Genomic DNA, 63808 nt, shown 5'->3' with positions numbered 1-63808 from the left:
AATTCACTTAATATTTATTGTTGAGATACCCTTGTCCCCATAAGACGTGTGGATGTTCGCTAATCAGGTACGCTCTTCTCACCTTACAACTCTAAAATTCTATGAATGTGTACGTTATCATGAACTATGATCCTGTTTGATGGCGTGATTGATTGCCTTGATGCTTGTTTGATCATCTTTCACAAAACACATATTATGTGTCATATTTCCAAACTAATCTTTGATGTCTTGTGTTAGCGCTCGAGAAGTGATCCGGGTACGCATCCTAACCCTCTTTTATTGTAATTAAATCTTGTTTGGCATGCTATATATATTTGAAATCACTTTGCCTATTTAGGTATCTATAATTAACTGATTAATTGCCACACTTCCCTTAACTTTGTCAGTAGAGACCTTTTTAGAGGGCTTAGAGGGGTGCTACCTTTTAAAGGTACCTTCCCAATAGGTAACCTGATCCTCGGACTTAGACTCGGGTTTTTCAAAGACACGCTTTTCCAAAAATTATGGAGTCAATTTTTTTAGGGTTTTATTTCTTGTTTTATTTTCCCTTCAAAAATAAAAATAAAATAAGTGGCGACTCCAACTTTTTTTAAAAAATTAATTTTTCACAATAAAAAGCGAGTCTCACCGATCGAGTGGGGACGCACGTGAAAAATGCGGGTCCACAACATGACCAAAGATGAATCCAAGTTTGCTTTCCTTACAAAGAAAAATGGAGGATATGTTACTTTTGGAGACAATGCAAAAGGAAGAATCATCGGTCAAGACAATATTGGTAATGACACATCCTCTCTTATTGAAATTGTTTTATTAGTAAATGGTTTAAAACAGAACCTTTAAACATTAGTCAACTTTGTGACAAAGGTTTTAAAGTGATTTTTGAAGCATCTCATTACATCATCAAGGATATTCAAAATGATAAAACCATCTTCATGGGCCATAGATGTGATAATGTTTATGCTATAAATATTTCAAAATATGATGGTCATGATAGATGCTTTTCAAGCATGCATGATCAAAGTTGGTTGTGGCATAAGAGGTTGGAACATAATAACATGGACCTCATTTCTCAACTCAAAAAATATGAACTTGTTAGAGGCCTTCCCAAAATAAATTTTCAAAAATACAAAGTTTGTGAAGCTTATCAAGTGGGAAAGCAAATAAAAAATTCTTTCAAAAACAAAAATTTCATTTCCACATCTAAGCCTCTTGAGTTGTTACATATGGATTTATTTGATCCCTCTAGGACACCAAGTCTTGGAGAAAAATCTTATGCATATGTTATTGGGGATGACTTCTCTAGATACAAATGGGTCTTGTTTTTAAGTAAAAAAATGAAGTCTTTTATGAGTTTTCAAATTTTTTCAATAAGGTTCAAAATGAAAAAGGATTTACAATTACTTGTATAAAAAGTGATCCTAGGAGAGAATTTGAAAATATTGATTTTGAAGAATATTGCAATGAGCATGAAATTAACCATAATTTTAAGGTTCCTAGAACTTTTCAACAAAATGGGGTAGTTGAAAGGAAAAATAGAACTTTTCAAGAAATGGCTAGAACCATGCTAAATGAAAATGATTTACCAAAATATTTTTGGGCCAAAACGGCTAACACTTCTTGGTGTGTTTTAAATAGAATATTATTGAGCCCAATTCTTAAGAAAACTCCCTATGAGCTTTGGAAAAACAAGAAACCTAACATTAGCTATTTCAAAGTCTATGGGTGCAAATGTTTTATATTAAACATCAAAGACAATCTTGAAAAATTTGATACAAAATCGGATGTTGGAATTTTCCTTGGTTACTCAACTTCAAGTAAAGCTTTTAGAGTTTTTAACAAAAGAGCCATGGTTGTAGAGGAGTTCATCCATGTTATTTTTGATAAATCTAACAATTCTCTCCAAGAAAGAGAGAGTTTTGATGATAATTTAGGTTTGGAGACCTCCATGGGAAAATTGCAAATTGAAGATAGAAGGCAACAAAAAGAAATTGGAGAGGATCCCAAGAAAGAAGAATTACCATTGGAACTACCCCCTTCTCAACAAGTGCAAGGTGAATCAAGCCAAGACCTTCCTAAAGATTGTAAGTTTTTCATCAACCACCCACAAGATCAAATTATAGGTAATTCATCTAGTGGGTAAGAACTAGATCATCTCTTAGAAATATTTGCAATAATCTTGCTTTTATCTCTCAAATTGAGCCTAAAAATATAAATGATGCTTTAATTGATGAAAATTGGATGATTTCTATGCAAGAAGAGTTAAATTAATTTGAAAGAAGTGAAGTATGGGAATTAGTACCAAGACCTTCAAATCAAAGTGTTATTGGAATTAGATGGGTCTTTAGAAATAAAATGGACGAAAATGGCATAATTGTTAGAAATAAAGCAAGATTGGTAGCCCAAGGTTTTAATCAAGAAGAAGGGATAGACTATGAAGAAACCTTTGCCCCCATAGCTAGGTTGGAAGCCATTAGGATGTTACTTGCCTTTACATGTTTTAAAGACTTTGTTTTATATCAAATGGATGTGAAAAGTGTTTTTTTAAATGGCTTTATAAATGAAGAAGTATATGTTGAACAACCACCCGGTTTTCAAAGTTTTAACTTTCCTAACCATGTTTTTAAACTTAAAAAGACACTTTATGGTTTGAAACAAACACCTAGAGCATAGTATGAAAGATTGAGTAAATTTCTTTTGAAAAGAGGTTTTAAAATGGGAAAAATTGACACAACTCTTTTCATAAAGACCAAAGAAAATGATATGCTCTTAGTTCAAATATATGTTGATGATATTATTTTTGGAGCTACTAATGTCTCTTTTTGTGAAGAATTTTCTAAGTGCATGCATAGTGAGTTTGAAATGACCATGAGGGGAGAACTCAACTTCTTCCTTGGACTTAAAATCAAGTAACTAAAGAAAGGAACCTTCATCAATCAAGCAAAGGATATAAGAGATCTTCTCAAAAGGTTCAACATGGAAGAAACCAAAACAATGAAGACTCCAATGAGCTTATCCATCAAGCTTGATAAGGATGAGAAAGGTAAATCCATTGACTCAACTATGAATAGAGGCATGATAGGTTCTTCACTATATTTGACCGCTAGTAGACCTAACATTATGTATAGTGAATGCTTGTATGCTAGATTTTGATTTTGTCTTAAAGAATCTCACTTAAGTGTCGTAAAACGAATTCTTAGATATTTGAAAGGGACAATGGACATAGGCTTATGGTATCTTAAGAGTGATAACTTTGAATTAATTGGATTTTTGGATGTTGATTTTGCCGGTTGTAAGGTTGAAAGAAAAAACACTAGTGACACTTGTCATTTCCTAGGACATTCACTTGTTTCGTGGCATAGTAAGAAGCAAAATTCGGTAGCTTTGTCCACGGCGGAAGCCGAATACATAGCAGCCAATTTATGTTGTGCACAAATTCTTTGGATGAAACAAACACTTAGTGATTTTGATTTATCTTTTGAGCATGTTCATATTAAATGTAATAATACTAGTGCCATAAATATATCAAAAAATCTCGTGCAACACTCTAGGACTAAGTATATAGATAATAGACATCATTTTTTTATAGACCATGCACAAAATGGTGACATAACATTTGAATTTATAAGCACAAAATATCAACTTGCTGATATCTTTACAAAACCTATAAGTGAAGAACAATTTGTTGATATTAGAAGACAACTAGGGTGATTTCTTTATGATCTAATGATTGCTTAATGAATTCTTGATAAATATACCTTCTGATTGCATGAATTTCATGTCATATGCATCATATAGACATATACTTAGATAAATGGTCAATTTTTGACCAAAAATAAAAATTCTGACCAAAAATCAAAATTCCCTTGGCATTGGGCATAAAAAATTGGGGATTTCAATTGAAAATGGCAGGGAGAGGATCAGAAAATGAGAAAATGCACAAAAGGTGAAAACTCAAACTTGTTGATTGTGTTGACCAGACGATCGACTGGACCAGGACCGGTTGACTGGTTCGTCGGCACTGGGGATTTAAAGAGACTCCTGTGCGTCGTTTTTTTCACTGTTCTCCTCCATTTCTTCAAGGCTTTCCACATTTCGGCTTCCAGAGATCAGTTTAACCAAGGTTTGGACCAATTGAAGGCTTTGGATTGGATTTTTGGGAGGATTAGAGGCTAGGGTTTCGGTTTTAGATTGCACTTTCTTTCTCTCGCAAGCCACAACCAATGTTTTCTTCTTTCCCGCGCACCTAGGGTTTTGGTTGTGAGTGTTTCTCTCTCTACCAGCCTTGTCTTTTTTGTTTCTGTCTTTCTCATGGCTCCTAGGAGAGAGTCGATTACCTCTGGGGCATAGGGCAAGCGCCCAGCTGAGCCGTCTCAACCTCATCTACTGGAGGCTCACTGAAATGCGAGGTTTGACACCGCCCTATTTAGGTTTGTGGAGGACTACTAGTGGTACAAGCAAAAGTTTGCTCATAGGAAAGTAGTTATAGGGAGAAGTATCAATTTCTCCCAACTCCAGCATTTCGGATTTAAAGGACTGTTTAGTAGGATGGGTTGGCTGCCCATGGTGACGGTTTCAGAGCCGATTTTTTTGACATTGGTGCGAGCATTCTATTCGAGGGTGACATATGGCATTGGTGGCCTGATCATTTCCACCGTTAGAGGAGTCGAGATTCGGTTGAACCCGGAGAGCATCTACCGTATTTTTGATATTACTCCAATTAGACTCAAGGTATACGAGTCCAAGATTTGGCCCACTGTGCTGGGTTTCGAGCCTAGATTGGACATTAAGAGGATGTGCAGACTTGCAAACACCCAAGGGATGGACAAACCATTGGTCCACAACTTGACCGTGATTAGCAGAGTACTATACCACATGATTTGCTCTATCCTGTTACCATGAGGTGGACACCAAGACGAGGTCTCCTATTATGAGACATTCCTCGTGGACTCTATTTTGATGGGGAGACGAATTCACTTGGGGTATTTGATGATGATGGACATGATCTCATGTTGCGAGAGCACGACCCGCATACTCTCCTATGGCCGCTTCCTCACTAAAGTGTTCAAGGATGTCTGGGTTGATTTGAACAAAGAGGCATATTTTGAGGCCCTTAGCATTTATGATACATATGATGAGCAGTCTTTGGGGCGAATGAAATTTGAGAAGGCCCTTGATGATTCTTGGATTATGAGAGCAAAGAGACCACCAACATAGGCCCGAGGACAGGGACAGAGACAGGTGCATCCCGAAGTAGAGGAAGAGGCCGAGATACAACAGATGGAGGGTGGAGTAGACCCTTAGAGAGGCTTTCAGTAGAGTGAGCCCGAACTTGACATTCCTCCACTCTAGTCATAAGGTGTTCAGTTTGAGGCCACATTTTCTGAGTCGATGATGTCTAAGTCAACTTACACATCGGGACCATTTTCTCAGCCATCATTCACTAAGCCTCCTCACACAGAGATACCACCTCATCAGACATCTCACGCTCCTGATCATGCGCCTTGGATGGACCTATCTACTCAGATTAGCTCTCTCGACACTCACATGGAGAAGCTTGCAATAGTTAATGATACTTGATTCTACTCCATAGAGTATTGCATGGATCAATATAAGACTGGATTCACCTCTCAGTTTGAGTATTTGCAGTAGAGATTTGAACGTATGGAGGCTCGCATGGATCAACATCAGGCTGCGTTTGAGCATTTCCAACAGAGGATTGAGCGCATTGAGGGTCACCAGGAGAGTCAGCATGAGGAGATGATGACTTACCAACGCTCTGTGTTTCCACCTCCACCTCCTCAGCCTTGATTTCATAGAGACCCCCTTCGTTTTGTTTTTTATGTTGCCAAAAGGGGGAGATATATAGAACCTAAGAGACTTACATGCATATCATTGTCATATCATTTGTTTGGATTGTATATATGATAGACTTACATGTTTCATGTACTTTTGACTTATATATATGATATGTTGTATGTTTCATGACTTCCACTGTTTTTTATTCAAAATTCATTTTCTCTAGCATGTCTTGATTTTCTTGGTTTTAACTTCATAAATTTTGATTGTTTGATCTATGATTGGTTTGAGGGGGAGATTTTTCTTCTCCTAAATAATCAAGGTTTGTCATCATAAAAAAATGGAGATTGTTAGCCCAAAGGTTCTCCTAATCGGGTTTTGATGATAACAAACCATGGTTAAATTACTAATTGATTTGAATTGTAAAGAATCTTAGGTATTAATTTGGAAATTCATCAAATGACCTAATGGATACAAGATCAAGACATTTGGAAGACGTTTAATCATAGGAAACAAATGTAAGATGAATGCATGGGTGCACCTAAGTTTTATATATCATTTCATGCATCTTTGGAAAACTCGATTTATTATTTAAAGTTATAATTTCATTAAAACCGAGTTTTATTAAATATACCTTAGGCAAAACGTTTCAAAATTTGCATATTAATTTACCTAAAGACCTTGCCTAAGTGTTAGAAAAGAAAAGAACAACAAAAGATAAGTTTTCAGGGCCAAAAGGTTGAACCGGTTGAGGCATTGGGCCAATTGGCTCAATCGGCCAGGGTGCTGATCCACCGATTCTCCTTGCCCAATCGAGGTTCGGTCGAACAGTGCTAAAAACACTCTTTCTCATCCAGTAGTCTTCCCTTCCCGATCGAGGTATCCTTTTTCCCAATCGACCTTCGATTGAGGTCCGGTTGAAACAACGGTAACCTACCAAAGCATTAAGTGCTCCAACGGCTAGTGAACCGGTTGACCCCCAGCTTGACCGGTTGAGGCTGCTTTTTGTTTTTCTTGGCTCCCAAGGTTAGAAACCTATAAATTGAGAGCTCTAATTCATTTATGACATAGAGAACACTTGCATTTATTTGTATACTCACTTGTTCTTGCCTTAAAAGCTCTAATTTCTTTCTTAGTGCATTAAATCTTCACTTGCATATCCTTTAGTACACCTTTGTGTTTCATCTTAGCTTTGATTTGTATTTAAGCTGTCATTGAGCTAGGTTGAGGGATTCATTCTTATAAAATTGAGTGTTAAATCTTTCAAGTGAGTTGAATCTTAAAGAGATTGCGTAAGAGCCCATTAGAGCCGGAATCCAAGTGTATAGGAGATTCACGCTTGGTTAAAGCTGCAAGTTAGTGGAACCCTCACTCGGTTAGGAGACTAAGGAGAGTGGACGTAGGCAAGGAAGTGTTGAACCACTATAAAAGCCGAGTTTGAATTCTCTAATTCTATTTCTTTATATTTGCTTCTATCGTGTTTGAATTTGTTGTGTTGACAAAATTTTGAAAAATCCAATTCACCCCCCTCTTAGGTGTTTTTCTCATTTAAGATTAGCCTTTATTTTCTCAAAATCTTATTAGGAAAAATTTTAGTGATGAAAAAAGTACAATATTTTTTTCAATACTTTTGGATGACTACAATGACTTTATTAACCTTTATAACAAAGCACAATGGGACAAAACCTCAATGAAAAGAAAATAATATAGTTTAATAATCAAAATCTTTTTTTGATGTTGCACTAAAAAGGGTTTTATGAATAAGTTTGCTATATTATCACTTTACTTTATTTATTCAACACCAATTTCACCACTTTTTTAAAGCTCATGTGCATTGAAAAGTTTTGTTGAAATGTGTTTGGTTCGATCACCTTTAATATATCCACCTTTGACTTGTGCAACACATGTAGCATTATCTTCATGTAATATTATTAGTTTGTCTTTGATAAAGGATAAGCTATATAACTTTCGAATATGTTAAATCATAAATCTTAACCATACACATTCACAACTTAATTCATGAATTGAGAGATTTTATTTATTTATTTATTTGAGGATATGACACTTTTGGACCAAACAAATCTCCATTGTCTTCACAAGGACAAAATAGACCATTTTTCCACTTTAAGTAATTAGACAACTATTGAAGAGCTTACTAGATGTGTTTTGTCCATATAAAAACGCTTCAAAACTTTTTCAATATATGTTGATTGATAAACCAACATTCTATTTGAAAAATACATAATCTAAGCTAAGACAATTTTATCTTTTCAAGTCTTTCATTTCAAATTCCCTTTTTCAAATAATTAGTTGTTTTTGTTAGCTCTTTAGAGTATCAACAAGATTTAAATTATCTACACTGGTTGTAAAATTGCAAAATCAGTTGTTGATCTCCTAATGAAATTGCATGGGCAAATAAAATTATTTACATATTCTTCCTTTAATAAATATTAACTAAGGTAGTTGTATCACATGCGTTTGGACTGCTTTAGTCTATGTAGGTATCTTTGCAACTTAATTGAGTATATTCTATGATTTTTAGAGTTACTTTCTTTAGATATTTTAAATTCTTCAAGGATGTTCATATATATCTATATTGAACCCATATAATTAGTATGCGATGAGAACTTTGGATTACTTTGTACCCAGTACCTGGATTTAGTTAGGTGTATGATATTATTCGTAGGGCTACTAGATCTTATGCATAATAGAAACAAAGCATATAAAAACCCATTATAAGATCTAGATTATATGTTTAGAATGCTTATCTCAGATTTAGATGTTCCCAAATCAAATTTAGGTGTTCCTAAATCAAATTCTTGTGGTGAAGATTGTCTTTTGATGTTGTGCTAGTCTAAGGTGATCTTGTAAATCCTCATCTTTCATCCAATGACTCTTTCTTGAAGATTAACACTTAGATGGTGGAAGTATGAAGGGTGGAGGTTAGATCTCTCTTTAGAACGTAGGGAGAATGGTGGAAGAAGACTAAAACCTCAACCCTATAAAACATAATTAAAGACTTTCTACTAAGCTTAAATGACTTAAGTCCACTTTGGGCTTAGGTCACTTAATTTAATCTAAAAATGGTTCTAATTGATTAATTAATCTATAAGGACTTCAATTAATTAATTAACCCATTCTAAATATGTCATCCACTAATTCCTATACAGTCTTGCATAATTACCAAAACACCTTTATGCATATAAGTGAACTAAGAGTCAATCCAACTCTTATAAACCGTATCATCAAAGCATATGAGCTTAAATGAGACCTATAAGATAGTATTGACTCCTTCAAAATTTAATTCTAAAGTTAATTCAATATCTCATTAAAGAAAGTCAACTATATACTAATACCTTATGTATATTATAACGAAGACATTAAGAGTTCAAGTTTATGACCTACTATCTGTTGTATATAATATCCTTATGATCTAGTGTCCATAATCTAACAAGGTAAAAAATATCAGTATCTTAAGATTACCTCTACCATCCTTGGGTTATAAATCCTCCTATTGTGTTATCAACTAACATGTCTTATCTTATAAAGAGTTTATGTTAAGTTCCATTTAAGGAATTATTATGGTCATAATTTACTTGTCCCTATTTTTTTAGCTATGAAGTTTGGAATGTTTGAGATTTTAAATAAAAAGATGTGATTTTGTTGTGCGTTATGGTGGTGTTGTTGCAATTCAATTTCAGAGATTGAAAATCCTCTTTTGTCGGGTTTTCTAAAAACTTCTTAGTTTTTAATAAGGTGGAAAGAAATATATATATAATAAGTAAATTATATAATAATTTTTTTTTTCATTTATGGATACTTCCCTTTGTATGGGCTTTGTTCTCATGTTTTATAAATTATATTTCTTATTAGATTGGTATGATGTGTTGGATGTCACTTGGGTATAAAAAGGCTTTTTTAAAACTATTACTTTTATCATAAATATAGGTATGACATAAATACATTACACTTACAATATAAATATATTAATGTTACTATACATTATGACAATAAGTAATGTAGAAAATTTTGAACTTTTTTACGAAGCTAGTAGTTATGGGTTATCATGTTGTATTTGTAGCATGCTCAGTATTATAAACCAATCTTAAAATCAAATTAAGTAGCAATATGAATTAACAACGCTAGTAAACTTTTTTTTTTTTTTAATAAAAATTAGTTAGTAATTTTAATGCATCGAGTCAATAATGGTTATTCAATAAGATATAAATAAACATCTATAAGATTTTTTTTTTTTTATAAAAAGTAAATATTGGTATAATACAAATACACTACACTTAACAACACAAAATTAGTAGTTGTGCGTTATCTTGCTATATCACTACCATACAGTGCGTACTACAAATATCCTTCTTACCACATAAGATATTTTTAATTATTTACGGTTATAATTAATTGGTTTATGTTTTTATTGTAACATTTAGCTCAGTTATAATATTGTGAAATAGAATGATTTTAAAGTTGCTGAAGGAAGGTTTACTTTCCCATAGGTAAATAGAAGTAAATAATTTCATTTATGATAACTTTCATGAAGGAGGGGAAATTGTAACTAGTGAGGATAAGTCAATACAATAAAGGATGGGTAAAGAAAAGGCATATACATTGTTCGGGAGATGTCTTATAATGATTATAGGATTGGATTTGAATATGAAGACATCTATCAAAAACACTATGTTAGTACTAGAGGATGGAAGTGTAAGTATATAATTTGGAGGTTATAGGGAATACTCAAGGGGAAGTCATATAGATAATGATATAGAGTTCGAATTAGAAATAGAAGAAATCTTTATGATGAGATCTTTCACAAAAGATGTATTAACACTAATAGATGAACAATGAGATGTTACTTTAGAGGAATTATGAACAAAACGTAAGGAATCGTCTAGATCTAGAAACCGTGGAAGACTTAGCAAGAGAAAAATTAGGAAGAGAATATAATTTAGAAGTAATAAATGATATATCGGATGGAATTAGGAATAAAAGAGATATATTTAAAGAAGAATTAGTAGACGAAATTATGATGAATACAACTCCACAAGAAACATGATAGACTAGTAGACAAAATAATACTCCAAGATGTATTAATGATGCACAAGGTCATTCACACCCTTCACATAAACCCCGATGGTCAAAACAACCAACTAGCAAACTTTATTTCTTAATTAATAGCGAGATCAAAGTAACATCTTTTTTATAAACAAAAAAAAATCTTAATTTAAATTTGTATGTACATACCATTTTGTTCTTTTTTTATAATATTTTTCATTTTGTAATCATAGTTAGTAACTGTGATTTTAATTTTAAGATGATTATGATTTTAAAAACCATAGTCAACAACTGTGGTTCTAAAACGAAAAAAAGGAAGAAAAAAAATTAACGAAGTAAAAATTCACTAGACTAAAATATTAGATTGGTAGATATTTTGAAAAACAACCAAGATGTGAGACTTTTATTTTATTTTTTAAAAAGAATTATTTTTCCACCAAACTCAATAATATTATTATATCACACCTATATTATATATTTTCATAAAAAAAAAACCTCATTTAATGTGTATTATTGATTATTCATCATTTATCTAAGTTTTATATAAAAATTTTATATTTATTAATCAATTTTCACAAATTTTGTTTTTATTTTTATATAATTTTTCATTAATATCAATATCCTCAATACTTCCATAAAATTCAACCACATTTTTCCATTTATACCCATATTTTCATCATCCTGTGAAGATTAAGAGTGCCTCTTAATTCTCGATGCACTTTCCTTATAAAAATAAAAATACTTGATCGATGATTCTTCGAGAAAAAAAATATATTACATGAAAATAATTTTTTAAAATTTAGAGGATACTTCAACATTTATTTTTAATAATAATCACTCCCAAAAAACACACTAACAATTTTTAAAAATTTGATATCCCACCAAACTCATTGCTAAAGGATATTATATCACACATCACATCACCAAATTCATAACTAGCTTTTTTACAAACACAAATAAAATGCTACTCACTGTTATATCTTACTCACACAAATCCTAAGTTTTAGGCACTGGGGTTGATGCTTCTTCACCATCTTCTTTATGAAACTTCCATACTGAAGCCATGATTGTATTGGTAGTAGAACTTTTAGGTTTCCCAGTTCTCTGCAGCTGCAATATTTATCAAAGGATCCTCCTTAAATGTAAAAATAAAATAATTAAGCTTGTAATAAATGAACATTCAACTCCTTCAACAAGTATATATGGAAATATGAACCTACTCTTTTGCTTGGCGCTGCCTTTGTCTTCACAGTTTTCAAATCGTCTGGTCGGTTCTTCAAGTATTCCTTGAGCTGGTCATCATCCATCACATCGATCATATTGGTCTGATATCATTTCATTGCAAAGAAAGAGTCAGTCACTTACAGAGAGCTGTATATAATGCATTCGTTATAGAAGGGATAAAAAAGAAAGATATACCCATGTAATGAGTTGTTCCACTTCTTTTTCTAAATCCTCTTCTTCTCTATCAGCGAGCTCCTTCTTCTCCTGCCATGAAAGAGCCCTAGTCTCTTCCACTGCCTTCTTTTTCTTCTTGCCTCTGCTCTGGTCACCAGGCATCATTGTGTCCTCCTTGACTATGAAACAATTAATAATGAAGGGCAATTAAGAGATTTAAAAAGAAGGGAGATGTAACGTTCCACCAAAACATACATAGCTAGCAGCCATGCCAAAACCGACATACGTTACAGAAATGGAATCAGCAGACAACACAAGATTCATACCACTCTATCCACAGCGGTTACATTTGTTTTCTTCAGGCTTATGCCCACAACACGTGAGACCTGTATGCATCAAAAGGGAAGGGCAATCTTTCACATGATTCTCTCTTATGTTTACAAAATTCTTATACTTCTATATATATTCAATAAGTTTTTTTAATTATAAGAAAACCTTAATATCTCTATTTTTATTTTATATTTTCATTATTGTTATTACTACAAGAAAACTGAAATTCAATTTTAAAAACATGAAAATAAAAGCTTTACAAAGAACATTTGTATTAGAAATCAATGTTCAAAACATTCCCACAATCAAATACTTGTCCCGCCACGAGAATAAAATTAGGAATTAATATCATAGAAAGCTTTCATAGCATCACATCTTTCGAAGAATTTTTCATAGAATCACAATTTTAGAAGAACCTATCAATTGGTTCTTGATGTCTTGCTTTATAAGTTATGCATACACAAGACAATGACAACATAAATTTGTTGCTAGACTTAGAGCCCGTTTTGTAGTGATTTTAGGAAGCCCTTATAACATTTTTAACACTTGAAAATTTCTATAATTTAAATGTTAGAAAGTATGGAAGCGTTTTCTAAAATCAGTGTCAAACACACTCTTAGAGTGCATTTAACATTGATTTTGGCAAGTGTTTCTAATCTTTCTAATACTTATAAAATAAAAAATTTCTAGTGTTAAAAGGGTTATAAACACTTTCTAAAATCGCTACCAAATGCACTCTTAGAGCGTGTTTGATAGTGATTCTAAGAAGTATTTCTAAACTTTCTAATACTTGAAAGATATAAATTTTTAAGTATTAGAAATATTAGAAGCACTTTCTAAAATCACTGCCAAGCATATTATTATTGTTTTCTTATATACATGCATTTGAATCTTAGGGTTGCCTCTTGAGATGTTATTTGCTTAGTTTCATTCCCTTTTGCCCTTGGCAAAGCCAAGGAAATGAGTCAGATTCTTCAGTGAAATCATCATAGGGGACTACATATAGTGTTGGTTTGACATAAAGAGAAGGGCTATGAGGTAGAGATTGTTGTATTAAGTTTACCAAAGACCTAATAGATGAAAATCTTATGCTATAGAATTTTGTGGAAATTTGATATTTAGATAAATTACTACAATCAACACAAAAGAAAAGCATTAATTTGAAATCAATATTAAAATGAAGATGCTTCAAACTTGAATATGGAATTGAAACTCCTTGAATCGTTAAGCCTGATTTTGAATAACTATCGGTTTTGATCTTGAATTCTGAACTTCTTAGATGATCAACATGAAAAACTTGCATACTTCAAGCACATGCTCTCTTTAAACTTAGACTTTTTGAGATGTGTCATTTGAAAATCTATGATGCCTCTCATATTCGTAGGTGTTGCGGAGGTGACATCTAATGGGATTTTTTTTTAAAAAAAAAAAAATACAATTTTTTTATTTTTAAATATGGCAATTGAAAAAGTATTTCAAATTTGTAGAAAATTTTAAAGCATTAATAGGAAATTTTTAAAGAGATAACTTCAACTTAAATATTAATTCTAGTTGTCTTTTAAAGAAACAACTTTAAATGGAGATTCAGAATTCAATGAAGTGTGATTGAATTTACTTGAAAATAGACCCTATTCAATTTCTTAATTGGATTTGGAGTTAGACAATTCTTCTAAATATTCCTTTATCTTTGTTTTATTAGCTTTAAATTTTGTTTTTTAGTTTATCCTTCATAATTTAGTTCATACGATGCATAATTGAATATTCATTAATAAATTGATTAACATTAACTAGATCTTAAGGAATTCATGCTAACATATGTCTAAGCCGCATAGTTCTTTGAGGAGACAAAAAAACTACTACACTAGTTATTTGTTTATGTTGTAGTGTGTGGCTTATATTTGAGCACAAGACATATGGAGAAAAAGGGGTAAATGTTGGAGTGATGACATTTGCCATTCAAGCTTGGTGAACGATAGGTTGGGGAGGGTGTGGGGGGCAACGCCCCCCGCAGTACTATTCAGGGGTATTTTTGGAATTTTCATTACCTGAGGGTTAATATAAATGCCTTTTTATGTAACCCTAATTTGATACATAGTGAAAGTCCTCTTCTCTATTCCCATGGACGTAGGCAATTTGCCGAACCACGTTAAATCTGCGTGTTTTTCTTTCTCGTTTTCCCTAATTTTCACCACAAATCGTTGCACAGATTTCAACAATTTCTTTTATAATAAAAATCTATTTTAGCTTTGAGCAATGATGAGATAAAATACCATTAGTTTGAGGCCTATTGATCTAATGATTTTAAACTAAAAATCAGTACCAAAGAAAAATGCAAAGCTAGTGATATTTGCACAACATGTGCACAGTGTGGCTTTTGTTTTGATGTCTTTTTGCCCCTTTATTTTGGTGGTATATACATAGAGTGTCAAATTCTCAACTGCCTAAATCAATGCAATATGTATCTCCTCAATTAAATATGACAACAAGCAATACAGGCTTGCCACCACTTCCATGGTTTTGCTGGACTCTATAATGAAAGTCTTTTCTTCATCTTTAGTTAGCCCATTTTCTTCCTGAATCCCGTAACAAGACATCAGGTGGATCGTTGCCATTATCTCCTCATTAAAGAACTTTGGAGGGAAGTATTTTCCAAAGGTGACAGGGGTGATGAGTTTTTGTACCAAGAGGTTAACAACTTGTACTACCTCTTATTTTCTTTCAAGCCTTTTCTTTTCTTTTTATTTAGAATTTGAAGGGTATTTCACTTAGATCACTCCCTTTTAGGAAAGCTAAGCTAAGAAACCTGCTTTTATGAGGTTTTTTTGAACTCACCAACACCCAACCCGCATTATTTGACTTCAACTCATTATCAAAGCTAAGGTGAGGGGGATGCCTTCGTATAACGCTTATATTTTCCTTGCTTAGGTGATTCATATCAAATAGTATTGATACTTGTCCCCAGTGTCATAGATGAACATGCAAAGAAACAAGATTGAGCAACCTAAATGCAATAGTTGCATGGTTTGACTCTATCACTTCCAAGTGAATACTTCCTTGTTTCACAATCATTATGAGTTGCTTTAAGATGAAGCGCTTCTTGACCGGGCGACTAATGATTCAATGGAATTGGTAATACTTAGGATTGTTAACATAGCCCATTCTTCTAGGAATTTACATTCAGGTAATTTGATGACATTTTTGTAAAGCAATTTAGCCAACATGCTAGGCACATTAAAGTTAGGAAAAATGATTTTTTTTTTCTCTTCCATTTCTTTAAAGGTGAACCAATGCCTACCTTCTTCCTCGGTTGGCTTCACTTCCCTTACCTCTTTCTTCTTATCTTGTGTTGAGATTTTGATGGGAGCTGTATTTGTTGTGATTAACTCCGTGATGGGTTTCTTTGAGAACATATCTCTTTTTTCCTATAATTCTCTCCGTTCATTGGTCAATGATAAGGTCTTTTTTGGCACTATGACTGGCTATATTGAGCTATACATCATTCGTTTGAGTAGCCAACTCTTCGAGGGTGCAGGATCATATCTATGGGAGAATGTATAGAAGACCCCATTACATATTTTATATGCATATTTTCACTTACTATACCTTAGATAATCTATCCTTACAATCAAGACTTAAATAATGTCAGGGGTTGATGTAGTCAACGATCGACTCATCTTTCCACTTGTCAAACACATCATGTGTTCAATGTATATAATCCATCACTTGTCAAACCCAAATTTGTTGAGTTGGGGAGTCACAATTTCAATAATTAATTTAGTAATAATTTAGTCCACTAAATTGTTGATGTCTATAATGGGAAAATGAAACTCCCACACCTCGTATCTAGGATTTTTTGTGCTTACTTTTTGGGTGAATTTTTTGTATTCAATTAATTATTATTTCTTCATTCACTCCACCACATGACTATAAAATCTAGAAAACAGATCGATAAAGATGAAAGCCATATTAAGTTTCCTCTTTCCTCTCTTCTTTTCTCTCTAGATTTGCCTTAGATGATGCACTTATCAAGAGGTAGGAAAATGTAACTAAAGCAAGGGTCCAAGCGATAGAGTTTGATGAAAAACTAGAGATATGAAAAAATAACTTACAAAGAATACTGTAATGAAAGAGCACAATTTCGAATCATCAAAGATAGTAGCTAGATGCATTGCATTGAGTGTAGAAGATTTGTTAGGTGAGATTTTTCCAAAGGCGTGGGCTAATCAAACGAAAAAAATAAATAAATAAAATAACCGAAAAAAGGACTGATGTATCCAATAGTGTAGTATAATTTCCATATGGAACTAGTAAAAACGGGTTCCATGTTAGCAAAACCCATGGGTAAGCCATATTAAAAGTTCTATTCGTTTATGAGAAGGATGGCTTTTCTTTGAATATAACAGTATTCTCATTATTCGTAGAAAACTAGCCTCTAAATATATATCCTAATGTTGTACTATATATAATGGCTATAAGTCATTTTATTCATGCTTGATTTTAGCCACTACATTCTCCATTGGTTTTGGTATATTGAATTGGAAGGCACAAGATCGGTGCCTTGGAGATAGGGGAGATAAGTTGATACAAGATCATTGCCATTTTCTTGTCTCGCTGCAATATTTTGACTCATTTTGCACACTAATAATTAAAAATTGGAAATTCATCATCCTTGAACTTTCCATACAATGCAATGTGGAAATTTAGAGACATGGATGGCTATGGTTGGTGACAATGTGTATATGCCTAACTCACTAACTAGTGATGGCAATCAATCACCCCATTCTATTTATTTAGATCTATTCTCATTTCCACCAATAAATAAATAAATAAATAAGTGGGGAGGAGTAGGGTGGGATATGTGTAAAAAATTCCCATAAATACCCACTCCAACCCATTTGTTTAATTTTTTTTTTAAATTCTTTAATTTTTATAAGTTTCAATTTTTTTTTAAAATTTGCTTACTTTTATAATTTTAAATTCTATTAAAAATAAATATAATTTATAAATAAGTAAGTATTATAAATATTTATAATTTATTTTTATATAAAAGTAATATTTTATATATGATAAAAATATTGGAAAATAAAAAACAAGTCAACTAAAATAATTTTTATTTAATATTATATATAATCGAAATGGGGTAGGATAAGATAAAGTTATACCTAAACTTGTTTAGGGTTTTAAACAATTTCTCAAACTCCTAAAACATATTTATATTTATCCTCAATCCGTCTCATTAGGATAAGGGTGAGGCATGTACCTGATAAAATCCGTCCCGCTCCATCCTTACTAATAGCCTTAAATTGTCACATTCCCTCGCCCTGCCTCAAAAAATGAAAGGAGAAAGAAAAAAAATCATGCTCTTCGCATTTGGATATCGCTCTAAATAAATCAAGTAAAGACAATAGAACTCATAGGTTTAACCTTATATCCCATTTCTTTCATTGGCTACAAAACAAAGGCTAATAAGTTTCCTACTAAAATGTCATTGTAATTTGAACAAGAGATCAAAAGACATGAACTGTTAAAACTAAGATTGATACCACATAACATAAAGTTCTATCTCATAACTCATTTTCCAATGTGTGAAGATTTAGTTTGCACATACTTTGATTTTCCATTAGGTTGTGAAGAAACTAATTAAAAGAAGAAAAGCAAAAACTCGACTCAAAATAACCTTCAAGTCGAGTCTATAACAAAACAATGATTTCTACAAAAATGGTACTATGTTCATAGATGCGACAATCACACAAGAAATTCAAGCATTAACTAGAAAAGTAGTATAGCATGCGTTTAGATAAGAAGTGAAGTAAATTAATACATTCAAATGCAACTGAATTGTTTAACTCAAAAAACAACATCATTCCTAAGAATTAATATTTTCACTTTTACTTTCCTTTCCTCCAATTTCTCAACAAACAAATAAAGGATTAAAAAACTAGAAATTCAAAGCAATCTTGCCCTTGAGGTATGGCTCAAGTGATAAAGGGATGGGAAGGGTTTTGGGAGGTTCTAGGTTCAAGTCCCAATGGGGACAAAAAATTTACCTATAAAAAAAATTAAAAATTAAAAATTAAAGCAATCTCTATTCTAAATTTAAAAAAAAAAAAAAAAAAGGATCCTTATCATATTAAGGGGGAAAAAAATACAAAACTTTGAAAATTCTAGCTCAATTTTCATTCAAAAGAAAAAAATTTATGAAATAGAGAATATCTAGAAAAAAAAAAAGGGCAATTTAAGAAAAAAAATTCCAGAAATGAGGAAATATAACAAAGAATAAACATCAAGAACCATAAGAAACCATTTAACAAGGATAAACCAGTTACTTTCTAAACTTCATCATTAGTAAGCTTTAAATCGACCTTTATACACACTAATAAATGGTGAAGATACTACTATTGCTAATCTAATCATTATGGAGTGTACTAATTTCATAAATAGGGTACATTGCACTGCGAATTTCTATTAATTAGACAGCAGCTAGGAAGCTAGCTTCTCCTAAGTTACAACGTTACCTGTAGAAGAGCTGGTCTGTCCTTGCTCACACATTCAACTGATACTTGCAAGCAAAATGCCTGGAAACCAACATCAGATCTGCAAGTGTATTTGATGACTAATTACTGCAGATAGATAAAAATAAAATAAAATAAAATAAAAATAAAAAATCCTCTTGGAGAGGAGAACAACAGGCAATGACTATGACAAAAGAAAAGAATCCCCTATTTATTTTCCTATTATAAGCATCATAAGTGATTTAGGGTGAATACAATTTACAATCATATGGTTTACTGAGAAAGGAATGATAAGAATAATGCATTAATGGTTGACATTATAATTGATCTGACCAAGAGAAATATGCTTATTGATCACACTTAGTTGAAGAACGATGCCATAAACCAATTCAGGTTTGCCAAGGTAATGGCCTAGTGGGGTCTTAGCCATTCTCATTACAAGATGCTTGGTTTGTCCTCTTAACACTCCATATTATATTTGAAATAATTTTTCTCTGAAACAAACAATGAAATGACTGGGGAGCTTCAAAAGCTGTTAACAGAAACCATACAAGTTTCAAGAGATTCAAAACCCATTCCAAGAAGGGTCCCAACAAAGTTGAGCAAAAGCAATTAAGCTTGGATCAGACAGAAAGGTGCTGAACAACTGACCAACCATAGTAAAATAAATTGTCACCACAACGTTGTGCATTGTTCATGACAGTAATGATTGATATCCTATGGGGCCATCCACATGCGAACAAGCTCCAACCTTCCACTTGATATACAGCATACCAAAATTAAAAGGGTTATTCTCATCTCCAGAACTCCACCATGGTTTATCTGTAGAAGAATTAACACTTGGGTTTCGTAGGAACTTTAACGAATAAATGTAACATATAAGAAAACATGAGAAGTAGCACCGACTCTACCTTCATGAACAATCTCTATTACTTAAGGCCAATACCGGAGGCCACTTACACGTACACTTTTCAACTGCAAGTAACAAATGAAGTAGTAAATGGTGAAGTTGCAATTTTTCTCATTCAACAGAGCAACTAAGAAGATAGGGTCTTTTCAAGGTCAATATAAGTAGCAAATGAACAGATAGGATATTATCTCTGTTAATCTTCTAGGGAAGTAGCTTGGGACTGAGATAAAGAATCTGAATGCATTCTATTCTAGGCTGATGTATGTTATAATAGTTACAAAAGCTCAAATTGCTTTCTGTTGGAAGTTGTACATCAGCATTTAGCTACCTCTTCCTGCATACCACTTAAATCTAAAACTTCAAGGAGTGTACATCAATTCATGCAAAGACAGACCATCGCCCTAGATAAATTTTTCATGTTAGTATTAAGGGGGAAAATATGAAAATCAGGGAATCAAGAAATCCAGCATTCATCAGAATTTCATGCAGTTGTGCAGACTTGCTAATATTTATCTTAAAGAAGCTTGGATGAATGCAGAATTTATCTCAAAACAACATTATAATGTCATCTGATTTACTTTCTGGTCAACAATCTAAGTAGCAAATGAGCAGATAGGATATTATCTATGTTAATCTTCTGGGGAAATAGCTTGGGACTGAGATAAAGAATCTGAATTCGTACTATACTAGGCTGATGTATGTTATAGACCATTGCCTGAGATGATTTTTCATGTTAGTTTTAAGGGAGGAAATACAAAAATCAGGGAATCAAGAAATCCAGCATCCATCAGAATTTCATGCAGTTGTGCAGACTTGCTAATATTTATCTCAAAGAAGCTCCGATGATCGTGGAATTTATCTCAAAACAACAATATGATGTTATCAGATTTACTTTCTGGTAAAAAATCTACAATATGGCGTCTGCAATAAATTCTTCTGAATGCTCTCTGTACAAGCCAATCAATATTAAAGATTTGAAATATTTCTTGAGATGCACATAAATGAGTGACAATTACAGAGTTGACATTTAAGCAAAGCCCATGAAAGTTTCTGTGTCTGGCATTTTTCAAGAGAATACAGAAAATTTTAAGCAGGCCCATCAGTATGGTTTGTCTTAAAATATGATGGTAAAAGCATGAAGCACTGGCAATTCATCTTAATATGGTATCTCACTACATCACCCCACTAATTTGCTACAGGAAAGTCCAAATCCTGGGAATCAATTAAACATATAGTAAAATTAAATCAGCACTTAATGGAAGGCATAATAAGGACAGTTGGTGACTTATACTTCAAGCAGGAAGACATAAGAAACACAAGATATTTACCAAGGGAAATGCAAGCTCCAGTGACATATGCTTTGTCAAATGCTTCTGCATCTATTTCATCAGTATCACCAATCTAATCACCAACACCTTTGTCCCCATTTTTGATAATTTCGGGGATCTGAGACCGAATCCAATATAGAGATGGATGAACCCTATAACAAAACATGTTTATCAAGTTGAAAATCCAGTGAGAGTAAGTTCACCAGTTGACTCATTTGTATCAATAACATTACCTGCTCCACATCATCAATCAGGCCTCACATATTGCAAATAAAAATGTGTATTGAAGGATATCAAGCCTAGACACGATCACCTCCCACTCATTCTGTAGTAAGGAAGGTAGGCTCCCACATACTCAGAAATATCAAGCTCCTGCACTAAAAAATTGGACCAACTAAATTTAATGACTGAAATATGAAGCTCCAATACTAAATTTAGGGCTGTTAAGAGAACAAAGGTTAGGTAATGGCACAAACAAGAGATGCGACCTAATGCCCATACATTACATATAAATATGTGAACCTGTTACGTAAGTCCTGTATGAACATCAACAAAGGCAACAAACCATTGAAAGTGCTAGCTAGGCAAGTCAAGTTACCACCAAAATGATAAGCAGCCATTATGAACAGCCAATCTATATATTCTTTAACTCAATTAAGTCATGTATCAGCCTCATTTGAATCTCACACTCCTATAAATGTAGATGGCTTCATTTTATGCAACTTCTTCAGATAATCTATGACTTCTTCTACAAAATTACCCTCTTTAAGATATATCATAATAATAATATATATTCTCTTCTTCATGAAACATTATAGCTCCTATATCTCCAACACCTTTTATTGTCACCATTAAGTCGCCTGTAAGCTGTTCTGAAGATGAAAGATTTTAGAAGAACCATAAATAATGAGACATAACTAAAAGCATTTAAAAAGGTTTTTAAGACATCATATTCTTCAGTAGTCTAAGTTACAGAATATGTTCATAATTTTACTAATTAATTTTACCTCTAACTTAACCATCTAGTCACACATAAATGAGTCGCCACAGAATTTGACAAAATAGCAAATGTTCACCAAGCACACAATGTAGAATCGCAATGAAAACAACATCAAGACTAGGAAACATGGACCACAAACTCCTTTCTGACCTAAACCATTAGATTGGTACCAAGCTATTGCACCCTCACATTACAAAACGTGGCACTATCTAATATATATAGAGGTTTGAACCATGATTCCAAATTCAGTGTGAGGAGCGGAAAGAGATGAAATAAACATAGCTTTTTATAATTCAAAGCCTTGTTAGCTTGGATCACTTCCCATACTTTCAACAGCAGTAGTGTTATGGCTAAATTTTGAGTTATGGTTAGAATGATATAAAATTAGTCTCTTCATCCAATGAGGTTCAATTGTCTTTGGACAAGAGATAGACATTTTAAAACAAGAAGAAAAATGTTAGGCCACTCCTATAAGTGAATTTGATTCACAAGGTTAAATCAGTATTGTAGATCTTGCAGCCAAAACAGAGCAGTTTCTGATTTATGGTTTTCAAACTTCATGTTACCTTTCATTTTTTTTTTTTTTTTTTTGTGTGTTTTTATTTACACTACTTTTCTAGAAACTAAATTCAAATGGCTTTATGACTTATAATTAAAAATACAAATCGGAAAGCCGATAGATCAAAGGGTGAAAAACAATCCCAAGAGTGGCTCATCAGCACCCTAAGATTTGTCCTACTTTTTGGGCAGTAACATGTCCATTAAGTATACTCAAGAAACAAAAAGGTAGATTTGCTCATTTTTTTACAAAAGTGATATTGAAAAACCTGTAATACCATATAAGTTTTGCAATTTGAAGGGTCATAATTTTTAGTGAATATGGGTCATGAAAGTGATACACAATGAATGATAAAATACTTTCAGATAAAAAAGATGTATAGAGAAGTCTTTTTAGATATCTTTTATCTTGGAAAAAAACAAACTAAAAAGAAAAGAATGATAAAAATGATAAAAAAAATTTAATCCATCATGAATCACTTTTCCATATAAACTTGAGAAAAAGGAGGCTTACCAACAAAGATAGAGTTGAAAGCTTGACATCAGTAATTGACATTATTGTCTTCCACAGCATATGCATTCAATAATGTTAAAAAGAAGATTCAACCACCTAGGCATATGGTTCTGTTCATCATCTTTCATGCCAGGATCATTACCATTCGTGTATTGCATTATCATCACAACTTCTCCGATCATTAACATTCACATCCTCTACTGTTGATCTTTGGTCACCCAAATTCTCTTGAGAATCCGATAGGGGTATCTAATGGAGAAAAAATTATTGGTGATATTATTGAATTTCAAAAATTTCAAGAAAAGGGCCAAACTGATACAAAGATAGCCATTCGAGAGGCTATCACTCTCCCACCAGACTCACAGAACAGCCAGCTCCAAACTAATTCCATCTTTTTCCTATTTAAGCTATACCAGCCCGTACCAAGACTGTTACACAGCCTGTATTAAGACTGTTACAACTAACTGCCAGGTGGCAGTACACTTTTCCTACCTCTTCTGGAATACATATAACGTATAAGAGGCCTACTAGAATCATTGTGTTGTATCAGTGTAGGACGGTTATACTCATCATTTTTGGCATATATGAGCTGCATCCCACACTTCTCCACTTTCATCGGCATACCATTGAAGTAACCATGAAATGAAGCCTTCAAGCGCCCCCACTTATTGGAGTGATACTTTTCCTCAATGGCAAACTTTGGATAATACAACACCCACACTTGACCTGATGCACCATCATTTTCACAGCATTCACACAAGGATGATAAGGACGGATAAATCGAGAATGCAGATTGATCACCATGGAAAGTCAAATTACAATGTAAACTACAAGGAGATTGATCTTCATCCTTAGATTTGCTATCAAATTTATAGGCAGATCCATTCCCAGATTGGTCATCAGGAGGAACATAAGCCGAGCATAAAGCAAATCCCAAGAAGTCCTTGTCCTCATACCAATCCTGAGGAAGATCTATAGTTACATGATTTCCCATATTCTCACCCATTATCCACTCTGGAATTCCACTAATTCCAGGAAAAAAAATACTGACTCCCTCTTCAAAATAGGAGTAAGAATCATCTAAATATAATTGAAATGAACTACCACATACCAAATCCTGCCGAAAAAGAAAAAAAAAAGAAAGGAAAAAACAAAAGAAAAAAATAAGTAGCATGAAAATCCATTAATGCCTGCATAAAAAGGACCTGTGCCATGAAAATCATACCTGAAACTCTGAAAATGATGATGGTAAAAATGACGATGGACCTGATAAAGTAAAATGTGAATTGTGTGCATCTAAAAATTGTAGAGTTGATGGAAGCTCTGAAATTTGTTGAAGGTTCCTGCAGTGACTCAACCCAAGGGCTTTCAGCTTAGAAAGTTGACTGATGCTAGCAGGTATGCTACTAAAATCATTCCAGCTCAGATCTAATACTTTCAATGATGATAGTTGACAAACTTCACTAGGAATTTCTCCGTCCATTAGATTGCAATGATTTAGGTACAGTTCTTCCAACGATGATAGGTGACAAATATGAATGAGGATCCCTTTGTCAATTACATTGCTTCTGCCCAACTTTAATTCTTTCAATGAGTTCAACAAATTATTGCTCTGGATTACTCCTTGTGTTAGATTTGACTCACTTAGATATAATTCTCTTAAGGAGCATAAACCTGACACAGAAGGCAGTTGACAATTGAGACCGTGTAAAGAAAGCGTCTCTAAACGTTTCAAGCTCTTCAAATCCTCAGGCAACTTTTCAAGCTTCGAACAGCAGCTAAAACTGAGAAATTTAAGAGCCGTCAAATTAAAAATACTTTGAGGGACAGTTATGAGGTTATCACACCATTCTAAACTCAAGTACTCAAGTCCTTTCAGGTGTTCGATTGATGATGGTAAGTTTAGTATAGCTGTATAATTTAAGTAAAGCTGTCTTAGATTTTCCATATTACCCATGTTTTCCGGAAGAGTCTCAAGGTTTATGCACCCTATCAAAATCAAGAAAAAGAAGTTAGTTAATAACCCTAATATTTCATGGGGTGAATCAAAAGTAAACCTACAACCTTTAAGAGTTAGTATCTCCAAATTTGGTACACTTGAGGGGTTTGGAATTTTGTTGAGATGCTGACAATGACTAAGATCGATGACCTTTAACTTTTCAAGAAGCTGCAACAAAGAGAAACTTTCTTAATAAAAATTAATTTAAATGAAATGAGCTTTAAAATCCATGAAAAGTAAAAAAAATAACTAAATAATAATAATACCTCTGTTTCCCAAAGTTGCTTTATGTTGCTACACCGCAAGTTGAGTTCTACCAAATTCTCTGCATAAAAATTTGATGGTAAAGATTCCATAGGGTATCCATCCCAATGGAGATATCTCAACTCTTGAGAAGGAAACTCAAAGTCCCTACAAAAGTGTTCTTGAGAAAGGAGCACTTTAGAAGGTTCCACAGGCGTCAAGGAGTTTACAATAGAATCATACTTAGCATCTCGATGGACTTTGAGTAATCTAAGCATCTTCATCCTTTTGAAAGCTTTAGTAGTAAATTGCAACTGTTTTGACGTTGACATATCTAGAAATATCCCTTCGATTGCTTTTGTCCCCTAAAAAATAAAAGCCAATAATAAGCAAAACCAAAAACTTATAAAAGCTTACAAATATAATACAATATGTAACTTCTCAACAAAAAAAAAAAAAATTCACTGAAGATTACAGATATTCCAATAAAATCCAAGTGAGTTCATGTATTTAGCTCTTACATACCGTATTTCTTGTTAATACATGAAAGACATCCTTAGGCTCCCACAATCTACTCCATTTGCCAGGCTCTTTAGGATATTGTTCACGAACAATATGCCAACCCATCTGTTGAATCAAATCATGCATATGTATCTTATTGTCTAAAATGGTTATAAGAGACCTATCACATAGAACGCTGAATCCGCTCTCTGCATATAAATCACAACCATCTAATATTCTTGAAACAAAATCTTTGTCTTGCCCTTTAAAGAAGCATGCAATATCTAGGAATATCTCTCCTTGTGTACGATCTAATCCATTATAACTTATTTTCAGCACATTCTGAATATCTTGGACTGGTTCTCTTTCCAACTTATGTAATTCACTTTTCCATTGATTTGGTGTCCTCTCACATAAGTGAGAACCCAAAACTCGAAGAACTAATGGGAGGCCTTTAGCATACTTTACTATATGGTTCGAGAGATCTTCATAATCTTCTTGGTGACAATTTGGTTTAAAGGCATACAGGCTGAAGAGTTGAAGAGCTTCTTCAGAATTTAGTTCTTCAATCTCATGATATGGTTTATCCGCTCCATACGCATCCAGTGGATGCCTATCTCTAGTTGTTATGAGGATTCTACTTCCACGGACAAAGCAATCACGCTTCCCCACCAAATTTTCTACTTGTTTGCAATTATCTACGTCATCGAGAACAACAAGAACTCTTTTTAAGGAGAGCACTTTCTTTATCGCATCCATTCCTTCGTGAACATTACTTATTTGCTGATTTTTTCTCTTTCGGATGTCATCAAGGAGTTGTTGTTGTAACCGAAGTAGACCAACATCATCTTTGGAGTTCTCCCTAACATTTGCAAGAAATGAAACACCCTCAAATTTATATGAGATCACATTATAAAGAGCTTTGGCGATGGTAGTCTTACCGATTCCACCAATTCCACAAATCCCAACCACGAGAACATTATTCAAATCAATGTTTATCAAAGATCTAAGTTTTTTCAAACGAATGCTCATTCCAACTATGTTTTCGCCGACATGTAAACTCTTAGGATTCAATCTTGTAATGATGTTATTAGTAATGTCGTCAATAACATCGGACTCATACCTGCCAATGATAAAGTACAATAAAACATGCCTTGAATTAGAATCAGCAACAAGAGATAAAAAATGTGAAGTAAATTCTATGATGCTTGGTGTCATCACAACCAAATTAGAAGCAAACAAAATATAAGTTACTAAAAGGGAATAATCCCCGTTAAACAGAATATAAAATATTACTAAAAGGGATTAATCCCCATTTATTACTTATATTTAAGTTCACTTGACACATAAATGCAAGAGAATTAAAGAGTCTTTGCATGATTTATATTATCTTAATTATGCTTCTCAATTGTTTGGAAGGTTCAAACTGAAGTTAGCCTATGTAGGATATCTACCATTTCCTTGTAACTAAATCTATTATAGTGTTAATTAATGGGCTTTGGTAGACTACTACAGGTTTTCCTAATGTCAAGTACCTCCATCTATGCTTCCCAATTGAATAATGTATTCATTGCTTAGAGCATAAATTATGAATGTCTTCCATGATCACATCTTTCTTTTACCATTTATTTCACAAACAAGTTGCTTTATGATTTCCCTTTTGAATTCTGTTTGTCTCTTATGATTTCCCTTTTGAATTCTGTTTGTCTCTGTGTAACTTATCAAAAAAAAAAAAAATTCTGTTTGTCTCTGTGTTCTTTCAACTTACCAATTGGTATGTAAGTCTCAGGCATTGGCTCTTCCACATTTTCTCAAATGGCATAGAGTACAATTATAAGGGAAGTTAATATCATGCTTCCCACTAGTTGATGAAAAACCCAGAATCAGGTGGAAAACAATCGATTTGAGAAGAATGCTTTTAGTTAAAGGAAAAAGATCAGGCTTTGGCGCTTTTATTTCTAGGAAACACAGGATAATTGAGACTGGTTATTAATCATTTTATTCATTATGAGAACAATTAGAGAGAAAAAAAAAACCTATTTTAGAAGGATATGTAGGTGGCAGTAATAGTCCATGGACCTTCTATGGAAAAATGGGTTTTGATGTACTAATTTAAATCAGTTTTATTTCCATCTATTTAAAATTATTTTAAAATATATGCACTATTTCATAAGTCACATATTTATTTTTTTAAATGATCTTTTACTTGTCATGATAATAACACCAATGGACAATTTTTTTAAACCGATTAGAATAAGAAATTGAAAAATAGAATTAAAATTTAAAAATTTTAAAACTAAAAATATAAAAATAAAATATTAACTTTTACTCTGTTAAATGATATTAATAAAAAAATATAGATATCGAAAAAGAGTTAGAAATACAAGGAAAATTAATATTTTATTTTTAAAATTTTTAAGTTTTTGGGTTTTAATTGTATTTAATTTTTAAATATTTTAGTTTTAATTATATTTTTAATTTTTAAAATTTCATGTGAACTAATAAAATTTTTCTTCAATTTTATTTCAAGAAAATGAGAAAATGGGTGCATTTATATAATACGGTATTTAAAATAATTATTAATAAAGAATTAGAGATATTTTATTTATCACTTGAGAGAATTTTTTCAAAATGATCTGTATCTAATGTTATATAATAAAAAATTATAATATATTTATTTGTAAAATATTTTAATCAAACTAAAATAAAAAATTAATTTTTTTGATAATTTTATTAATATTATCGAATAAAAAGATAATTTTAAAAATAAATATCTTACTTATGAAAAAATATATGTATTTTAAAATATTTTTACATAACCAAATGTAAAATTGATTTATAAAAATTGATGTTTTTTTCTTATATATTTTTAAATTAGTGAATCAAAACCGCTTTTCCCCTTCTATGTACCTCAAAAATTATAACTTTAGACATTCTCCTTATTGATACAAGTAAAAAATAAACTAATTAAAAGGAAAGCGATGAGGGGAAATTATAGTTACTGATTATCAAGCAGACGCCAGCCAGATAGATTGCTTGTTTCTGTCAAGGCAGTCCTCCACTTCTGTATCTTCTCCCTTTTCTTCAGATCAGCATCCTTTTCATGATCTGCAAATGCCTCTCCATAACTCCCCATTTGCTTCCGCACATGGGAAGGATCCACATGGTAGAAAACTGGCAGAACTATTTGTTCCCTTTCTGTCCTACACTCGATGATCTTGACCAGTTCGTCCAAACACCATCTAGATTGGGCATAGTTTTCTGAGAAAACCACAATAGAAATCCGTGATTGCTCAATAGCTTTGAGGAGTCCTGGAGCAATCACATCTCCTCTCTCAAGCTCTTCGTCATCTCTAAAGGTGCGTACGTCATTCTTTCTCAGTTCGGAGTAGAGGTGATCAGTGAAGTGGTAGCGGGTGTCTGCTCCCCTAAAATTTAAGAAAACATCATAAATCCCTACATGGGTTGAAGTAGAGGCTGAAGCCATGATTTGATTTTCTTTTTCTGCCACTATTGAAATAGAGGCCAGGAAGAAGTAGTGCACCCTCAATATTGAGCAGGCCTAGAAGAAAGAAGGCGGTCTTTGGGCGATGAGTGGCTTGGGTGGCTTTTCAAGGAATCTTGATGATTTTGCCAAAGGGAAAAGGGTTACAGTGAAGACAATACTGATTCCTTTTTTTTAAAGATAAATATACAATCCTTACGTAATGTCTCTTTTGCAATAACTAAATTTTTAATTGGCTGAAATGTGTGCTGGCCTATGGATGAAAATGGGATGGACTTTTTGGGATGTCCGTCATGCCTCTAATAGGACAGGTTTCAAATTTAAACAAATCGAATAAGGGTATATTTGAGTTTTTTTTTTTTAATTTGGCACAGGTTTGAATGTTATTTTGTCTTCTTTGATTAATATATAATAATATTAATAATAATAAAAATATTTTTCAATAAAGTAAGTTATAAAAAAAAGTATAACATTTTAATTATTTATAAAATATATCTTTTTTAATGTAATTAAATTTTAAAAAAAATATTTCCAGAAAACCAATTTAATTTTTAAAAAAAATGTTAAAAAGAGCGGGGTTAGGACGAGGGGGGCCGTCCCAAACCCATCCATTGTCGTCTCTGTCGCTACAATGGCCGGATTCACACGCCCGAAGCCAACATTAATTTCGTCTCTCTATGCATAAATAAGAATGTGATTTTTAATTTTTATTTTCCTCATCCGGGTATTCTTTAATATCCTTCTTTAGTTTTTATACAACTGTCTGGATCTTTGGACATGGTAACGTTACACCCAAAACTGAAATTTCCATCTTACAATAATTCTTAATATTTTAAATTTTAAATTTCCATCTTATGCAAATTTCGTAAATTTGAAAAGATATCATATTAAAATTTTCCAAAATTCAATTATATCGTATGAACTTACAAAACTTTCAAAATATTAAAGCCATTATAAATTTTATTTTATTCAAGTTTTTCAAAAATAAAAGCATTATTGATTTTATTTTATTTGAGTATATTAAATCACTCAATCAATACTTGATATGTTTAAAGAGCATCCATCTTTGGGTGCTTATAAGCGTATGACATTTTATAATATCCTTCCATAATTTCTATACAAATTACATATTGATTAATTAATTTGTAATGTTTTCTTAATTGTGCATTTGTTTGAAAGAGTAAAGTATGTCTCTAAAAAAATTGAATCATATCACTAAGTTTTGTTTGGTCATCTATGTGGCTTGAGGTATACCATATGCCAGTTTAGCAAAAAAATATTTAAACTAAAACAATGTTTATTATTTATTTATATAACGAATTTTTATTTAAAATTACATATTCATCCTTTTATGAGATGTACCAAGAGTCATTTATTCATAATAATAAAAGGGAGGTGTGTGGCTTTTAAATGGATGTAAAAAGGGATCCACCCACCACAAAATTCAAAACCACATTTGTTTCCTAACATTTGCATACCAAACAACTCAAATTGACCTAATTAATATCATATATTTATGGACAAAAGTTAGTTTATAGTAGAAATATCTTTGAATTTGCAAGATAAATTATATCATTCGGCACTAAATTTATCCACAAAATAAACTTGCAAAATGTTGTAAGTTAGATAATATTTTTTTGATCGAAATTGGGTTGAAAATTAATTTTATGAATATTCTAAAATTTACATTTTTCTATTTTAATATCGTCCAAGAGTTGAGTGGTTGGAACAATTGAGAACAAAGTGGCAAATTGAGAACAATTGGGAATTTGCTTAAACAGTTCAGGCCAAATAGTACAGGTGGAATGCAGGTCGAGAGCATTGGAGAAAAGGATTTCACCCAATGATATGAAAAGTTGAAGCTTCTTGTGATTGTTTTAATTTTGATTGGTAGGAAGGAAATTACTAAGGTGTTTTTTTTATGGGTTGGATTCACTTGTGAAAAGCAAACATGGGTTCTGCCGACGTATGCAAGCATGTGATTCTTTTTCTTTTTTTTGGGAGTTTGAATGCATATGTATGTGATTTGTCAGTTAAATGGTCATATATGTGACAAGAATCATTCATTCACAATTGTCAGATGGTAATGCATGGGGAGGAGACTAGCTTTAAAAGGGGGGTATGGACTTCTCTTAACTCTATAGACGCGTTTTAAAGCCGTGAGGACCCCTTTGGGCCCAAAGCGGATAATATCTACATTGTTGGGTGCGGGTCGTTACAAATGGTATTAGAGCCGATCCCCGACCCCGGTGTGGGGGTTTGTTTGGCTCCGTAAGGGGTGTTTGTCTGTTTGACCCCACAATCCCATGGAACACAACGAGGACGTTGTGTTTACATGGGGGGGTGTTTGTGATGTCCCGCATCATATATGGGAGAATGTTCCTGGCGCTATATATGTAGAGGTTTCTCTTAATCAAGTAGACGCGTTTTAAAGTCGTGAGGGCCCTTTAGGTCCAAAGTAGACAATATCTACACGGTTGGGAGCAGGTCGTTACAAATGGTATCAGAGCCGATCCCCGACCCTAGTGTGAGGGTTTGTTTGGCTCCGTAAGGGGTGTTTGTCTGTTTGACCCCGTAATCCCATGGGACACAACGAGGACGTTGTGTCTGCATGGGGAGGTATTTGTGATGTCCCACATCGGATAGGGGAGAATGTTCCTGACGCTATATAAGTATGGACTTCTCTTAACTCTGTAGACGCATTTTAAAGCCATGAGGACCTCTTTGGGCCCAAAGCGGACAATATCTACATGGTTGGGTGCAGGTCGTTACAACCCACCCACCACAAAATTCAAAAGGAACTTTGTCTCACCAAGTTGCATTCTATTCACAATGGTAGAATCTACCCTTATTTCCTAGCATTTGCATATTAAACAACTTTTTTTTTTCTTTTTATTCCTTTTATTCAATAGTAGAATCTACCATTATGATCGGCAAGGTTGAAGATAATGTTTGAATCATTTTTTCACTAAAAATAAAAAATAAGAGTTGAGTTGAATATTTATCATCTTAATTTTTTTTTAATATCTTTAATGGATAAAAAAACAAGATTTTATCAACAAAAAAAAAAAATCATTTGTTGACCAACATAGATGACCCATTTCTTAGGCTTTTTTTAGTACATTTTTTATGGGGCTTGGTGAAAAATTCTTCTTTATTTTGAGTTATATTATAGATAGGTTTCATTGCTTTTTAGTAAGAGAGTTTTCCATAGTATCATTATTTTTTTTGTTGGTATTACAAATTCTTAATCATATTATTAATATCATTTTATTATAAATTATTTTGAATATAAATATAAATAAGACGGTAGCTTAATCAATTTCTTAAGTAGTAAGATGAAGATATTTATATCACAATTCTCATAATAAAAAATATTAAAAAAATAAAATTTGAGAATGAGAATAGTTCAACGTTGTTGTTTTTACATTTCTGCCTTTTAATAAATTAAACTAAAAATGTGTGCATATATCATAAAACAAATGAAAAGAAAAATATCTTATTCATATTTATTATCTATAAAGTTTCTTTTTATTATTAAATTATTTAAAAATAAATACCACAAATGAAATTTATGAATTAGGACCTACAACGTTTAGATGAAATTAATAATTATTAAAAAAAAAAAGGTTTTTTTACCCTTAATATTCGTCTTTCTACCATGATTAGGATAATGATATTAAAATGGTGTTGTAAGTTTGCCTCCTTTACTATTATCATCAAATTCAAAACTCTCTAGTAAATATTGGTAGATTGAAGTTTAGAGTCATATTTAATTTAACTTTTTTTGATTTATTTTCCTCACAGTCAAAACCTTAAATTAAAATTTCAATTTTTTGGTATTCCTTTCACAAATTTCGATATTGTTGCCATGGCTCCTTTCCTCTTGGAGGAATTCAACCCAATATCCCATATAAAAGCAAACCAATTGGGCAATTTCATATATAGTTTATTCCTTCCTCCTAAATTTTAACTTAAATTAAATTAATTTTAATTATTTTATTTTTCATATTCTATTTAATATATTATTAAAAATATAAAAATATCATAATAATTTTTATCAATTTCTTTATTAAAAATAAAAACCGAGATATAAAATTGTTAACATTTTTAAACATAGAAATGTATATACATATATCATTATTTGTTTTATATTTTAAATAAAGATCATCATTTTAAACACATGCTTGATTACAAAAAAGTAAAATTTTAATAGACTAATTAATTTATATTATCTTATTATTAAATCTCATTTAACTGATTGTGAAAATGTAAAAAACCATTGATATTTAAAAAATGATTTTTTCATGTTTTTAATATGGTACTTAGATATTAAAATATATCTATATATATCATTAGTTATTTTATATATCATACTATAGACCCCTTTAGGAAGCATATTTTTTTGGGAGAATTATGTTTTGGTCCCAACTGATTTAATTTTTGTATGGAATTTCTGTTTGTGTATAAGACATTTACACTAAGTGTACAAGGTACATGTGCTTAATGTACAAGGTTGTACAAAAGTACCTATGTTGAAGTATTTGCAATTATTTTAAAATCATTTCCATTTTGAAAGGATGAGAAACATTCTCTCACACACATTCCTTGATCACGCACTCATCCCGTTCAATTTTATTGTTTCATACATGTTCATTGGATGACCAACCACAGTAATGATGAATAGGAACCTATATTAGGTTTCACTTCCCTCTTTTCCCTTAAGCATCACATTGGAACATGGTAGCTCACCCATATGCACGCTTTTAGTTGTAGGTATGTCAATTTTTTGCCATTGTATAAGACATTTACACTAAGTGTACAATGCAAATGTGCTAACTGTACAAGTGTGTACAATGCTACCTATGTTGAAGGATTTCAAATGGTTTTGAATAAATTGCTTGCTCATTTATTTTTTCTAAGGGGGACATTCCTCATAGTCATTCCTCATTTCCCTTCGTACACATTCATTGGATGAGAAAGCGCACTTATGATGACTAGGAACCTAAATTGGGTTTCATTTTCTCCCTTTTAACTAAGTCATGACATTGGAATGTGGTTAACCCGCCCATATGCACTAGTTCTGTTCTAGCTAGGTCGAATTTCTGCAACTGCACGAGGCAGTTACACCAAGTGTACAAGGTCAATGTACTAAATGTACAAGGATGTACAAGAGTGTCTATCTTAGGGGATTTCAAGTGATTTTGAAGAACTTCCTATCTTACTATTTCCAATCGTGGGGGATATTCCTCACACATATTGCTTGACAACACACTCATTGCATGTATTTTATTTGATGTCTACTATGTTAATTTCTTCTATTAGCTTCCCTAGTAATGATGAATATGAACCGAAATTAGGGTAAAGTTTTTGTTCATTTTCCCTAATCCATGAGAATAGAAACATTGGTTACCCACCCATATGCACTCGTTCGGTTGTGCTTATGTGAGATGTCGTAACTGTACAAGGCATTTACACCAAGTGTACAATGCAAATGTGATAACTGTACAACTGTGTAAAATGCTAACTATGTTGAAGGATTTCAAATGCTTTTGAAAAAATTGCTTACTCATTTATTTTTTCTAAGGGGGACATTCCTCATTTCCATTTCTACACATTCATTGGATGAGATAACGCGCTTATTATGAATAGGAACCTAAATTAGGTGTCATTTTCCCCTTTTCAGTGAGCCATGACATTGGAACGTGGTTAACCCGACCATATGCACTAATTTTGTTGTATCAAGGTCGAATTTTTGTAACTATACAAGACATTTACACTAAGTATACAAGACCAATGTGCTAAAAGTACAAGGGTGTACAAGGGTGTCTATCTTACTTTTTCCAATCATGGGGAACATTCCTCACACATATTGCTTGATAACACACTCATTGCATGCATTTTATTTGATGTCTACCATGTTAATTCATTCTATTAGCTTCCCTAGTAATGATGAATATGAATCGAAATTAGGGTAAACTTTTTTGTCATTTTCCTTAGTCCATGGTAATGGAAACATTGGTTACCCACCCATATTCACTTGAAAATATGTACTTATTAGGGATTTGGTGACTGGACAAGGCATTTACACTAAGTGTACAAAACAAATGTGCTATCTGTACAAGTGTGTACAAGGCTACCTATCTTGAAGGATTTGAAATGCTTTTGAAAAAATTGCTTGCTCATTTATTTTTTTTAAGGGGGACATTCCTCATTTCCCTTCGTACACATTCATTGGATGAGATAGCGCACTAATGATGAATAGGAAACTAAATTGGGTGTCATTTTGCCCCTTTTAACTGAGCCATGACATTGGAATGTGGTTAACTCGCCCATATGTAGTAGTTCGGTTGTAGGTAGGTCAAATTTCTGCAACTGTACAAGGCATTTACACCAAGTGTACAAGACCAATGTCCTAAATGTACAAGGGTGTACAAGGGTGTCTGTCTTATTTTTTCCAATCATGGGGAACATTCCTCAGACATAGTGCTTGATAACACCCTCATTGCATGCATTTTAATTGATGTCTACCATGTTAATTCATTCTATTAGCTTCTCTAGTAATGATGAATATGAACTGAAATTAGGGTAAACTTTTTTGTCATTTTCCCTAATCCATGGTAATGGAAACATTGGTTACCCACTCATATGCACTCGTTCGGTTGTGCCTATGTGGGATTTCGTGACTATACAAAGCATTTACACTAAGTGTACAATGCAAATTTGCTAACTGTACAAGTGTGTACAATGTTACCTATCTTGGAGGATTTGAAATGCTTTTGAAAAAATTGCTTGTTCATTCCTCAAATGAAATGATAATAATCTTTCATTGATTGATATCCACGTGGGCCCTCATCATGATTATCTTCAACCTGATAAAAGGTATGTGTTTTTTTTCCCCTAGTGAGAAAGCAAATAAAGGCATAATAGAGAGACTAGTGTGTTGGCTGCCAAGTAGGTATTAGTTGGTGTTTGATGATGTTAAAAGCCTTTGTAAAGCAGCCTCTAGTAAGCACTGATTTTGAGATTTAAGTTTTTTTTAATTTGATCATTTTTCCCTTTCTTTTCCAAGATTTTTCTTTCCACCTTGGTTTTCTGAAGAAAGCTTGCATTATTGGAATGATTGTTATTTAATGTCGTTGCAGTTGCAAAGGACACAACTATTTATCTTCTTTTCCCTGATTTTCTTAGCAATCAAAGAAGAAAACAATTTTATAAAGTAAGAAACAGAAAATATGAAATTAATAAAATTGAAAACATTATTTAGAGGTGGAATGAGAAAAACTTAGAGATGTTGATGAAATAAAAATAATGAATTAAATTAACGTAAAATTGGAATGAAAGGCTCATTGCAGTTCAACTTATTAAAGTGTAACCAAGATTAGAATGAATCTTCATTACCATTCTATCACTAGGAAACAAACACAATACGAACTGAATGCCTCAACCAACATCAACTATCCATTACTTTGATTTCCAGAAACTAGAAATCCGATATTCACCCAGGAAAGTGCAAGAAGTGATTTGAAGTAAATAGAAATCTTTAGTGCCAGTTAGAAGGTGAGGCTACTAGATTAGCAGTAATCTCTATATCTGAGCAGCTCTTGACAGTGAATCGAAGTTGAGCGTAAAAAATAACTTTTGCTCCGTATAGAAAATCAAATTTCATTTTTTCACTCAAATAAGCCAAACAAAGGCCAAAAAGGAAAATAAACACAATCAAATTTCATTTATTTGGAGATTAAAAATTTGGGGAAAGAGACTCACTTCCTAGGATTATTTATCATTAGTCTCTGACATGCAATTCTGATTAGAGTATGGCAAGGAGTTCGGTGAGCAAGTTGGTTGTTCATCAGCAATCTAGTTGCTGACTCAGCTCCTAAGGTTTTATGCCTTTGGAAGAAGAGTTCAATGGTCATCACTAGCAACGTCTCTCAACATTGAGGGTTGAGAAGAGTGAATAGAAGAAAAATGTCAAACAATTAGTAAGAAAACAAAATCACAAGTCATTTGAAGATTCTCACCAGTGGGTTCTCAACAGTTTGAAGTAAGGAAGTGGCTCTTAGTGGGTTTTTGGTAGTCCGAAGTGAGCGGTAGAGGTAGTGGTTATATAGTAGCTCTATTGAGCCATTTATAATAACAGTTCATTTCTTTTCCTAACTATAAGAGCTCTTATAGCAACAACCTATTTGTTTCCTCAGTTATAAGACCTTTTATAGCAATAGCTATTCCTTCCCCTAGCAATAATGTTGCTTTGGTTGTGGATTTTGCCCAATTAAAACTAAGTCATTATATCTTACATTTCTTGTAGTGTAATATAGATCATTTATATATAAATCTAGGAATTAGATAAGTAAATCCTTGTGGAGACCACCAAACTGCTATTCATGTTCACTAGTTCTTTTTTAGTAAATTCACTTTTTATTTTGAGTGCTAAGGACTATGATCAATTAAAAATCAAAGTAAAACCTGAAATTGAAGTGTGAAATTGATTTTTCAAACAGATTTCAAAATTAAACCTTGAGCAAAGAGTTGTAATTGGAAATAGTCATCAAAACATTTGAAATTATCTTCTAATTGTTGTGATAATTTCACTCAAAAACAAACCAAAACCAAAAATTGGCATATTACATGTGTCTTCAAAAGGGGGACAACTTGTCCTCATAGTCTTGCTTTAAAATGGGTTGAATACCGGTGTAACAAAAAGCTAATCAAAGGATACTTAGATTTTTTCATAATAAGACATCATAGCAACTTAAAAGTCAGACAATTGTTTTCTTGGATGTTGTTTGATAGTTTAACAAACCATAAGAAAGTTGAAAAAATATAGTTTTTTTTTTTTTTTTTTGCTCTTTTCTTTGTGTCAAGTTGTAATTTAAATGTAACCTAAGTAAAGAAATGGAAAACTAAAATTATTTGGTGAAGCATTACACTAGGTAAGGAAGTTCATTATGACTTAAAACTTTTCTAGGTTTTATAAAATATGGTTTGAGGTGAGACAACCCAACTTACTTTGAGTATATCCATTAGCATTAATCCCATCCCCATCACCATTCCTACCACAACACCTCTCTTTATCCCTTCCTCTACCCTCATCCCTCCTCCTGGACGACATGGTTTTTGCCTATCCCTACAGCTGTATAGCGAAGACCATTAGATCCCTAAAGCATAATTTTATATGGTGTTAGTGAACCACATTTTCCATATTACCAAATTGTACACAAATATTACTCGACAACTTACAAAGCTGATAGAATAATATTGAATAAATAAATGTTGAATTGTTAAAATATTATATTAGAGAACTTTCCAACATAACTGATACATGGTAACTATAATAAGGGAGATGAAGAAATCACTTAAATTTCATGCATAATATATATATACTAACTTAAAATGTATCTGAAAATGAAAATTTCAGAAAATGATTTCAGATTATATATAAACAAGGGAGTCATTTGTTCACACCAATTCAAATATGTAAAATATCATAAAATGAAATTTTACCCATTTTGATACTAACATGCATTCTGATTTATGTTCTCACAATACATTAAAATTGCATGACTATAGATTATAAGTTCTTGTGGCACTCTACCAAAGAAGCCAAAACCTCTCAAATAGTATGTTGGCAACGGAAGAATGCAAAAAACAACAAAGATAAGCAAACATGATGTACCATACCGAGATTGGGAGTAAACTGGTAGCAGAACCATGGCTAATTGATAATATCTAGCCAAATTCCAAATTTTATATCTATAAATAAAAACTGATAAGATTATTCAAGAATCTAATTTTAGAAATTATTTTGCTTTGGCCGAATAATTTTAAATAAAAATTAAAAAATTTCCAAATTCAACTGTAGCAATTTCAAAACCATAACCATGAATTTACTCAATGAAATCATCCAAACCAGTTCAAAAAACCACCACAAACCTGATATAAATATCAGTGAGATCAAGCTACAGTTGGGCATGCCACTCTGACTTAACCTTCTTGACTATGGAAAAACCCTATATTCATCTTTGCACGACAAGAATGTGTGATGGCTGAATTGCAATCTCCAGATCCTAAGCAACATTCTAAGCTATCGAAAGGGCTTTGAATCTCACACGTTGTTCATCTATTAGGGTAGTAAGAGTAGGTTTTAGGCCAACTCTGTAATGAGTCTATGTGGTATCTACGAGCTAAACAAAATTACGTTTATAGGATGTCTATGGTAGCAGTTGATAAACTATTGCAGCTATATGAGCACAAAATTCTTATCATTAGATGCGGTCCATCTAATGATTGCACTTATATACTTTCCTGGGACCTATATATCATATTTACTTGTGGCCTTTTCCAACCCCTATTAATAGCATGTCAATATAACCCTAATTTCTTGTAGTAATTTCCTCAAATTTCCCAACAACCAAACAGAGGATTAAAAAACTAGAAATTCAAAGCAATCTTGTCCTTGAGGTCCGACTCAAGTGATAAAGGGATGGGAGGGTTTGTGGGAGGTTCTAGGTTCAAGTCCTAATGGGGACAAAAAATTTACCTATTAAAAAAAAATATATTCAGAGCAATCTCTCTTCTAAATTTTCAAAAACCACAAGAAACCATTTAACAAGGATATCTAAACTTTTGCATCATTAATAAGCTTTGGATTGACCTTTTATGCACACTAATAAATGGTGAAGATACTACTATTGCTAATCTAATCATTATGGAGTGTACTAATTTCATTCATAGGGTACATTGCACTGAAATTTCTATTAATTAGGCAGCAGCAAGGAAGCTAGCTTCTCTTAAGTTACAACATTACCTGTAAAAGATCTGGTATGTCCTTGCTCACACACTCAACTGATACTTGCAAGCAAACTGTATGGAAACCAACATCAGATCTGCAAGTGTATTTGATGATTAATTACTGCAGATAGATAAAAAAGAAAAAAATAAAAAAGAAAAAAAGGAAATCCTCTTAGAGAGAACAACGGGCAATGGCTATGACAAAAGAAAAGCATCCCCTATTGTTTTTCCTGTTAGAATTTAGAATAATATGGTTTATGAGAAAGGAATGATAAGAATTTTGCAGTAATGGTTGACATTATAATTGATCTGACCAAGAGAAATATGCTTATTGAGCGCACATAGTTGAAGAAACGATGCTATAAACCAATTCAGGTTTGCTAAGGTAATGGCCTAGTGGGGTCTTAGCCATTCTCATTACAAGATGCTTGGTTTGTCCTCTTAACACTCCATATTATATTTGAAATAAATTTTCTTTGAAAAAAACAATGAAACAACTAAGGAGCTTCAAAAGCTGTTAACAAAAACCATACAAGTTACAAGAGTTTTGAAAACCATTCCAAGAAGGGTCACAACGAAGTTGTGCAAAAGCAATTAAGCTTGGATCAGACAGAAAGGTGTTGAACAACTGACCAACCATAGTAAAATAAATTGTCACCACAACCTTAATGTGCATTGCTCATGACAGTAATGATTGACATCCTATGGGGCCATCCACATGTGAACAAGCTCCAACCTTCCACTTGATATGCAGCATACCAGAATTAAACGGGTTAGTCTCATTTCCAGAACTCCACCATGGTTTATCTGTAGAAGAATTAACGCTTGGGTTTCGCAGGAACTTTAACAAATAAATGCAAAATATAAGGAAACATGAGAAGTAGCATCTACTCTACCTTCATGAACAATCTCTATTACTTAAGGCCAATACCAAGGGCCACATATACATTCACTTTTCAATTGCAAGTAACATATGAAGTAGTAAATGGTGAAGCTGCCATCTTACTCATTCAACAGAGCAACTAAGAAGATAGGGTCTTTTCAAGGTCAATCTAAGTAGCAAATGAGCAGATAGGATATTATCTCTGTTAATCTTCTGGGGAAGTAAATTGGGACTGAGATAAAGAATCTGAATGCATACTATTCTAGGCTGATGTATGTTATATACCATTGCCTGAGATAATTTTTCATGTTAGTTTTAAGGGAGGAAATACAAAAATCAGGGAATCAAGAAATCCAGCATCCATCAGAATTTCATGCAGTTGTGCAGACTTGCTAATATTTATCTCAAAAAAGCTCAGATGATCGTGGAATTTATTTCAAAACAACATTATGATGTTACCAGATTTACTTTCTGGTAAAAAATCTTTAATATGCTGTCTGCAATACCTTGAGGTTTAATATTGCTAGTTAAAAAATTGTACTCTTCCAAGCATAAATTATAGAATATGCGACTGAATTTTAGAGTCATGTTAGAGTTAGCAAGTGATAAGCCAAGAAAAGAGGAGTTAGTTACTGATCTCACGAGATGAAGCCCACTTGTTGTTAGCTTTATTGTTATTGGTTTGTTATTTTTTTACCAGCTGTTATTACAGCCTGTCTCCATCTATTGCAACTGTGTTTTTTGAACAATATATATATTAAATTTCTCTCTCTTGCTTCTCTAACAAAGAGAGCAGAGTTTCAGTTTCATCTTTTCTATCTTGGTATCAGAGCTCACATTCAAGGTTTGAATTTTTCTTCTCTTTCTCTCGATCCAAACATGGCCTCTACTCCGACACAATCTTCTTCTTCCTCTGGTTCGATTGGATCTAGACAAAGCTCAACAATGGCGTCCATTCCTTCCTATCAGATGCTTAATCACACTCTGCCTGTGAAACTTGATCGGACGAATTACATCCTGTGGAGATCTCAGATTGATAATGTCGTTTTTGCTAATGGCTTTGAGGATTTCATTGATGGAACCTCTATCTGTCCGGAGAAAGATCTGAGTCCAAGAGTGATCAATCCAGCTTTTGTTGCTTGGAGGAGACAAGATCGAACAATCCTCAGTTGGATCTACTTGTCGCTCACACCAGGTATCATGGCACAGATCATAGGCCATAATACTTCTCACTCTGCTTGGAATGCCTTGGAAAGTATTTTTTCATCTTCTTCAAGAGCTAGGATAAGCAACTCAGACTCGAATTACAATCCACAAAGAAAGGATCAATGTCGATGATAGACTACATAATGAAGATCAAAGGAGCTGCTGATAATCTAGCTGCTATTGGAGAACTTATCTCAGAACAAGATCAGGTTATGAATCTTCTTGGAGGTCTTGGATCCGACTACAATGTTGTTGTTACTGCTATCAACATTAGAGATGATAAGATCTCTCTTGAAGCTATACATAGTATGCTATTAGCCTTTAAGCATCCTCTTGAGCAACAAAGCTCGATTGAACAAATGTCTGCCAATTATGCCTCTTTCTCTAATAACAGAGGTGGTGGAAGGAAGTTTAATGGAGGTCATGGACAAGGCTACACTCTAAATAACAATAATTACACCTACAGAGGTCGTGGACGTGGAGGTAGAAATGGACAAGGTGGAAGGCAAAATTCTAGTCCAAGTGAGAAACCTCAATGTCAATTGTGTGGTAAGTTTGGCCACACTGCTCAGATTTGTTATCACAGGTTTGATATCTCTTTTCAAGGTGGTCAGACTACTACTTCTCATTCTTTGAATAATGGGAATCAAAACAATATACCTACTATGGTTGCTTCTGCTTCTAATAGTCCTGCAGATGAGAGTTGGTATTTGGATTCTGGAACAAGTCACCATCTGACTCAGAATTTGGGGAATCTCACCAGTACTTCACTATACACGGGAACAGATAGAGTCACTATTGGTAATGGTAAGCATCTCTCCATCTCCAATATTGGCTCTAAACAACTTCATTCTCATACACATTCTTTTCAACTCAAGAAGGTGTTTCATGTTCCCTTTATCTCAGCTAATTTGATTAGTGTGGCTAAGTTCTACTCAGATAATAATGCCTTGATTGAGTTTCATTCTAATGCTTTCTTTGTGAAGGATCGACATACGAAAATGGTTCTTACTCAAGGCAAGCTTGAAAATGGGCTTTACAAGTTTCCTGTGTTCAGCAACAAGAAACCTTATAGTAGTATTAATAATGCTTCTGCTTTTCATTTCCATTTTTCTAGTACTGTTGAAAATAAAGCAGAGTTATGGCATAATAGACTAGGCCATGTTGCTTCTGACATTGTTTCAAAAGTCATGAATACTTGTAATTTTGCTTCTGGGAAATATAAATCTATTGTTTGTTCTGATTGTCAGTTAGCTAAAAGTCATAGACTACCCACTCAGCTCTCAAATTTCGTGCATCTAAACCTTTAGAACTTGTTTATACTGATATTTGGGGACCTGCCTCAGTTAAATCTACATCTGGAGCGAAATATTTCATTCTTTTTGTAGATGATTATTCCGGGTATACTTGGTTTTATTCATTACAAACAAAGGATCAGGCCCTTCGCATCTTTAAGCGATTCAAGCTTCAAATGGAGAATCAGTTTGACACTAAAATTAAGTGCTTACAGTCTGATAATGGTGGAGAATTTCGATCTTTATGTCTTTTCTTCAAGCAGTTGGTATTGCCCATCGATTCTCCTGTCCATACAACTCAACTCAAAATGGTAGAGTTGAGCGGAAACATAGACACGTAGTTGAAACTGGGTTGACTTTGTTATCTCATGCTTCCTTACCAATGAAGTACTGACACTACGCTTTTCAGACAGCAACTTTTCTTATCAATCGAATGCCAAGCAAAGTTCTCGAGTATGACTCTCCTTACTTCACTCTTTTTAGAAGGCATCCTGATTATAAATCTCTTCGTGTATTTGGTTGCCTCTGTTATCCTTTCATTCGGCCATACAACACTCATAAATTGCAGTACAGATCTGTCCAATGTCTTTTTCTTGGCTATAGTTTGAATCACAAGGGGTTTTTATGTCTTGATTATGCAACTGGAAGAGTCTATATTACTCCTCACGTGGTCTTTGATGAATCAACTTTCCCACTTGCTCAGTCCAAGTCTTCCATTTCGTCTAATGATACTTCAGCAGAAGGTTCTACCCTTGCCATTATAGTTCCTCCTTCTTTTCCTACTCCATGTCTTCTCCCAAATTCAAAAATCAGTCATGCTTCCATAGATTCTCATTCTCTATCCACAAGTGAAAGTCCTATTCCTATAACCTCTTCTTCACCTCTGGACACATCTAGTTCTTCTCCTGCTATAGATTTGCCACCTAAATATGTTCCAGAACCTCAAGTCACTGCTCTTGCTCCACGAATGACAACAAGGTCCATGCGTGGTATAACCAAGAAAAAGACCATTCTTGATCTCTTTGCCATAAAGGTTTCAGAACCATCTACTACTCTCAAACAAGCCTTCAAAGATCCAAATTGGACTAAAGCTATGGAAATGGAGATTGCTGCTCTTCATAGAAACCCTACTTGGGATCTTGTTGAACAACCACCCGATGTCAATGTGATTGGCTGTAAGTGGGTGTATAAACTGAAACATAAGCCAGATGGGAGTATAGAAAGGTATAAAGCCAGGCTTGTGGCAAAAGGATATAATCAGACTCATGGTCTAGACTATTTTGAGACCTTTAGTCCAGTAGTTAAGGCTGCCACTATTCGCATCATACTTACTGTTGCTCTCAGTTTTAAGTGGGAAATTCGGCAGCTTGATGTTCACAATGCCTTCCTCAATGGTGAGCTAGAAGAACAAGTCTATATGTCTTAACCTCCTGGATACTTTGACACTCAATTCCCAAATAGAGTGTGTAGATTGAAGAAGGCTTTATATGGCTTAAAACAAGCCCCACGAGCTTGGTTTCAAAGACTCAACTCTGTTCTTCTTTAGTGGGGATTCAGCATGTCTCGGACTGATAGTTCTATGTTTCTACACTTTGGTAAGGCCACTACTTTGATAGTTCTTGTCTATGTTGATGATATAATCATAACAGGCAGCTCCTCCACACAGATTTCGTCTCTCATAGCTAAACTTGATTCAGTTTTTGCCTTACGAGACTTGGGTTAACTCTCATTCTTTCGCGGTATAGAGGTTTCTTACAATGAAGGTTGTATGACTTTGAGCCAAACCAAATACATTTCAGATCTGCTTCATAGAACTGAAATGTTTGATACCAAACCGACAAAAACACCTGGTGCTGTTGGGAAGAACTTGTCTAAATTTGATGGAGATCCTATGGCAGATGTTACTCATTATCGAAGTGTAGTAGGGGCACTTCAGTATGTTACCTTGACAAGACCTGATATAGCCTTTGCTGTCAATAAGGCATGCCAATTTATGCAACAACCAACCACAATTCACTGGCTCTCACTCAAACGAATACTTCGGTATCTAAGAGGAACAATACAAGATGGGGCTCCTGTTAAGTCCTTCAAGTAACTTGACAATAGAGGGATTCACAGATGCAGATTGGGGTGCTCACCTTGATGATAGGCGCAGCTCAAGTGGATATCTCGTTTATCTAGGAGGTAACTTAGTCTCTTGGTCCTCTACCAAACAAAAAGTAGTGTCTTGCAGCAGTGCAGAGTTTGAGTATCGTGGTCTTGTTTTCGCTACTGCTGAGATTGTTTGGATGCAAGCCTTACTGCAAGAGCTGTGTGTGCCAATACCTGCCATACCTCTACTTTGGTATGATAATACCAGTGCTTACCATATGGCAAAGAACCCTGTGTTTCATGCTAGAACTAAACACATAAAAATAGACCTTCATTTTATACGAGATCAAGTCATGAGAGGAAAGATACAGCTGCACTTTGTTCCCACTGAAGAGCAACCAACAGATTTATTGACTAAGCATCTCACAAGTTCAAGGTTCTTGTCCCTCAAATCTCAGCTTTGTATAGCTCCAAGACCCTTTCACTTGAGGGGGGATGATAAGCCAAGAAAAGAGGAGTTAGTTACTGATCTCACGAGATGAAGCCCACTTGTTGTTAGCTTTATTGTTATTGGTTTGTTATTTTTTTACCAACTGTTATTACAACCTGTCTCCATCTATTGCAACTGTGTTTTTTGAACAATATATATATATATATATTAAATTTCTCTCTCTTGCTTCTCTAACAAAGAGAGCAAAGTTTCAGTTTCATCTTTTCTATTTGCAAGAAATTTATCAATATGAGGATGAAAATTGTGAATCATCCTTAATCAACTCACACATATGACAAACTGAATAATTCTAGCCAAAATGTTATCATTTGCATTTTTTCTGAATGCTCTTTGTACAAGCCAATCAATATTAAAGACTTGAAATATTTCTTGAGATGCACATAAATGAGTGACAATTACAGAGTTGACATTTAAGCAAAGCCCATGAAAGTTTCTGTGTCTAGCATTTTTCAAGAGAATACAGAAAATTTTAAGCAAGCCCATCAGTAAGGTTTATGTCTTAAAATATAATAGTAAAAGCATGAAGCACTGGCAATTTGTCTTAATATGGGATCTCACTACATCACCCCACTGATTAGCTACAGGAAAGTCCAAATCCTGGGAATCAATTAAACATATAGTAAAATTAAATCAGCACTTAATGGAAGGCATAATAAGGACAGTCGGTGACTTATACTTCAAGCAGGAAACATAAGAAACACAAGATATTTACCAAGGGAAATGCAAGCTCCAGTGACATGTGCTTTGTCAAATGCTTCTGCATCTATTTCATCAGTATCACCAATCTAATCACCAACACCTTTGTCCCCATTTTGATAATTTCAGGGATCTGAGACCGAATCCAATATAGAGATGGATGAACCCTATAACAAAACATGTTTATCAAGTTGAAAATCCAGTGAGAGTAAGTTCACCAGTTGACTCATTTGTATCAATAACATTACCTGCTCCACATCATCAATCAGGCCTCACATATTGCAAATAAAAATGTGTATTGAAGGATATCAAGCTTAGACACGATCACCTCCCACTCATCCTGTAATAAGGAAGGTAGGCTCCGACATACTCAGAAATATCAAGCTCCTGCACTAAAAAATTGGACCAACTAAATTTAATGACTGAAATATGAAGCTCCAATACTAAATTTAGGGCTGTTAAGAGAACAAAGATTAGGTAATGGTACAAACAAGAGATGCCACCTATGCCCGTACATTACATATAAATATGTGAACCTGTTACTTAAGTCCTGTATGAACATCAACAAATGCAACAAACCATTGAAAGTGCTACCTAGGCAAGTCAAGTTACCACCAAAATGATAACCAGCCAGTATGAACAACCAATCTATATATTCTTTAACTCAATTGAGTCATGTATCAGCCTCATTTGGATCTTACATTCTTATATTTTAGATGGCTTCATTTTATGCAACTTCTTCAGATAATTTATGACTTCTTCTATGAAATTACCCTCTTTAAGATATATCATAATAATTGTATATATTTTCTTCTTCATGAAACATTATTGCTCCTATATCTCCAATATCTTTCATTGTCACTATTAAGTCTACCACCCTATAAGCTCTGGTAGCCAATTTTTTTGTTTCAAAAGAACCATAAATAATGAGATATAACTAAAAACATTTAAAAAAAATTGTATGACATCATATTCTTCAATAGTCAAAGTTATAGAATATGTTCATAATTTCACTAATTAATTTACCTCTAACATTAATCATCTCGTCACACATATATGAGTCACCACACAATGCAGTATCACAATGAAAACAACATCAAGACTTGGATACATGGACCACAAACTCCCTTCTGACCTAAACCACTAGATTGGTACCAAGCTATTGCACCCTCACTTTACAAAACATGGCACTATCTAATATATATAGAGGTTTAAACCATGATTCCAAATTCAGTGTGAGGAACGGAAAGAGATGAAATAAACATAGCTCTTTATAATTCAAAGCCTTGTTAGGTTGGATCACTGCCCATACTTCCAACATCAGTAGGGTTATGGCTAAATTTTGAGTTATGGTTAGAATGAAATAAAATTAGTATCTTCATCCAATGAGGTTTAATTGTCTTTGGGCAAGAGATAGACATTATAAAACAAGAAGAAAAACGTTAGGCCACTCCTATAAGTGAATTTGATTCACGAGGTTAACTCAATATAGTAGATCTTGCAGCCAAAACAGAGCAGTTTCCGATTTATGGTTTTCAAACTTCATATTGCCCTTGAATTTTTATTTTATTTTATTTTATTTTTATTTATTTATTTATTTATTTTTTGTGTGTGAGTTTTTACTTACACTACTTTTCTAGAAACTAAATTCAAATGGCTTTATAACTTGTAAGTAAAAATACAAATTGGAAAGCTGATAGATCAGAGTGAAAAACAATCCCAAGAGTGGCTCATCAGCACCCTAAGATTTGTCCTACTTTTTGGGCAGTAACACGTCCATTAAGTATACTTGAGAAACAAAAAGGTAGATTTGCTCATTTTTGTACAAAAGTGATATTGAAAAAACCTGTAATACCATATGAGTTTTGCAATTTGAAGGGTCATAATTTTTAGTGAATATGGCTCATGAAAGTGATACACAATGAGTGATAAAACACTTTTAGATAAAAAGATATATAGAGAAGTCTTTTTAGATATCTTTTATCTTGGAAAAAACAAACCAAAAAGAAAAGAATGATAAAAATGATAAAAATTTTAATCCATTATGAATCACTTTTCCATATAAACTAAATTGAGAAAAAGGAGGCTTACCAACAAAGATAGAGTTGAAAGCTTGACATCAGTAATTGACATTATTGTCTTCCACAGCATATGCATTCAATAATGTTGAAAAGAAGATTCAACCACCTAGACATATGGTTCTGTTCATCATCCTGCACATCAGGATCATTACCATTCGTGTATTGCATTATTGGCAAATGGGTCTTCTGTGTAGTATTTTGTGCATCATCACAGCTTCTCCGATCATTAACATTCACATCCTCTACTGTTGATCTTTGGTCACCCAAATTCTCTTGAGAATCACTGTGTTGTATTTTTGTAGGACGGCTATACACATCATTATCAACATATATGAGCTGCATCCCACACTTCTCGACCTTTACCGGTGTACCATTCAAGTAACAATGAAATGAAGCCTTCAAGCGCCTCCACTTATTGGAGTGATACTTTTCCTTAATAGCAACCTTTGGATAATACAACACCCACACTTGACCTGATGCCCCATCATTTTTGTAGCATTCACACCAGGAATCTAAGGACAGATCATCCAAGAATGCAAATTGATCACCACGGAAAGTCAATTCACATTTTAAACTACAACAAGGTAGATCTTCATCTTCTGATATATCCACGGACTCATTATCAAGAGGAATATGAACAGAGAATAAAGCAAATCCCAATAAATCCTTGTTTTTATACCAATACCGAGGAAGCTCTGTTGTTACTCTGGATCCATTTTTCTGATGTCGTATCCATTCTGGAATTCCACTACTTCTTGGAATAAGAATACTAATTCCCTGACCAAAATAACAAAAATCTGGCCACGCTTCTGGAGATGGATCATAGCAATGATTTCCACATTCCAAATCCTGCACAAAAGTTGCATGTAAATTCCATGCCTGTATAAAAAGTCAAGTGCCATGAAAATATATAGTACCTGAATAGCTGATTTGAAGCATTTGAAGAGAGAAGCCCAAAATAGACTTGATGGATTTGATAATGTTATCAGGCCCGTACAAGCATGTACATCTATGGACCGTAGACTTGATGGAAGTTCTGGAATTTCGACAGCCATCTCGCAGTGACTAAATCCAAGCACTTGCAGCTTTGAAAGTTGACTAATTCCAGCAGGTATCTTGCTAATGTGGTTTCTACTTAGTAATAATACTTGCAGTGATGATAGGTGAAAAATTTCATCTGCGGTTCCGTCATCAATTAGATTGCAGTTAGTGAGATCTAATACCTCCAGTGAGTACAACCGGCAAATGTCATCCTGGATTGACCATTGCATTAGATTTAACCCATTCAGATGTAATATTCTTAAGGAGCATAGACCTGAAAAAGAAGGCAGTGGAGGAGCAATTGAACCTAAGCATCCAGCATCAAGGTGCTCCAAACATTGCAGGCTTCCTAGGCTCTTTGGCAATTTGTTGAGTTTTGAACAACCATAAACATGAAGAGTTTTGAGAGATTTCAAATTACAAATGTGGGTAGGAAGGGTCACAAGCTTTTTGCAAGATGCTAAATCCAAAAATTCGAGCCCCTTCAAATTTTCAATTGATGATGGTAGATCTTGTATAGCTGTTCCATGTAAATGAAGCTCTCGTAAATTGTTCATATTCTCCATGACTTCTGGAAAACTTCCTAGCTTTGAACAGTTAGTGCAACAAAGAACTTGAAGGTATTTCAACCTACAAATGCTCCTTGGAAGACTCTCAAGGTTTTTGCAGTTTCGTGTATAAAACTCAACAAGTATGGAGAGACTATCTATTGAGGATGGTATTTCCTTAATAGCAGTACCATCTAAATAAAGCTTCTGCAAACATTCCATATTCCAAGTGTCTGGCATTGTTGTCAGTGTAGGACGGTTATACTCATCATTTTTGGCATATATGAGCTGCATCCCACACTTCTCCACTTTCACCGGCATACCATTGAAGTAACCATGAAATGAAGCCTTCAAGCGCCCCCATGTATTGGAGTGATACTTTTTCTCAATGGCAAACTTTGGATAATACAACACCCACGTTTGACCTGATGCACCATCATTTTCACAGCATTCACACCAGGATGATAAGGACGGATAAATCGAGAATTTAGATTGATCACCATGGAAAGTCAAATCACATTCTAAACTACAAGGACTATATTCATACTTAGATTTGTTATCAAATTTATAGGCAGATCCATTCTCAGATTCATCCTCAGATTTATGAGCCCATTCATCATGATCTGATTCATTTTCAGATTGAATCTCTGATTTATCCTCAAATCCATGTTCAAAATCATCCTTAGATTCGTCATCAAGAGGAACATAAGCCGAGCATAAAGCAAATCCCAAGAAGTCCTTGTCCTCAAACCAATCCTGAGGAAGATCTATAGTTACATGATTTCCCATATTCTCACCCATTATCCACTCTGGAATTCCACTAATTCCAGGAAAAAAAATACTGACTCCCTCTTCAAAATAGGAGTAAGAATAACATACACATAATTGAAATGAACTACCACATACAAAATCCTGCCCAAAAAAAAAAAAAAAAAAAAACAGAAGGAAAAAACAAAAGAAAAAAATAAGTAGCATGAAAATCCATTAATGCCTGCATAAAAAGGACCTGTGCCAAGAAAATCATACCTGAAACTCTGAAAATGATGATGGTAAAAATGACGATGGACTTGATAAAGTAAAATGTGAATTGTGTGCATCTAAAAATTGTAGAGTTGATGGAAGCTCTGGAATTTGTAGAAGGTTCCTGCAGTGACTCAACCCAAGGGCTTTCAGCTTAGAAAGTTGACTGATGCTAGCAGGTATGCTACTAAAATGATTCCAGCTCAGATCTAATTCTTTCAATGATGATAGTTGACAAACTTCACTGGGGATTTCTCCGTCCATTAGATTGCAATTATTTAGGTACAGTTCTTCCAATGATGATAGGTGACAAATATTAATGAGGATCCCTTTGTCAATTACATTGCTTTCGCTCAAATTTAATACTTTCAAGGAGCATAAACCTGACACAGAAGGCAGTTGACAATTGAGATCTTGTAAATAAAGCTTCTGTAAACATTTCAAGCTCTTCAAATCCTCTGGCAGCTTTTCAAGTTTTGAACAGAAGTCAAAATTGAGAAATTTAAGAGACGTCAAATTACAAATGCTTTGAGGGACGGTTATGAGGTCTTTACAATTTGATAAATCCAAGTACTCAAGTCCTTTCAGGTGTTCAATTGATGATGGTAACTTTACTATAGCTGTATTATCTAAGTCAAGCTTTCTTAGTTTTTCCATATCACCCATGATTTCCGGAAAGCTTCTTAGATTTTTACAGCCACCACAACAGAGAGTTTTAAGGCGTCTCAATTTATAAATACTTCTTGGAAGACTCTCAAGGTTTATGCACCCTATCAAAATCAAGGAAAAAAAGTTAGTTAATAACTCTAATGTTTCATGGGGCGAATCAAAAGTAAACCTACAACCTTCAAGAGTTAGTATCTCCAAATTTGGTACACATGAGGGGTTTGGAATCTTGTTGAGATGCTTAGAATGACTAAGATTGATGACCTTTAACTTTTTAAAAAGCTGCAACAAAGAGAAATTTTCTTAATAAAAATTAATTTAAATGAAATGAACTTTAAAATCCTTGTAAAGTAAAAACATAACTAAATAATAATAATACCTCTGTTTCCCAAAGTTGCTTTATGTTGCTACACCGCAAGTTGAGTTCTACCAGGTTCTCTGCATAAAAATTTGATGGTAAAGATTCCAAAGGGTATCCATCCCAATGGAGATATCTCAACTCCTGAGAAGGAAACTCAAAGTCCCTGCAAAAGTGTACTTGAGAAAGGTGCATTTCAAATAGTCCCGCAAGTGTCCAATATTTTACAGCAGAATCATAGTTAGCATCTTGATGGACTTTGAGTAATCTAAGATCATTCATCACTTTGAAAGCTTCGGTAGTAAATTGCAACTGTTTTGATGTTGACATATCTAGAAATATCCCTTTGATTGCTTCTGTCCCCTAAAAAATAAAAGCCAATAATAAGCAAAACCAAAAACTTATAAAAGCTTACAAATATAATACAAATATGTAATTTCTCAACAAAAAAAATAAAAATAAAAATTGCTGAAGATTACAGATATTCTAATAAAATCCAAGTGAGTTCATGTATTTAGCTCTTACGTACCTCATTTCTTGTCAATACACGAAAGACATCCTCACGCTCCCACAATCTACTCCATTTTCCAGGCTTTTCAGGATTTTGTTCACGAACAATATGCCAACCCATTTGTTGTATCAAATCGTGCATATATATCTTATTGTCTAAAATGGTTATAAGACACTTATCACATAGAACGCTGAATCCGCTCTCTGCATAGAAATCACAACCATCTAATATTCTTGAAACAAAATCTTTGTCTTGCCCTTTAAAGAAGCATGCAATATCTAGGAATATCTCTCCTTGTGTACGATCTAATCCATCATAACTTATTTTCAGCACATTCTGAATTTCTTGGATTGGTTCTCTTTCCAACTTATGTAATTCACTTTCCCATTCACTTGGTGTCCTCTCGCATAAGTGAGAACCCAAAACTTGAAGAGCTAATGGGAGGCCTTTAGCATACTTTACTATACGGTCCTGGAGATCTTCATAATCTTCTTGGTGACAAGTTGGTTTAAAGGCATACAGGCTGAAGAGTTGAAGAGCTTCTTCAGAATTCAGTTCTTCAATCTCATGATATTTATCCACATGCAGTAGATGCTTATTTCTAGTTGTTATGAGGATTCTACTTCCTGGGCCAAACCAATCATGCTCCCCCGCAAAGTGATTTAATTGTTCAAAATTATCTACATCATCGAGAACAACAAGAACTCTTCTTAAGGAGAGCACTTTCTTTATCGCATCCATTCCTTCGTGAACATTACTTATTTTCCGATTTTTTCCCTTGTCGATGTCATCAAGGAGTTGTCGTTGTAACTGAAGTATATCAGAATGCTTTTCGGAGTTCTCCCTAACATTTGCAAGAAATGAAGCACCCTGAAATTGATTTGAGATCTTATTATAGAGAGCTTTGGCGATGGTAGTCTTACCGATTCCACCAAGTCCACAAATCCCAACAAAGCAAACATCATTCGAATCAATGTTTATCAAAGATATTAGTTTTTCCAAACGAATATTCATTCCAACTATGTTTTTGCCAACATATAAACTCCTAGGATTCAATCTTGTAATGATCTTATCAGTAATTTCTTTAATAACATTGGACTCAGACCTGCCAATGATAAAGTACAACAAAACATGGCTTGAATTAGAATCAACAACAAGAGATTAACCAAAAAGAAACTGTGAAGTAAATTCTATGATGCTTGGTGTCATCACAACCGAATTAGAAGCAAACAGAATATAAGTTACTAAAAGTGATTAATCCCCATTAATCACAATATAAGTTACTAAAAGGGATTAATCCCCGTTTATTACATATATGTAAGTGCACTTGACACAAAAATGCAAGAGAAGTAATGAGTGTTTGCATTATTTATGTTATCTTAATTATGCTCCTCAATTGTTTGGAAGGTAGCCTATGTAGGATATCTACCATTTCCTTGTAAATAAATCTAGTATAGTGTTAATTAATGAGCTTTGGTAGACTAGTACAGGTTTTCCTAGTGTCAAGTACCCCCATCCATGCTTCCCAATTGAATAATGTATTCATTGCTTAGAGCATAAATTATGAATGTCTTCCATGATCACATCTTTCTTTTACCATTTATTTCACAAACAAGTTGCTTTATGATTTCCCTTTTGAATTCTGTTTGTCTCTGTGTTCTTTCAACTTACCAATTGGTATGTAAGTCTCAGGCATTGGCTCTTCCACATTTTCCCAAATGGCATAGACTACAATTATAAGGGAAGTTAATATCATGCTTCCCACTCGTTGATGAAAAACCCAGGAGCAGACCAAGGTGGAAAACAATAAGAATGCTTTTAGTTTAAGGAAAAAGATCAGGCTTTGGCGCTTTTATTTCCAGGAAACACAGGATAATTGAGACTGGTTATTAATCATTTTATTCATTTTGAGAACAATTAGAGAGAGAGAAAAAAAGCCTATTTTAGAAGGATATATGGGTGGCAGTAATAGTCCATGGACCTTCTATGGGGAAAAATGGGTTTTGATCCACTAATTAAAAAAAAAAAAAAAGTCTCAACTTTTATAAATCAATTTTATTTTCATCTATTTAAAATTATTTTAAAATATATTCACTATTTCATAAGTCACATATTTATTTCTTAAAATGACTTGTTACTTGTCATGATATTAACACCAATGGGCAATTTTTTTAAACCGATTAGAATAAGAAATTGAAAAATACAATTAAAATTTAAAATTTTTAAAACTAAAAATATAAAAATAAAATATTAACTTTCACTTTGTTAAATGATACTAATAAAAAATCTAGATATCAGAAAAGAGATGGAAATACAAAGAAAATTAATATTTTATTTTAAAAATATTTAAGTTTTTGGGTTTTAATTGTATTTAATTTATAATTTATTTGTTTTAATTGTATTTAATTTTTAAGTATTTTAATTTTAATCATATTTTTAATTTTTAAAATTTCTTATTTTATTATTGATGTCAACTAATAAAATTTTTATTCAATTTTATTTATAAAAAAAAAAGAAGAGAAGATGAGTATATTTATATAATGCAGTATTTAAAATAATTATTATTGAAAAATATTTCATTTCCTTTTAATAAAAATGGATGTTTTTTTTATATATATTTTTTAAAATTAATGAATCAAAACAGCTTTTCCCCTTCTCCTTATTGATACAAGTAAAAAATAAACTAATTAAAAGGAAAGCGAAGAGGGGAAATTATAGTTACTGATTATCACGTAGATGCCAGCCAGATAGATTGCTTGTTTCTGTCAAGGCAGTCCTCCACTTCTGTATCTTCTCCCTTTTCTTCAGATCAGCATCCTTTTCATGATCTGCAAATGCCTCTCCATAACTCCCCATTTGCTTCCGCACATGGGAAGGATCGACATGGTAGAAAACTGGCAGAACTATTTGTTTCCTTTCTGTCATACACTCGATGATTTTGACCAGTTCGTCCAAACACCATCTAGATTGGGCATACTTTTCTGAGAAAACAACAATAGAAATCCTTGATTGCTCAATCGCTTTAAGGAGTCCTGGAGCAATCACATCTCCTCTCTCAAGCTCTTCGTCATCTCTAAAGGTGTGGACGCCATTATCTCTCAGTGCGGAGTAGAGGTGATCAGTGAAGTGGTAGCGGGTGTCTTCTCCCCTAAAACTTAAGAAAACATCATAAATCCCTTCATGGGATGAAGTAGAGGGTGAAGCCATGATTTGATTTTCTTTTTCTGCCAATATTGAAATAGAGCCCAGGAAGAAGTAGTGCACCCTCAATATTGAGCAGGCCTAGAAGAAAGAAGACGGTCTTTGGGCGTTGGAGTGGCTTTGGTGGCTTTTCAAGGAATCTTGATGACGGTCGGCGGGAAGGGTTACAGTAACAAAAAGTAAAATAAAAAATTAATTAACTCATAAATTTTGCCAAAGGGAAAAGGGTTACAGTGTATATGGTCATGGTGAAGACAAGTAAATACTGATTTTTTTTTTAAGATAAATATACAATCCTTACATAATGTCTCTTCCACAATAACTAAATTTTTAATTGGTTCAAATGTCTCAGGCCCGGGGATGAAAAATGGGATGGGTTTTTTCAGATACCGGTCATGCTTCTAAAATGATGATTTAAAATTTAAATAAATGGGTTAAGGGTAGATTTGAAATATATATATATATATATAAATTTAGAACAAGCTTTAGTGTTACTTTCTTGTCCGATTATATATAAAATTTAATTTTTATTTTTTTATTTTTAATATATAATAATATTAATAATAATAAAAATATTTTTAAATAAAATAAGTTATAAGGAAAAGTATAATATTTTAATTATTTATAAAATATATATTTTTAATGTAATTAAAAATTTTTAAGAAAACAATTTAAAAATTATTCAAAAAAAAAAAGTTATAAAAAGCGGGTATGACGATGGTTGATCCCAAACCCATCCCATTGCCATATCTGAGGCTACAATTGCTGGATTCACATGCCCCAAGGCAACATTAATTTCCTCTCTCAATGCATAAGAATGTGATCTTAAATTATTATTTTTTTCCCTCATCCGGGCATTCTTCAATATCCTTCTTTAGTTTGTATACAATTGTACGGCATATTCCAGATGTATGTCTCTATATTTGAAAATGGTAACATTAAACCCAAAACTGAAATTTCCATCTTACAATAATTCTTAATATTTTTAATTTTAAATTTCCATCTTATGCAAATTTCATAAATTTGAAAATATATCATATTAAGTTTTTCCAAAATTAAATTATATGTATGAACTTACAAAACTTTCAAAATATTAAAGTCATTATAAATTTTATTTTATTCAAGTTTTTCAAAAATAAAAGCATTATTGATTTTATTTTATTTGAGTATATTAAATCACTTTTTAAATACATTTTTGCTTTGTTTACGGTTCTTAATTAATTTACTAGATAAACATTAAAATTAAAAATTTGCCTATTTTTTATCTTAAAATATATTTGTTTCATTCAAAATTTTAAAACCATTTCTTGGTAAAAAGAACAAAAATATAAAAATAAATAACTTAATTTGTTAATTTAAAATTATTTAATATAAATTAATTTTCAAGATAAAATTTAAGATTGATTGAAATAATTATTCAATTCCTATTCTATTTAATATAAAAAATAATATATTATAAAATAAATTATTATTTAATTAGAAATGATAAACTTGTGCTCAATCAATACTTGATATGCCTAAAGCACCCATCTTTGGGTGCTTATAGGCATGTGACATTCTATAATATCCTTCTATAATTTCTATACAAATTACATATTAATTAATTTGTAATATTCTCATAATTGTGCATTTGGTTGAAAGAGTAAAGTATGCCTCCAAAAAAAAATTTGAATCATATCACTATGATTTGTTTGGTCATCTAAGTGGCTCAAGGCATACTGTATACCAGTTGAGGCAAAAAAATATTTAAACCAATTTTTTTATTATTTATTTATATATCAAATTTTTATTTAAAATTAAATATTCATCCTTTTATTAGATGTACCAAGAGTCATTTATTTACAATAATAAAAGGGAGTGCATGGCTTTTAAAAGAATGCAAGGAAGGACCCACCCACCACAAAATTCAAAAGCTTCTTTATTTCCTAGTATTTGCATTTTATTTACAATGGTAAAAGAGAAATGAGTGAAAAGGTGAGTGGCCTCCAAAAGAATATAAGAAAGGACCACCCACCATAAAATTCAAAAGCGACATTGTTTCATAACATTTGCATTTTGTTCACAATGGTAAAAAAGTTATGGGTGAGCATATGGGTGGCTTTTAAAAGAATATAAGAAAAGACACATCCACCACAAAAATTCAAAAGCACATTTGCTTCTTAGCATTTGCATACCAAACTTTATTTTTTTCTCTTTATTCCTTTTCATCGTCCAACGGTAGATGAGTTCATTTGAACCCATTACGTTGAACAATTGATAATCTACCATTGTCACATAAAATGTTGGAGATAATGTTTAAGCCCTTTCTTCACTAAAATGAAAAAGTGAGAGTTGAGTTGAATTTTTGTTATCTTGGAAAATTCCAAAATCTTAAGTATGCAAAAAATAATACTTCACAAAAAAAAAAAAAAAAAAGTCCTTTGTTGACCAATATAGATGACCCCTTTCTTAGTTTTTTCCTTTATACATTTTTTTATGGGGCTTGGTGAAAAATTATTCTTTGTTTTGAGTTATATCATAGATAGGTTTCATTGCTTTTTAGTAAGAGAGTTTTCCATGGTATCATTATTTTTTTGTTGGTGTTGCAAACTCTTAATCATATTATTAATATCATTTTATCATAAATTATTTGAATATAAATATAAATAAGGCGATAGCTTAATCAATTTCTTATGTGGTAAGATGGAGATACTAATACCACAATTCTCATCATAAAAAATGTTGAAAAAAAATAAAATTTGAAAATGAGAATAGTCCAACCTTGTTGTTTCCACATCTCTGCCTTCCAATAAATTAAATTGAAAATAAGTGCATATGTTATAAAACAAATGAAAAGAAAAATCTCTTATTCATATTTACTATCTATAAAGTTTCTTCTTTATTATCGAATTATTTAAAAATAAATAATACAAATAAAATTTATGAATCAGGACCTACAAAGATTAGATGAAATTGATAATTATTGAAAAAAAAGTTTTTTTTTCTTAATATTCGTCTTTCTACCACCATTAGGATAATAATATTAAAGAGGTGTTGTAATTATGCCTCCTTCACTACTATCGTCAAATTCAAAACTCTCCAATAAATATTGGTAGATTGAAGTCTCTCATAGGCATATTTAATTTAACTTTCTTTTTTTTTTTTTTTATCTATTTTCCCCTTTGACCGGTCAAAACCTTAAATTAAAATTTCTATTTTTTGGTATTCCTCTCACCAATTTTGATATTGTTGCCATGGCTCATTTCCCTTTTGAGGGATACAACCCAAAATCCCATATGAAAGCAAACTTCCAAACCAATTGGGCAATTTCATATATAGTTTATTCCTCCCTCTTAAATTTTAACTTAAATTAAATTAATTTTAATTATTTTATTTTTCATATTCTATTTAATATATTATTAAAAATATAAAAATTTCATAATAATTTTATCAATGAGTCTTTCTTTATTAAAAAAAACAAATTGAGATATAAAATTGTTAACATTTGTAAACATAGAAATATATATACATATATCATTATTTGTTTTATATCTTAAATAAAAATCATCATTGTTAACCAAACTTTTATAAACTTTATGCGGAAATAATTATTTTAAAAAACAATTTTGGATACATAAAACAAAATTAATATAAGTACTAAAATAATGATCATATTCTTACGTTGATCTATGATACCAATAACACTTTTGAAGTGAGATTGAGTCACCTTATGAATTATATTATCAAGGTTTTCAACTCACTCCTCTCATATAGTGGATAGGTCACTTGTGTGGTGTATGTTGTTAAAAAATAAAACAACAAAATGATAAGTGTGGACCCGCATTTTTCACGTGTGCCCCCACTCGATCGGCGAGACTCGCTTTTATTTGTGAAAAATTGGTTTTGGATAAGTCGGAGTCGCCACTTATTTTATTTTTATTTTAAAGGGAAAATAAAACAAGAAAGAAAACCCTAAAAAAGTGACTCAAAACGTGTCTTTGAAAAACTCGAATCTAGGTTTGGGAATCAGGTTACCTATTGGGAAGGTATCTGTAAAAGGTAGCACCCCTCTAAGCCCTAAAAAGGTCTCTACTAACTAAGTTGAGGGAAACATGACAATTAATTTGGTTGATCATGGATACCTAGGTAGACAAGGTGATTTAAAAAAAATAACATGTCAAACAAGAAAGCCAATCATAATCACAAAAAAGATTTAGGGTGCATACCTGGGCTGCTTCTTAAGAGCTATCACAAGACATCAATGGTTAGTTTGGAAATATAGCACACAACATGTGTTTTAGCCTATCAAATCAAGCATACATCTAAGCACCTAAAGATCACATCAAGCATAAATGAAATTCACAACAACATGCATGTTCATAAAATTTCGAAAAGTAAGTGATAGAGAGCGTACCTAGAGAGCATGCATAATTTATATGATTCCTCCAAAAATACTAGAGTGATTAGGACAAGTATGAATTATACAACATATTCATTATGTTTACTAAACAGTACCAAAGCCAAAATTGAGCCAAGATAAGTCAAATGACTCCAAAAATAAATAACCAATTCAAGCAATGTACAAGATCATCAACATGCAATTAGAAAATGGAGCATTAAAAAAACAATTTCTAAAGAATGGCTTAGAGTGGAATTTAATTACGAAAAAAATTCAGGAAACAACTCCTACACATCTAGATCAACATACCAAAGGCCAAACTCTCATTCAAAGGATAGATTGCAGCAAAGACATCTAAAGGTTCTACAAAGTCCAGATTAGATAAGAAAAACTGACATGCATAAACAAATTTTTAAAAAATAATAAATGACCACATAAATCATAGAAAAAATCACACACATAGTTCAAAGTGTCTATATCACATAAAAATGAATCCAGGGTCGGATAGTACTCAAAAATATTTTTAAAACACTCAAGTTAATCAAATATCCAGAATTCAGCATGTGCAGTAGGTATGACTTTGAAAAATCATATCTCCCTCAAAGAAGCATATTTTTAATAGTTTATGTATCTAATATCAATTTCAAGAAGCCTAGAATTAAGGAAAAGTATTGAATCAAATTTAAAAAGGCGTCTGGTATTTTATTTTTTCAAAAAGGTCTCGGATGTACGGAACTGGGTGAAAACGGAGCCCCCCTAAAGACTCGTTTATATTTTCTGTTCTAGGATTGCTTTCTAACTCAAATGAAATTTTAAATTCAAGTTCAAGAAGTGAGGAAAATCATACAAGTTTCAGAAAATTTTTAAAACATTCTAAGTTGCTAAAACGAATTTTAAATCTAAAGGAACAGTGATTGAATGAAAACTAGTAGCAAAGAAGAGTTTTGAAATTTTTTTTATGTAGGAGTTCCATCAAGTCCCCATTCAATTTCCGTAAATTTTACTTGTGTATCCTCATTAGTTTGGGAGCACAAGTCCAAACCTATGTGAATAAAAACCAAATTTTTGAAAAACCAACAAAAGGGAAATGCAACTTAAATGAAATGGGCTGCCTAATTTTAATAGAAAGTGTATTCTTTGCCTAAAGCTAGAATGAATGTTTTCTAAAACCTTTTATGGGTGATTTAAATGCTTTTGAAAATGGATTTAAGGGAAGTAAAAGAAAGACCCAATGATTTTTTAAATCCCAATCAATAGACGCAAAATAGAGATTTTTGATCTTTAACTTTAGAGGGTTTTGAAAATAAGAGAAAATCTAAATTGGATCCCCTTTTTTGGCTACCTTTCATTTAGGATCAAGGAGCCGAACTTATGATGGAAAAATTCATTTTTGAAAAAATAAAATAAAATTTGACTCAACTCAGAATGTCAATTTAATGAAAAAAAAAAAACCTTTTCTAATCAACATAATGGATAAAAATCATAACTAAATTAAACTCAAACCTTTCTATTCTAATCTAATGAATCCGAAACTGGAACTAAATATTCAAACCCTATCAATCTGACAACACAAATCAAAGCCTAAACCCAATTGCAATCAACAATTTTTCTTTATGTAATAAATCAAGATTTAAATAGAATGAAATTCCAACTTACCTTTCCGAACAATGGCGTGGATTGTGTCTTTCTCAAAATGGCAGCTGTGCGGATGAAGACTGGATGAGTGGTGTTCTAGGTGGACTATCCGTGGCTGTGTAGCATGGAGAAAGGTGGCTATTCCTCCATTGAATGGCATGTAGTCCTCTCCCCCTTGATTCAACAATGATGTGGCTATTTGTGGAGGTATTGGGGACTGTTCGTGAGATGCAAACTGCATCTTCTAGGAAGTGGGTTGGACATGAACTCTTCCAATGCGGGTTGTGCATGCTGCTCTCCCACCCTCCTTCAAACTCTCAGTGGTGGACTTTCACAAAGTGGTAGCATCTCAATAGAGACTAGACGATTATTCCCTTGCCAAATCATGCGGCTTTTGTCCTTAAGGCATGCGCCCATTATGTGTGTGCCCCTTCAAAGGTAGACCCTATGAATTGTGGTGTCTTTGAAGCGTGGACTATGGTGGCCCTTTCTTCCCGAGATGCAGCTACCTATGGAGAATTTCTCAAAGGCACATGCTGAATGCTTTGAGGAAATATGTCCCTAAAACTGCCCCCATTTCTTACCAACTTGGACTATTCCAATTTTTTTTTTCAAAATTTCTCCTCTTCTCTCATCTTCCCCCAGTGAATCATCCACCTTTCCAAAAAATCTTCACTTTCCTTATCCATGGCCTCCATACTTTGAATACAGTGACAATTTCTGGAACCCGAACCAGGTTGATTTTCTAGGAAAGAACAACTCCGAAGCTAGCAACATCTCCTCCTCCAATGGCCCAAAATAGATTTTCTCCCATGGATTCTCTGTCAATACTTTTACCATTAACATCTACCAGTTGTGCATCCACAATATTATCTACAGAAAGGCCGTATTTTCTCATCATGGTCCCTTATTCGCCTCCGGTGAAGTGGCCACCAGTGTCGAGAGTAGGACACAATCCAGTAAGGAATCCATAGACGTTGATCTTCTCTGCTATTCCATAGTAAAGTTTGCCTAGAGTGATACCAACCTGAACCCAGTCAGTTTCATTAGCGATATCAATGCTGATGTATCGGAGATTAAACAAGTTGAGGACCACAAAAGAGACAGAGGAAACATACGAAAGACCCTTATAGTCATGTCCACCACTTCTAAGTAGCATCAGAGCATTGGTTCAAGAAAATCTGTGTCTTGTGTAGAACAATGGAAAGCAATACAAGTAGAATGATTACTCTGAA

General features: G+C 33.0%; 2 protein-coding genes and 1 long non-coding RNA gene across 17 annotated transcripts; all 3 read right to left on the bottom strand.

Annotated features, from left to right (window-relative positions):
* Positions 1-11665: 11665 nt before the first annotated feature.
* On the bottom strand, positions 11666-29817 carry LOC100246262 (disease resistance protein RPV1). Of its 14 annotated transcripts, none has more exons than XM_010666886.3 (16): positions 29156-29817; positions 26178-27276; positions 25676-26017; positions 25475-25577; positions 24636-25399; positions 23411-24527; positions 21572-21715; positions 21339-21490; positions 20012-20075; positions 19752-19922; positions 19104-19182; positions 17849-17909; positions 12585-12644; positions 12280-12437; positions 12081-12185; positions 11666-11970 (listed from the first exon to the last, which is right to left on the bottom strand). In XM_010666886.3, the coding sequence occupies exons 1-6, from the start codon at positions 29638-29640 to the stop codon at positions 23871-23873; spliced, it is 3450 nt and encodes a 1149-aa protein (XP_010665188.1). In that variant the 5' UTR covers positions 29641-29817; the 3' UTR covers positions 11666-11970; positions 12081-12185; positions 12280-12437; positions 12585-12644; positions 17849-17909; positions 19104-19182; positions 19752-19922; positions 20012-20075; positions 21339-21490; positions 21572-21715; positions 23411-23870. The 14 variants fall into 14 exon arrangements, with proteins under 14 accessions (XP_010665188.1, XP_010665189.1, XP_059590318.1 ...); XM_010666887.3 differs by having other exon boundaries at positions 17849-17913; positions 29156-29803; XM_059734335.1 differs by having other exon boundaries at positions 17849-17913; positions 19756-19922; positions 29156-29803.
* An 11124-nt stretch (positions 29818-40941) lies between these two features.
* LOC132253233 (uncharacterized) lies at positions 40942-41759 on the bottom strand. Its single transcript, XR_009465054.1, has 2 exons — positions 41349-41759; positions 40942-41259 (listed from the first exon to the last, which is right to left on the bottom strand). It is a non-coding gene; the product is annotated as an uncharacterized LOC132253233 (long non-coding RNA).
* Positions 41760-46733: 4974 nt separating this feature from the next.
* Positions 46734-56731, bottom strand: LOC100261816 (disease resistance protein RUN1). Of its 2 annotated transcripts, none has more exons than XM_010666885.3 (9): positions 56082-56731; positions 53378-54464; positions 52870-53211; positions 52670-52772; positions 51831-52594; positions 50133-51716; positions 49226-50064; positions 47383-47526; positions 46734-47301 (listed from the first exon to the last, which is right to left on the bottom strand). In XM_010666885.3, exons 1-7 carry the CDS (start codon positions 56564-56566, stop codon positions 49267-49269), a joined length of 5163 nt encoding a protein of 1720 aa, XP_010665187.1. In that variant the 5' UTR covers positions 56567-56731; the 3' UTR covers positions 46734-47301; positions 47383-47526; positions 49226-49266. The 2 variants fall into 2 exon arrangements, with proteins under 2 accessions (XP_010665187.1, XP_019071780.1); XM_019216235.2 differs by having other exon boundaries at positions 47383-47521.
* Positions 56732-63808: the final 7077 nt, after the last annotated feature.

Source organism: Vitis vinifera, chromosome 18 (assembly GCF_030704535.1).
Source record: "Vitis vinifera cultivar Pinot Noir 40024 chromosome 18, ASM3070453v1".
Classification (NCBI taxonomy): Eukaryota; Viridiplantae; Streptophyta; class Magnoliopsida; order Vitales; family Vitaceae; genus Vitis; species Vitis vinifera.
Note: the sequence above shows the minus strand (reverse complement) of the source record. Positions and strands in the feature narration are given on the sequence as shown.

What these genes read in the sequence shown, in the direction of transcription:
- LOC100246262 (XM_010666886.3), bottom strand. Translation starts at nt 29,640, where the DNA reads ATGGCTTCAGCCTCTACTTCAACCCATGTAGGGATTTATGATGTTTTC. An exon ending in AGCAACTTTGGGAAACAGAG is followed by an intron (nt 25,578 to 25,675) that starts GTATTATTATTA and finishes TCTTTGTTGCAG; the next exon opens with CTTCTTGAAAAGTTAAAGGT. An exon ending in GGAGATACTAACTCTTAAAG is followed by an intron (nt 25,400 to 25,474) that starts GTTGTAGGTTTA and finishes TGATTTTGATAG; the next exon opens with GGTGCATAAACCTTGAGACT.
- LOC100261816 (XM_010666885.3), bottom strand. Translation starts at nt 56,566, where the DNA reads ATGGCTTCACCCTCTACTTCATCCCATGAAGGGATTTATGATGTTTTC. An exon ending in TGGCATCTACGTGATAATCA is followed by an intron (nt 54,465 to 56,081) that starts GTAACTATAATT and finishes TATCATTGGCAG; the next exon opens with GTCTGAGTCCAATGTTATTA. An exon ending in AGCAACTTTGGGAAACAGAG is followed by an intron (nt 52,773 to 52,869) that starts GTATTATTATTA and finishes TCTTTGTTGCAG; the next exon opens with CTTTTTAAAAAGTTAAAGGT.